A 72089-nucleotide genomic window follows, 5' to 3' on the forward strand; every position below is an offset into this window, starting at 1 on the left:
CTACTTGAGAAAGAGGGACGTAGTCTAGGATAACTTGTCTAACAAGGAATTGGGTTAATTGAGAGTTTGATTAGCCTAATTAAAAGGTTCAAACTAGAGATAGTAAGAACCCGGCTTGAGTTAATATCAACTATTTTGTTTGATACCCATTTGGACTTGAGATAGTCAAATTGGGCAAAATCACTCTTTGACCGAGAGGGATTAAGTGGGTAATGTAGAGTTGAGAACTATAATACACCCCAATCAACAAAACAAATATTAACGTATTAAATCCATTAGGCGAACACCTAGGTTATGGTCACATCCCTAGGCATATTAACTATTTGAAAAAAAGATAAAAAACAATCATTCGTTTCTAGATTCTTATCTTAGATTACAATTGTTAGAGTAAAAGTAGAATTAGAAATCAAAACCTTTTGTGGAAGTTCAAATTTAATTAATCCATTCACTCTCGTCAAGTGTATACTCCTAACAATTAGTGTAAAGCCATGTGGAAATCGACTCTGACTCTTGTTGGGTACTATTCTTCCAACAACCGTTTCCACTCACTATTGAGTGTGAATTAGACGTGGATCAATTATTGGCAACGGGAGTTAAAACGGTGTTAGCTATATATTTGGGTTTGTTTTTGTAATATCTTCTTTTTATTCCGTGTTACTAACTTGTGTGAGAAATCTTAGGTACAACCATGGAGAACAATGAGCTCGAAAATTTGCCTTTGGGGGGTCCGTATGCGGAGGACGAGCAAGTAGAGGAGGTGCCTCATAAGCCATAAGCCAATCAAAAAGGCCGGGTACCTCATGATAATGTTCCCGTTCCACCCCTACCTCCACCACGAGCGGCTCCACACCGTATATTTCCCAACGAAGGTTATGCTAGTGCAATAGTCCCTCCCCATATTAGGGCGGGCAACTTCCAAATCACCAATGTGATTCTCACTTTGCTGGAGCAACGAGGATTCTTCACCGGTGCTCCAACACAAAATGCTTATAAATATTTGAAGGGGTTTGTGGACACTTGTTAGGGAGCAAGCAAACAAATGTCTCTGAGGATGCATTGAGTCTAAGGCCTTTTCCCTTCACTCTACGGGGGAAAGCTTTAGATTGGTTGGAACGATTGTCAAACTATTCAATTCACACTTGGAATAAGTTGGCGGAAAAGTTCATTGCTAAGTTCTTCTCTCCCTGACATATGGCTACACTTCGAGATGAGATCTTAGCATTCAAGTAAGAGCCGAATGAACCACTACACGTGATATGGGGGAACGCTATAGAACTATGGCCAAGGAATATCCCAACAATGATATGAAGGAAAACATGATTCAACAAACCTTCTATTGTGGGATTAACACAACCAACCAATGTGTAGTGATTCAACTAGCCAGTGGGAACTTTATAACAATTCCTTTTGCGGAGGCGTGCGAGATTTTGGATGAGATGGGGGAAACGTCATCGACTTGGCAATCCCGGGCCAATATTCCACAAGGTGATCCGAATATGATCCACCTTCATAAATAATTGCAAGACCATGGGTAAGTCATTTTTGAATTGACAACTACCATGACTCAATTAGCGAAGGCCCAACTAAATCAAGTGCAAAATCCTAAGCAAGTCAATGCTATGGAAGGAGTAAACATGATGGTGAACAAAAGGAGGACCAAGGGTCCACAAGTGCAAAATCGAGTGGAGAACTATGTGCAAGAAGATGGTAGTTTTGAGCAAGATTATTCCTATAATGAACAAGAAGAGGAGGTGCAATATGTGAATAATTTTCAAGGGCAAAGAAACAACTCCCAAGGCCCAAGCCAACAATAATGGCGACCTCAAAACAATCAAGGCAATTGAAATTCTAACAATCAAGGAAATTGGAGTGGAGGCAACAATCAAGGAAATTTCCATAACAACAACAATCAAAGAAATTGGAGTGGAAATAACCATGGAAATTGGGGAGGTAACAATCAAGGCGGATGGAACAACAATCAAGGCAACCGGGGGTCGGATTTTCAAAGGCCCCCAATGTACCAACAACCAAGCAACCTGCCTCCTTATCCTTCCCATGGTTTGAGTCCTTCAAATAATGAGATGGGGCGTATTGAAAATATGTACAAGCAAATGATGGAAAAGAATGTCGATTCGGATGCTCAACTTGCCTCACACAACACATCAATACGCAACCTAGAAGTTCAAATAGGGAAATAATCTCAAGCCTTAAATTCTCGTCCTGAGGGGCACTACCAAGTAACACAGGGGTAAACCCAAAGGGTGGTAACAACATGGGTCATGCCATGGCGGTTATCACAAGAAGTGAAGAGGCGGGAAAGCACCCACCTCAAGTGGAAGGCAACTTATTAATGATGATCAAGTGATGCAATAAGAAGAGATCCCGAACAATGTGGTGCAACCTAATGATGAAGTTAGGATTGATATTGATGATAGTGTGTAATAGATGCAAGAGAAGGTGAACCCGTCTAGGGAACATATTATTGACATAACGGAGCCGGTAGTGCAAAAAGCTAAGGCACCATTACGTAAGCCTCTGCCTCCATACCCTCAAAGATTGCCAAGCAAACTGGTGAGAATCAATTCAAGAAGTTCATTCAAATGATGAAGAGTCTCTCAGTCAATGTGCCATTAGTTGAAGCTTTGGAACAAATCCCCGACTATGCAAATTTTACGAAGGATCTTGTGACAAAGAAGCGGTCAATGAACTTTGATACCATCAAGGTCATTCATCAAGTGAGTTAAATTGTGCATTCAATGGCTCCTAAGTTGGAGGATCCCGGTGCTTTCACGATTCATTATACAATTGGAAATGCCAAGTTTGCTAAAGCTCTTTGTGATCTTGGGGCAAGTATTAATTTGATACCCTATTCGATTTTCAAGACTTTGGGAATTGGGAAACCAAGACCCACCTCTATGAGATTGTAAATGGTCGACTGTACCATGAAGAAGCCATTGGGAGTGATTGAAGATTTTTGGTTCGTGTTGATAAATTCATTCCTCCGGAGGATTTTGTCATTCTAGATTGTGAGGTTGATTATGAATTACCGATTATTCTTGGGAGACCTTTCCTTGATATGGGTAAGGCTCTTTGTTATGTTGAAGCCGGAGAACTCACTTTCTGGGTTGCTGATGAAAAAGTGGTATTCCATATGTGTAAGTCCATGCGGCAACCAAATAGCAATGAGGTGTGTTCTTTTGTGGACTTGGTAACCAATATTATTGTTGATGAAACAAGTACTTCAATCAATGTTGGTGATATGTTGAAGGTCATCTTGCTCAACTTTGATGATGACGAGATGGATGGCTTTATGGAATGTGTGAATTCTTTGCAAGGAATCAGGTCGTACAACTATGAACCCCAAAAATTGTCCTTGGATCTTGAAAATAGAACAACTCCTCTGACAAAGCCTTCTATTGAAGAGCCTCCTACCTTGGAGTTGAAGCCATTGCCTCCACATCTTCGGTATGAATTTCTTGATCCTTGTTCTACTTTACCGGTTATTATTTCCTCTTGTTTGACTAACGTATAGGTAGATTCCATATTGGCGGTGCTACAAAAGAGGAAGAAGGATATTGGGTGGACCTTAGTGGATATTCGGGGGATAAGCACTGCTTTTTGCATGCATAAGATCAAGTTGGAAGATTGTGCCAAACCATCTATTGAACATAAAAAGAGACTCAATGAGGCTATGCAAGAAGTTGTCAAGAAGGAGATTATCAAGTGGTTGGATGCCGGGGTTGTCTACCCCATCTCCGATAGTTCGTGGACTTCTCCGGTTCAATGTATCCCAATGAAGGGGGTCATGACGGTGGACACCAATGACAATAATGAGTTGATTCCTACAAGAACGGTGACCGGTTGGAAGGTGTATATGGACTATCGCAAGCTCAACAAAGTCACAAGGAATGGTCACTTTCCACTTCCTTTATTAGATCAAATTCTCGATATATTGTCCATTTGTGCTTTCTATTTCTTTCTTGATGGGTACTCGGGCTACAACCAAATTCTTATTACTCCGGAAGATCAAGAGAAAACAACTTTTACATGTCCATATGATACTTTTGCTTTCAAGCAAATGCCATTTGGTTTGTGTAATGCACCGATAACTTTTCAAAAGTGTATGATGTCTATTTTCATGATCATGGTAGAGGATTACCGTGAAGTTTTCGTGGATGACTTCTCGGTGGTTGGAGATTCTTTTGATGATTGTCTTGCAAATTTGGACAAAGTGTTGGCTAGATGTGAAGAAACTATTTGGTGCTCAATTGGGAGAAATGTCATTTCATGGTCGAGGATGGTATTTTCCTTGGCCACAAAATCTCAAGGAATGGAATTGAAGTTGAAGGGGCAAAGATTGAGGTGATTTCTAAGCTTCCACCTCCAACTTCGGTGAAGGGTGTGCGGAGTTTCTTAGGCCACGCAGGTTTTTAGCGGCACTTCATCAAAGACTTCTCTAAAGTGGTAAACCCGTTGTGCAAGCTTCTTGAGAAGGATGTTAAGTTTAACTTCAGTGATGATTGCATGAGAGATTTTGAATTGTTGAAGCTCAAGTTGACAATTGCTCCCGTCATCACCACTCCAAATTGGAGTGTCCCTTTCGAACTCATGTGTGATGCAAGTGACGTAGCGGTTGGGGCTGTTTTGCTAGCATCAACAAAAAATCTCATCCGGTCTACTTTATTAGAGTTCAATTGTGTGTCCATGTGGGATAGATCTGAACTGGGTAAACTTGATACATGCTCTAATGGGGTTGAGTTAGTACAAATTCATGTTTTTACAATGTTGCCATGTCTAATTGTGCGTGAAATTGAAAAACATAAGTCAAAAAATTTGGTATGTACATAACTTTTGAAATATGCGGCCGCACTTGAGTTTGTGCGGTCCGCAGATGTTGAATTTGGGCAACTCCATGAAGAAGGAATTTGCAGCCGCAAGTTAAAATGTGCGGACCCCAAAATTTCCTTTACGGCCGCAAATCATCCAATTCTCTGTCATTAGAGAGTCACCATTTGTAAGACTCAAAAGTGCATGTGTAAGTCAAAATGTGTGGACCGCACTTCCATTCTGCGTTCGCACACTAGATTTTTGCGGACCGCAACACCCATATGCGGACGCATATCATAAATGTGTGGACCGCAGATCCCTTATCCTACAAACATGTATTAACTTCATAACCCCACTATGCCCAAGTGTTTATCCCTTACCTATATGAATCTTGTATGTGTTTGAATATCGAATTGCAATTAACAATCTCCTCTGTTTGATACAGACAATGGTTCGATCAAGAAGACGAGGCGACACTTCAAAAGGGAGAGGTGAATCTTCTCGGGGTCAAGGCAAAAGTGCCTCGCCCCTTGTCCAGCCAAAGACGATAAGAAAGAAAGCACTAGCAGGCAGAGGGAGAGGTGCATATCTCTCCAAGTCTAGCTCATATGTCCCGTCTAGGGAAGTGTCAGAGGGAAACTCAACCTCTATTCAAGAGGAGCATCCGGACATACAGTCGAGGCCGTGGGGGAGATACCAGCTCAGGGATGAGCCGTCTTCATCTCATAGCACTTCCGACGGATCGAAGAGGGCTAGTCAGGCTTCTGAGCCATCGGCTACACCAGTCCCTTAGGCACAGGTTACATATGATATCCCCAATGATGGAAGAAGGGGAGATGCTACAGCTTAAATCCTTGAAAGATAAAAGAATAAAGAGGTTTGGTAGAATCGCTTTGTCAGCCTAGCCGCCTTCACCAGCTTCCGTATGTGGTGGCCAGTGAGGTAGCTAACTCTTGACAGTTTCTATTGAAGGATTTGGAGAAGTCCAACCCAGCTATATTGAAACAGTTCAGGGCACAAAAGAGGTGGATGTAGTTCACCTAGAGTGTAGAGGATTCCAAAGAATACCTCGTCTATGAATTCTATGCCAATGTGGCTCATATAAAGAAAGGGATAAATGTGACCAAAGTATGCAACCTCAAGGTAAGGTTTGATTAGCATACACTAAACACAAACTTGAGCTTCGAGGATGTTGAGTTGATGGAGTATTTGGAGAAGTGCGCACTGAAGGAAGAAGTCTGTCCTTGGCTAGTTGAGATTCTGGCACGCCACCAACACCATAGATCGCTGCTAGGGTTCCCATCCACCGGAACACTTTGAGCTTTGAGGCAAAAGGGTGGCAGGACTTTGTTTATAGCAGGTTGGATCCATGCCAGAACAAGACTCACCTTTCTCTTGTTCGGGCAGTTCTTGTGGCTTCCATCATAGCTGGTTACCCAATCAATATGGGTGTCGTGATGTCGTCCAACATTTCAGTTATTGCACGGCAGGACAGCTCGGCCTACCATTATCCTAACCCTATTACAAAATATCTCACTGATGCAAAGGTAGAGCTGAGGGACTTTGACACTAAGGTGAATTCAAACAAGCCCTTCGATTGGTATTCTCTGATGGATGCGAGCAACTCAAAGAAGAAAATTCAGCCTTCTACCACCACATGCTAGTCTGATGAGCCAACAGTGGTAGCTTCTGCGGCAACTGATCTTCCATCCTCTTCTGTTGAGCCTTTTACCAGTTCCACTGCTATGCCTCCGCCATCATCCAAAGATCTTGCCACAACTCTGAGGCCAGTGCCTATCCCCACTGCCCCACTTTCTGCGCTACGAGTCTCCCAAACATTGGTGAATCTCAACAACTAGATGCAGACAGCTAATACAAAGTTGTGTGACTTGTCTAGTACTGTTGCATTGCAGTCCACTTCACAAGCATCACATGTTCCTTCTGACATTGAGGAGACACGGAAGAAGATTCTAGAGAACCAGAAGACTATCGTGGACACCTTGGTACAACACGGGTCAGTGATTGAGAAACGGGGAAAGGAATTAAAGAAGATGAGGAAGTCCTAGATGATCAAGAAATTAGTGGACAAGCTTCGGAGGGAGGTGAATAGACTTGCTACAGCTGGCGACCTTCCCTTTGACATGGTGCTTGACCCGCACCAGTCAACACCAGATCCTTCAGCACCATCTGCACCGGTAGCACCAGCTGGCCAGTCTGACGAGCCAGACCTTGCTACCGACACTGCTGAGGCAATGCGTGAGATGTTCGCCAACCCAACCACACCTAGATTTGGCGATGATGAGATTTAGTTGGTTGATCCTGATGGAGATGACATTGCTGAGGACACTGAGATGTCCAAGGATCCATAGGGAGTTTTATTCACCCTCTCCTCTTTTACTCTTATTTTACTAAACATTGGGGATAATGCTTACTTTTATTCGGGGGTGGAGTTTATTTGAAACATTGGTACACTTTGATACATTTGGTCAGTAATAATTTGATGATATTCTCTCTTTTCTTATTTGTATTTATCAATCTTCTATCTCTCTTATTATGTATATTCATTCTATCTTTAGTAGATTTTACTCATTAGCTTCTTTATCTTTGTTTTGATTATTAGCTTCTTTATCTTTTCCATATTAGTTCTTGTTTTGTTAAGTAGCTTCTTTTTATGCTTTAGTAGATAATAAGTATTTGGTTTTCTTAACGTCACTTTTCTTCCCAAAGGTAATTATTGTGTGAACCGGGTGACTCGTCCTAACGATGGATGGCGTGACAACCTTCTTAAGGGAATGAGTATGTTTTTGTGTTTACATAATAATAGTAGTAGTAATGAATAAAAAGAACTAATCAAGTCATGCTTGAAGAGTCAACTATAGTTCAATTGGTACCAACACACTTAACTACGTGTTTATGGTTAGAGACAATATTTTTGAAAGAAATAGCTCTAGTTAGTGACTTTATGACTCTTGAGTTGACTTTGGAAATTATCGTGTGGTTTAATTAGACCATAGTGATCTTTAAACTTGAATGTGGTCGTTGTAGGACCCCGACTCTATCCTCTTTACATTCTAGTTGCATAAGGGGTGATATGAATTGTTACTAGTCCAAGTATCTATGTAAAGGGTCTAGAACATGCCTTGAATGTGCTTCAAGGCGAAATCCTAAGTTTTGCTTGGTTTGAGAAGTAATTGTAGGCTTTCCTTGGCCCGTTTGAGCCTTCTATTGCCAACCAATATCGTTATCCCTAGTCAAACCCTTTGTGTCTCTAGCCTTTCTCATTTGATAATCATGTTATAAGCCTTTACTCGTTTTGTTGTGACCCTCTCTTGCCACCCAAACTTTCCTTAACACTCTTGTGAAACAAGTGGCTTAAAACATAAATTTGGGGGAGAGATGAGAAATTTGAAAAATATATCAAGGCACAAAAAGGAGAAAAAAAAAGGATCTCTATGAAAAGAGAAGGCAAAGAAAAAAAAGAACAAAAAGGAAAATGCAAAACGTGAATAAGTGGAAGGTTTGATAGTCTCTAAAAGAGGTAATAATCCTTAGCATGAGCAATCATAAAGGGGAGAAAAAGAATGAAATGAACAAGAAAGGGTAATGTTAAGTCTCTCTAATCCCCAATTAAAAGAAAATGCCTTTATGAATTAGCAATTGTGAGCCGAGAAATGAAAGTGTGGAGTGCTTAAGGAAAGGTATAACCACTTACCGATATGATATCCTACCCTAATCCAAAAGCTTTCATTACAACCCGAAAGAAATCCTACTTGATTTCAAACCGAGTGAGCTTAGATTAGTGGCGATCTACATAAGGAGCAAGCATATGGTACTTGAAGTCGTACTTGTGACATTCTCTTGTCAGAGACGAGTGAACCTTTCATGAATCCTAAGATTGAGTGCTAATTTCTTAAGTGAGATTGGTAAATGGAAAGTAAAGGAGGAATAACTTGGAGTCCACCGTGACCTACATGATAGAACAAAAGTCATTGATGAGTAAAGTCAATTCTTGAAGCTCAAATGTCATATTAGAACTATATGTGCATGAATATTTGGCTTGTCACCTTGTTAATAATGCATGAGTAGTGTGGGTAATTGTTGTTCCCAACTAATATGTGAATGGCTCACCTTTGACTCGCTGAAATGACTTTTAACTCTAGGAAGTGGGAATTAATTTATTTGCTTGAGCACAAGCAAAGACTTAAGTTTGGGGGAGTTGATAAGTAGGGATTTTGACAACTTATTAGCATATTTTTGCTTTTGTTTTAGTCCGATAGTATTAATTTATGTTCCCAAAACTAATGAAAATTTGCAAATTGAAGGAATATTGGAAGTTTAGTCTCCCATGATGAAATCCAACTCAAAAAGGAGTGTTCTGAATCACAAGGCAATAAAGGGCGAAGAATCAAAGAAGTGTGGTCCGCAGAAGGATTTCTGCGGCCGTAGAAGAAAGTGCGGACCGCAGAATTCCATTTGCGGCTGCAAACCAAGTGAAAGAACCCAACAGGACTTTGGCCAATGTGCGGACCGCACATGAATTGTGCAGTCGCAGAATAGGGTATGCACTAACAAATAATTCCAAGTTCAGAGAGTGTGCAAAAGACCAAGTCCTGAAACCTTGTTGAAGTGCGGACCGCACAAGAATTGTGTACCTGCAGAAGATGCTTTGCAGCCGCAATCCGAAAATGTGCGGCTGCAGAATCCAAGTTCCTGCCAACTGAAGAAATCTGCGGACCGCACATGGAATTGTGCGGTCGCAGAACCTCCCGAGAGGCATTTTTGTCAGCGAATTTTGGGCCACTATAAATAGACGAGTTTCACATCTTTAGGTCAAGTTTCGAAGTTCGAGCTGTTGTAGCCGTTACATTTTACCATTTTATGAAGTTTGTGATTATTTTAGTGTTTAAATATTATATTTTATCATTTTAATCTTTGAATATGGGTTTAATTTATATTTCTTTATTTTCTTCAATTCACACTATGAGTAGCTAGATTCTTACTAGGGTTGTGACCCAACCCTAGTGTGTAAACCTTATGAGTACTTAATTTAATACTTGCTTATGATTGGGTGTTGATTATTTAGCTTAGTTCATGCTTCAATTTTAAAATTAATAGTTGCAAACATTGATTCATTCCTTTTTGACTTAATCTCTACTTGAAAAAGTGGGACGTACTCTAGGATAACTTGACTAACAAGGAATTTGGTTAATTGAGATTTTGATTAGCCTAATTAAAGGGTTCAAACTACAGAGAGTAAGAAATTGACTTGATCTCCTATCAACTATTTTGTTTGATACCCATTTGGACTTGAGAAAGCCAAATTGGGCAAAATTACTCTTTGACTGAGAGGTATTAAGTAGGTAACGTAGAGTTGAGAGCTATAATACACCCTAATAAACAAAATAAGTATTAATGTATTTAACCTATTAGGCGAACACGTAGGTTATGGTCACATCCCTAGGCTTTTTATCTATTTGAAAAATGACCAAAAACAATTATTCGCTTGTAGATTCTTACCTTAGCTTACAATTTTTAGAGTTAAAGTAGAATTAGAAATCAAAACCTTTTGTGAAAGTGCAAATTTAGTTAATCCATTCACTCTCGTCAAGTGTATACTCCTAACACCCAGTCTGAAAAATGATCCCGACTCTTGTTGGGTGCTATTCTTCCAACGACCGTTTCAACTCACTATTGAGTGCAGATTGGACGTGGATCAATCATCCACCAGCAACATTATTCACCGGGGCATCAGTTTTCCAAGACGACATGGAAGCTATGCATCAAAAAGTGGATCAAATGTCGCAAGAATTTCAAGCAACTCAGGCTTTGATCTAAAAATAAAAATAAAAAAAAGCAAGAAAGGTAGTCAAGCTACAATGGAGTCTGAGTCTGAGGAGGAGACTGAGTCTGACTAGGCTATTTGAATGTTATATAGTTAAAGTTAGATACATGTTTAATTTATGTTGTTTGATAGTTGGTTATTTGTTTAGTTGGTTGAATTGTTATAAATATTACTGTTCGTTTTGTAGTAAATGTTGGATTTGAATTGTTATACTAGGTGTTTGGTTGGTTGTTACCTGAATCTATTTTTTCTGTGTCCCCCATCCGCCTATGTTAAAGAATCCGCCCATTCCTCGGTGAAAAGAAATGCTACTCGGGGATTAAAAAAGAAAGTTGTTGATGCCTCGTCAAAAACACTTGGTTCGTAGAGTAGACGCCTTTCCCCAAAATATTGATTTTAAGCTCGTACGGGTGGTAGATATTTAGTTGGTAGTTAGGTGTTTGGTTGGCTGTTTTATTTGACAGGTGGTGTAATTAAAAAAACAGCAAAATTCTGCTAAACATTGCCCAGATTTGCGACTGAATCAGTCGCAAATTTCACCAGAAATTACCTAGATTTGCAACTAATTCAGTCGCAAATTGAAAATTTCTAAAAAATTTAATTAAGATTTGCGACTGATTCAGTCGCAAATTGAGAATTTCTGAAATTTTTAATTAATTAATACTCAATATGTACGATTGTTTCAGTCGGAATAATTAATTTTATTATTTAATTTTCCGACAGAATCAATCGAAACTATTAATTTGTAGTTAATTTTTTAATTCTTGTCAGCGACTGAATCAGTCGCAAATTTAGCTACTGATTCGGTTACAAATGGCTTAATATCAAATGTTCCCGTATTTTTAGTTTGCGACTGAATTCGTCCCAAATTTTCGATTGATTCTATCACAAATATATTGCGACCGCGTGTTTTCCGACTGACACTTTTCAGTCAAAAATCCGTTGGAAAAATACGATTTCTGACTAATTTGACGGTCGCAAATTTACTGTTTTTTAGTAGTGAAAAATAAAGAATGAAGACCGCTATAGTATATCTAACTCCCTTATATGATTAATATTCATCATTTTGGAATTTATGTTATAACGCAAATACATCTTTTGAATAATATTTATGTTATTTTTAAAATTTTATTTTCATTAACACGAAAAATACGTGCAACGCGAGTACGTTAAGACTAGTGTGTGTGTGTATATATATATATATATTGTTAGTTTGCTTTGTGTCTTTCATATTTAAAACTTAAATGAGGTACTAATTATACCCTACATATACATCGCATATGTACTTGAATTGAAATTAACATAGATCCAATATACATGTTATATAAATTTAAAATACTAAATACTAAAATTTAATATATATATATATAAAATATGTATCCATGGTATAACTTTATACATGTATAATCTAAAAGAATTTACACCTATAAAACATTCGAATTCTGAAAAATACACACAAAAATTCTAAAAAACTATTGTGAATATCCGTTTCTCACTTTGATTTACTGCAATAATTTTGGTGAATCAAACTACGGCCATGGAAAAAGATGATAGTAAAAAGGAGGAGTGTGGGGAGACTTGGAGAGAGAATATTGTCAAAAGATATATAATAAATCAAAAGTAATGTCATTTATACAAATAATAATAAAATAAGTGAGTTATTGTATAAACATCTCCACATAAAAGGGGGGACGAAGTGCCAATAGCAGCGAAGTTGACACTAATAGCAAAGTTGACAATAATGGGATAAGCTCTGCTCCAGTAACGCTAGCTCTTGTATTTGTCAATAGTCCTCTTGATGAATGCCACGTGGACCAAAGTACTTTTAAAGGCTAGGTTCGTTTTTTCATTAATTGAGAGATAATTATTTAACCAAAATATAACAAAACAAAGAAATGTGTATTTCCCCCTCCTGCATTTTGTATTTTTCCATATCTCTAGTCTCCGCTATATTTTCATTACAAATAAACATTACACTTCTCCATAGAATCTCCAAAATACACACCAATCAATATATTTTAAATAGTAAAAAAAACAGCTCATTCTCGTCAGATCTAAGGAAAAGCAAATGGGTGTGTTCTTTAAGCTCCAGTAAATTAAAATTTCTTGAATTTAGGTGAAAACTGAACTGATAATGGGTGCTTCCCAGTTGAAGAAGAAGAAGAAGGAAGAAGCACAGAAATAGAGAGAAGGAGAAGTATGTGTGTAATGAGATAATTGTATTTCATTGCATTACCACCATTTGTACAAAGATTAGAGATATATATAGGATTAGTTCCATCTCTAATTAACTGTCATTAACAGCTTAAAGTCTGTTAGGGACTAACTAATTAACTGTAGAAAATTACTCTAATGTCATTCTTTTAACTAGCTATATTACTTCTTTCTCTACACTCCCCCTCAAGTTAGGTACTGAAAATACATTAAGAACGCCTAGCTTGGAAGAAAGATATTCGTGTTGAACTTTGTTGAGTCCCTTAATCAACAGATCTGCAGGATGTTCTTTAGTAGAGATGTATGTTGTTTTGACTAGACCTTGTATGATTTTTTTCTCTAATGAAGTGACAGTCGATCTCGATGTGTTTTGTCCTTTCGTGATAAATAGGGTTTGCTGCAATTTGCATTGCAGCTTTGCTATCACTGAATATCTCCACAGATAGTTGGGTATCAACTGCCACTTCTTTTAGAAATTCCACTAGCTAGATAAGGTCTGCCACAGTTGCTGCAAGACTTCTATACTCAGCTTCTGCTGAGCTTCTTGAAACGGTGGTTTGCTTTTTTGATTTTCATGATATTAAAGAGTCCAAATTGGATTAGATAACCTGAGACAGATTTCCTTGAGTATGGGCAGGAAGCCCAATCTGTATCACAATATGCTGAAATTGTGTTGTTGCATTTACTGGAGAGTAGTATCCCTTGTCCAGGACTGTTCTTGATATACTTCACAATTCTTAGAGCTGCTTCCATGTGAGATTTCTTTGATTTTTGTAAAAATTGACTTAGTGTTTGTACACTGAATGAGATGTTTGGGCTTGTCATTGTTAAGTATAGGAGTTTACCTATTAGTCTTTGATAGGGAGTTCAATCTGACAGTTCTTCATCTAATGGTGCAGTAGGCTTAGTTCTTCTAAGATGTTCATCATATTTTATTGTTGTGAGTTTCATATTGGCATCCAGTGGTGCAATTGCTGGTTTAACAGTTGCAAGACCTGTTTCAGAAATAAGTTCTAAGGCATATTTCCTCTGATGCATAAATATTCCTTATTTTGATCTAGCAAAATCGATGCCTAAGAAATATTTCAATTCTCCTAAATCTTTCATTTTGAAGGCTTGTTGTAGATTTGCTTTGGTTTCCTCTATTAATTTCAGACAATCACCTGTAATGAGCATATCATCTATATAAATCAATACCATTGTAATGCCTTCTGTAGTTTTCTTAAAGTACAAAGAGTGATCATATTGGCTTTGTTGAAATTGAGAGCCTAGTAATGCTTCTGTTAGCTTAGCATTCCATTGACGTGGAGCTTGTTTTCAGCCATACAAGGATTTAACAAGTCTACACACTTTATTTTCCCTCTGAGTTGTGAATCCTTATGGCAGAGTCATGAAAATTTCATCAAACAAATCTCCTTGTAAAAAATCATAATATACATCCATTTGGTGTATATGCCAGTGCAACTAAAGCCAGTACAGTCCTTACAGTCTTCATTTTTATGACTGGAGAGAAGGTTTCTTGATAGTCTATTCCTTCCTTTTGACTGAATCCTTTTACCCCTAGCCTAGCTTTGAATCTTTCCACTTCACCTGACGCTTTGTACTTTATCTTATAAATCTATTTGTACCCTATTGGACTCTTACCTTCAGGCAATGATACTATGTCCCAAGTGTGGTTATTATGTAAGGCGTCAATCTTAGCCTTCATTGCATCAACCCACCTAGGATCTTTCACAGCTTTTGAGTAGAAGGTTGGTTCAATAATATTCGAAGCAGCTGTCAAATAAGCTTGATATCTAGGTGTTAGATTTTCATAGGTAAGGAATTTTGATATGGCATAAGGTTCATCTTGATGAACATTCAGTGAAACAAAGTCTTTCATCCATATAGGTGGTTTGTTTCCTCTACATGACTTTCAGATATCTGATTGACCTGGAAGACTAATAGGAACAACCTGTGATACTTGAATTATTGGTGATTGTATGGTTAATGTTTGTTGAGCAGTTGGCTATAATATTTCTGAATGAATAGATTTAGTATGTTGTGTAAGATCTTGTGTGAACTCTAGTGGTGTAAGAACTTCCTGTTGAGTTGTATGTATGTGGCTTCCAATACTTGTAGGATATGTGATTGAATTTGTAGTGTGAAATAAGTTGTCTTCTATGTTAGGATGAATGAATATAGACTAGTTGTTGCGTTACTTGTTCTTGAAGGGAAATATACCTTCCCTAAACTAAACATCTCTGCTTACAAAAAAATGCTCTATCTATTAAATCATATAATAATTATCCTTTTTGAGTTGTAGCATATCCCATATGTACAGATGGTCTTGATCTAGGCATTAATTTGTCATGTTGTTCAATTATCTTAGCATAACATAAGCAACCTATCACCTTAAGATGTTGTAATGTTGTTTTTCTGCTATACAATCTTTCATAGGGACTTTTATTATCAATGACTGAGCTAGGCAATCTATTAATGAGATAAACAGCAGCAAGTACACAATATCTCCAAAATTTGATAGATATTTCAGCTTGGAACCTGATAGCTTTAGTTAGTTCTAGGATGTGTCTATGTTTTCTCTCAGCTACTCCATTTTGTTGAGGAGTATATGGACATGTCTTCTGATGAATTACTCCTAGACTGTTGAACAAATTTCCACAGATTGAGTTAACAAATTTTGTCACATTATCTGTTCGAATTGTTTTCACTGTTGTCTCAAACTGTGTTTTCACAAAGGCAAAGAATTATTGTATAACCACACATATATCAGACTTCATTATCAGTAGAAATATCCATATCATTCTAGTAAAATCATCAACTACAGTTAAGAAAAATCTGTTTTCATCCATAGTAGGCACTTTATAATGCCCCACAAATCCATATGAACTAATTCAAAATAAGTAGTTGTTTTAATGCTACTGACAGGGAAATGTTGCCTTGTTTGCTTTGCACAAGGGCATATACTACATGTGTCTATTCTAGCAGATATATCTTGTGTCTTGATTGGTAGTAGCTTCTTAAGGACAGTAGTAGACACATGACCAAGCCTTCTATGCCAAAGATCTATATCACTTGAGCTAATCTCTTTATTTGCTTATGTCTTCGTTGTTGTTAAACTAATTGCATCACTTCTTGATATTATTTGTCTGCTGAGGATGTAGAGACCATTGTCTTCTCCACCAATCACTTTCACCCACCCACTGAAGAGTTCCTGAAATACACAAAAATCAGTGAAGAAAGCAACTGAATATTTCAGTTCCTTGGTTACTGTAGAAACTGACAGAAGATTATATTTGAACTGAGGAATATAAAACACATTAGTTATTGTGTTTTGATCTAATAAAGTACTAGTTCCAATATATGTGACTTGAGTTGTTTATCCATTAGGTAAATTTACTTTCTTTGGCTGGCTTGTTTGAACTAAGGAGGCTTTGTTCAATAACTCTAGGTCAGCTACCATATGATTTATAGCTCCTCTGTCTATTATCCAATCTTGTAAACTATCTGAAACTAGTAAAGCAAAGGGTATACCTGCTGCATTGGCTGATGGAGGTGCTGCAAAAGAAGCTAAGTTATTTTTGTTTAGGAGTTGCACAATGTGATCATACTGTTCTTTAGTAAATGTACAATTTCCCAGCAAAGGAGCATTATTCACATGCCCCATGTTCTGTGAGTTAGTAGTACCCAATGTATTACCTGTCAATTAGAAATTCTGTAAGTTATTCTCAGTCTAGTTCCCTCTTAGCATCTGATTGTTTTGCATACTTATTTCGGACAGCACATTGTATGCACCATGAGTATTGACATTCTTCTTTCTAGGTCTGTAATCTGTAGGATAACCTACAATTTTGTAATAATTTTCTATACAGTGACCTTTTATTTTGCAGAAATCACAAAACAGATTGAAATTCTTCCTAGACTTCTGAAAATTTCCTCCAGTCTTGGTGTATATTGTCACATCATATTGCTCAGTAACAGTAGTGGGATTTGCCCCTAGTAAACCAGCAGTGGTTGCAACTATTGATTCTCATCACTGATCACCATAGTGTATGCTTGATTGACTATTGGCTTAGGACTCATCAACAGAATCTGACTTCTAGCTTGGCTGTAGGAATCATTTAAGCCCATCAAGAATTGAAACAATTTCAATTTTTGCAAGTGAACCACGAAATCTCTTGATTTTGGGCAATCACACCCAGGAGCAGGAACCAAGGCTTTAAATTCTTCCCACAAATCTTTAAGTTTTGAAAAATATGCTGACACAGATGCAGTTCCTTGACTTAGGATGGCAATTTCTTTATGTAAATTGTAGGATCTTGAGCCATCAATTTTATCAAACCTTTCATGCAAGTCATTCCACACGGCTTGAGCACTTGAAGCATACATTATACCCTCAAGTAAGCCACTACTAACATAATTCATTAACCATGATAGCACAATTGCATTTACCCTTTCCTAGTGAGTCCACATATTTTTTAGAAAATTTTCTTTGGAACAAGTTCTATCGACCAGCCCCAATTAGTTTCTTCCTAACAATGCCATTCTCATAGACCTAAACCACAGAGAATAGTTTTCAATACCAGTCAATTGAAAGGAGATAATTTGTATACTACTTATATTTGACGGACTCAAGAATAAGGGGTGATTGTAGTCAATGCCTGGAGCAATTGTAGGCAGAACTCCTTGGCCTGAATTTGAAGTTTGACTCCCAGCTAGAACAGGTTGTTCATCAATCGCCATAACCAAGTTTCTTCAAGAATTCAAAGAAATTAAAAAATTAATTTACGATTTGAAAAATTATGAAAATGAAGAATTGAGTTTCAAGCTTAATAGTTTAGCTTGACTGCTCTGATACCATGAACTGATAATGGATGCTTACCCAGTTGAAGAAGAAGAAGAAGAAGAAGAAGAAGAAGAAGAATAAGAAGAAGAAGGAAGAAGCAGAGAAATAGAGAGAAGGAGATGTATGCGAGTAATGAGAGAATTGTATTTCATTACATTACCCCCATCTGTACAAAGATTAGAGATATATATATATATGATTAGTTCCATCTCTAATTAACTGTCATTAACAGCTTAAAGTGTGTTAGGGACCAACTAATTAACTATAAGAAATTACTCTAATGCCCTTCTTTTAACTAGCTATGTTACATCTTTCTCTACAAAAACACTAGCTAGAAAATATTAGTAATGTGAAAAAAGAAAAAAACATGAATTTGATTGCTCTTGATCGAGAAGGAGAGCATTGTTGTCATGTGACCAAGAGGTCACAGGTTTGAGCCGTGAAAATAGCCTCTTGCAGAAATGCTATGTAAGGCTGCGTACAATAGACCCTTGTGATTCAGTTCTTTTCGGGACCCCGCACATAGCAGGACCTTAGTGCACTGGACTACTTTTTTTTTTATTGTTCTTGATCGAAACAAAACGAGAGTGAAGCTCTTTTTTTTTTTTTTCTATTTTGGGATTTTGAAGAGCAGTGCATGTATGTTCCATTGTTGAAAAAAAAAACTAAGTGCTAGGTCACCTGGGTGGCGGTGGAGAAGAGTGGAGTAGGTATAGAAATAGAATTACCCTACTTTTTGGGTTAAATAGATATTACTCGGTTAATAAAATAAATAAAAATAGTTACTAAACAAATCTAGCCATTTAAAAGTTCTTTGTCCACGTGGCATTCATCGCAAGGGCTATTGACATATACTGGAGCTCACACTGTTGGAGCTGAGCCGATTCCGACAAATAATAGCATGTTTGACCAAGCTTCTAAAATTAGTTTATTTTGATTTGTGACTTTTCTCAAAATTGGTGAGAGGCAATTTTTGTTTGACCAATTAATTTGAAAAGCACTTCTGAGCAACAATTATTGTTTGACTAAGCTTTTAAAAAGTGTTTCTGCGTATATTTTTCTCAACAATATATTTTTTTTTTATAAAGTGTTTCTGAAAAGAAGCTATTTTTGTATGCATCTCTAAAACTATTTCTGTTTCTGCTCAAAATCGTCTATCCTTCAGTTTTTTTTCTCTCAATTATGGAAACCCAATTCTTGAAGTAAATTCAATTCGCTAAAGCTTTCTTATAAATATCAAGAAATCAAATTCAACTAAGAAGATCATCCAAATTGTTCGATACAAAAGAAGAAGAAAACTCGATATAAGAAATGTTGGAAGTTACCTGTAAAATGCTGGTCTAATTTATCCTAATTTGAAATATTCTTCTTGATTCCTTTCATTCTTCTGCTTCCCCACCCTTGTCGTCTTCCTCTTGTAAGAGCACGTGAAAATAGAAAGAAAATATTTAAGTAAAAAAAGATAAAGTGAACGAAAATTGCTGGAATACTGGAGGAATTGCATTTTAAATCGCCAATTAGACGGTTATAGAATTTATTTTTTTTCGTTGCACAGAATGTATGTATTTAATTATATTTCTTTTCTTTTTCCTTTTTCCAGCTTAATTGCACAAATAGCCACTTCGCTTAAAAGACATCCATCAGCCACCTTATGTCTGTTGTTTACACGGCATGCGAAAGCTAGCTTAGGCCCAGTCCAATAAGAATCGGGTTGGTGTTTCACCTTTGGTTCAGAATTAAATTAATTTTGTAACGAAAAAGAAAATGAAAATAAATTTTTGATAATGCTTTTTAATTGGAGTAATTTTTAGTTTCCTTTTTTTTGGGTGGAGATCGGAGTTTTTTTCTCTCTTCAATTTCTTTTATTATATCAGGGAGGGGGAGAAGAGGGGGAAAGGGTAGAGGTGGAGTCAAGATTTTGAAGTTTATTGAATTCTAAATTAATAAATTATATATATTCTATGAATTTCTTAAGACAAATACCTAATATGGACAAAAATTATAGAATTCAGCTGAACTCAATTGTACTTGTAGGTCGTATTCTAGCTTCGTCCTAGAAGGGGAATAGGAAAAGGGAAATGGGATGTTAATGATATTTGAACTCTCCAGCTCAATTAAGGAGGAAGCTCACCAAGTGAACTAGCCCTCAACCCGAGGTTGTAATCTTTTTAGGCTTTTCTGTTTTTGGTAATTATAATCTTTCTAAACGCTTGTCTCAAACCAAAGAATGTCGAAAAGGCATCTCTTTTGATTTATCGTCACTTGACATATTTTGATTCCTCCAATTTGTAATTTGATAGAGCAAAGGGTCGTACAAATTATGATATCATTTAATTTATCATCGTCTGGTCCCTTCTATCAGATCTCTAGTAGCAGATAATATAAAGCAAAGCATCCTAAATGTGAAGGTCCACAACTGTATCACATGATCCGTGACGAATCGTAAGTTTTGATTAAATTATGGTAATTGAAATGCTACATTTTTTTTCTTCTCTTTGTCGTTTGTGCTTCCTAACTAAAAATGTAGTACTATTGTAACTTCTTTTTTTACTTTTTTATCCGGTGTTCAACTTCTGTATTGGGTCCGATTAATTTGGAATGGTTCGGCATACGGGCAATTCAAAGGGAAGCACTCCCTATTAAGATTTTTTTTATTTTCAGGGTCGAACCTGAGATCTATAATTAAGGATGGAAGAATTCATCTCACCACAATCCGTGATGGTTAGGAGTTATGTCGTACAAGTTAAAAAGTATTCGAGCATAGGCATATATAAGATTTTAAGAGAATGGTGCTTGAAGAACAAACTACATTCAATATTATTATCATAAAGAAAACATCCTTCAATTTATAATTAATGTTAACGCGTTTTCATACATTGAAAACAATCGATAATAAGTAATAACATTATTACGTGAAGAAAACCCACTTCACAAATCAACGAAAATATGAAGAGAAAGAAAAAGGAGAGAGACGACAAAAAGATTGGAAAATGTTTAATCTTATTATAAAAGTGTTGCTGAACAGTGAGGAGTCAGATGAGAGTTTATATATTTTACGGGAGATTGAAACTCAAGGAATGAATAAAAAAGAAAAGAAAGAAATGACAAAAAGGGACGAGGAAACATAAATAAATAAAAGAAAGAATAGAGAAACAGCAATACGGGCAAAAAAGAAAAAGATAGAAAAGGAAAACAAATTAAAACAGATTATCTTCTGTATATATAAAAGAAATTATACTGCTAAACACAAATTAGGGAAAGTGCACCATAATTTTCCACGTAAATCCACCCCGAGAGTTAGTATTATGTAAGTTAATAGTATCTGTTATACTTAAACGAAAATTTCTTCAAAAAGTGTGAAAAAATAAGTCGTTTAACAATTTTAAACATTAGAAACTTACTTTTGAAAAGAAAAAAAACGTTATCTGAAGGCAGCCACCAACCTCCTCTTGTCTCGATCTTGACACGTCCTATTTTTCACTAATTAACTCAAATAATCGCAAAAGGATAGTTCCAAGTAGAAGCCAATATTTTCAAGAGATTTTATAAGAAATTAAATAAGTTTTATTTTGTCCATCCACTTGTGCAATACTGTTTGAGCGGTCAAATTACAGTTAAAATTCGAGCCCAGTGAATAAAAATAGATTTTTACAGAGAGCACTACAACTCTCATGTGGGTTATTTATGACAAGAATATGAATTAATTGGATTAGTGAGTTCCAAGAACTCTAGATGCTTGAAGCCCACGCGCACACAAAATAAATAAATAAATAAATAAAAAGTGAGAAATCACTTATGCGGTAAAAGAGGATAAAACTATTTGCAAGTCATATATATATTCTACCAAATTTAAAATTAAGGCTCTTGGATATGATTTGATTTTCCATAGTACTTTAATTTGGCACATATACTTTCAAGTTTCAAGAGAATTTGCATTACATGCAAGTGGTTGGCGTATTGTCATAATTAAGTATCACTACTATAAAACTGTCTAAAACCGTCCAGAAATACCGACTGAAATCGGTCGCAAAATTAAAAAATCCGATAGATTTCCAAACGATACTAATTTGTCAAAATTAGGCTGATCGGTAATAAATAGAGACCGAAGTCGGTTGCAATTTCTGACCAATTTCGGTCGGTCAATTAAGTTTCACAAACAACCCAAAAAGAAAAAATCTGCCCAAAAAATCGACCGAAGTCGGTCGGTATTTTTAATTATGCAATTAAAAAATGCACCATCTGAAAATCGAATCAGGATCTGTACTGTGGCAGGATACTATTCTACCACTAGACCATTGGTACATTTTGGTTTAAGACTTTCTTTTATTTTATTTGTACTCTTTACTTGCATTTTCACGCGAAAATAACCGACCGATTTCAGTCGGTTTTATTAAAAAATATAAAATTATCGACCGAAGTCGGTCGGTTTTTTTAAAACGACTAACTGAAATAATCGACCGATTTCGGTCTATTTTTGAATATTAATTTTAATTTATTTTATATGAAAAACTGGTCGATTTCTTAATAAATAAATTTTCCGGGACGCTAAAATAATTTCCCACATTTTGCGCCAAAAAAATTGACCGAAGTTGATCGGTTTAATAAAAAAAAATATATTTTGAAAACCGACCGAAGTCGGTCGATTGGCTGGCCGCAGTCGATTTTGACTGAATTTCTATTAGTGATATATCAGTCACAAACTTGTTTATTCAGAAGATATAATCTTAACATTTCCAACATTTTGAATTAGAAAAATAAATTAATTAAGAGAGAAATTCACAAGATATATTAAGCTTTATAATATAGGGATAGCCACAGAACAGAAGTTGCATACTTAATCATTTCTTATTCATTTTATAAACAAGTTATAGAACCAGGTTATGTGAAATGAACCATATTAATTTGCAACAATGTAGTACTATTTGATATGGACGTCTAATAATTCAGGCTTCTCATATTAAAATGGAGGCGAACTTGTTATTTAAATATTAACAATTTGCTCTCCACTTTGGTGTCCCTTTTAAATCTTTATTTATTGGAATTAAAAATTTAGAATATTGTGTATAAATTTAGGAGACTGCTCTTTCTTCAAACTACCTTCGTTCACTTCTTCTGTAGTTCATGCATAGCTACCTCTCGTGTTAGTCTCTTTCTCTCTCTCATTATTTTCTTTTTATTTCTCGTTGAATTTGATAACATTATTCTTAAATCACTTCCAGGATGTTATTATAGAAGTATATGAATATCTCATCTAAATAGGTTAATGTGTTAGAAAGAACATATATATTTTTATTTACTTAATTAAGTCTCAACATGTCCCCTAACCTAATATTTTTTTCATGGGTCAAGCACGTGAATTCTTTTTGATAATGAGTAGCGGTGAAACTCAAACACATGACCTTAATTTCTTTGCTATGACAATGTTGAAGTGTAAGATCATCTCATCTAGAAGTTTAAGTTAATAAGAAATATATTTTCATTTAACTTAATTATGTCTTCAATAGAAATAATGAGAACCATGGCTTGCTAGAATATACATACAGTAGTCAATAGACAAAAGCTTCAACTACTTAAAATATGCTAGTATCATTTATTAGTTAATTTATTGTGAAGATACGAAAACGTCAAGCTGCAAGTTTTTATTTTAAAAATTTTGTAATCAGACAAAAAAAAAGAAGATAAAAATGATGCTATCTATTTCTCTTAGTTTTAAAACTTAATTTCCTTCCTTGAATTTTGCAGGAATCAGTAGAAAATTATGAAACTAAAAGGGCAAATCGATCTTCGTTGACGTTCTTCCTAGTTGATCAAATAAAGAACAGAATAGAAAGTCTATGTAACTTCTATAAGTACTTAATTGGGAAAAAAAATCTTGTGATTTAACAAGTGAAGAAATAAATCAATAAAAAAGCAAAAAAAAATGTGGAAACTTAAACTCTCAGAGGGAAATGAACCGTGGGTTACAAGTTCGAACAATCATGTTGGTAGGCAATACTGGGAATTCGATAAAGATGGTGGAACGCTTGAAGAACGATGTCATGTTGAAAATATACGTCAACATTTTTATGAGAATCGGTTTCATGTCAAACATAGTTCTGATCTCCTATTGAGACTTCAGGTAATTACCAATTTAATTAGTTATTAAATAACCTCTAAATTTCGTCTAAAATCCATGCATTTTCATAAGATATATTACTAATATATTTTCTTTTTTTATTACTTATTTTAAGTTTGAAAAAGAGAAGCAAATTGATATGAAGAAGTTGGGAAAAGTGAAAATAGAGAGTGAAGAAGAAACAAGTGAAGAGGCAGTGAAGACAACATTGAGAAGGGCATTAAGATTCTATTCAACACTTCAGGCTGAGGATGGACATTGGCCTGCTGATTATGGTGGTCCTTTGTTCCTTTTGCCTGGCTTGGTATGACCTGAATATATAAATATTATTTTATATGATTATATCTGGTGTGTGTGTGTGTGTGTGTGTGTGTGTGTGTGTGTGTATATATATATATATATATATATATATATATATATATATATATATATATATATATATATATATATATATATATATGTAAAACTTACTAAAATCTTAACAAATATTAGATCTAAACTCATAATTTTAATAGTACAATGAGTTTCAATACTGAGAATCTTAAAATTTGAACCAATTATATTTAAATTCTAAATCGGATAATGATGTTTATCGGAGTATAGAGTTTAATACGAAAAGAAAGATTTCAGTACATACCATAAAAGCATGTCATGAATGAGAAAATGAGACGTTAAAGTTTAAATATAAAAAATTATCATTCTTTTCGTACTAAAGAGCAAAGAATGTCAAGAAATAGGTGGAGTATATAATAACTAATTTAGGAACTTGATGAATTTTGAAGATAAATGTCATATTATCTACACAAGAAACACAATATTAGTTTTAAATTCATAATAAGAAGGAAAAAAAATATTATTGACTAAGAATAATGGGGTGTGTATAACAACTGGACTGGTCAATTGTTAATTAATATTCTAAAATTGCAGGTTATAAGTTTATACATAATGGGAGTGGTGAATGCAGTGTTATCAGAAGAGCATCAAAAGGAAATACTTCGTTACTTATATAATCATCAGGTGCTTTAATAATATTGTTAGAAACTTTTTCCTTTCCAACTATAATATTAGAATCCTAACTCCGACTCTTGAAACGCAGAACGTAGATGGAGGGTGGGGGTTGCATATAGAAGGACATAGCACCATGTTTTGCACTGCTCTCAACTATGTGACTTTAAGACTACTTGGAGAAGACATAAATGATGAAGCTATGGAGAAAGCAAGAAAATGGATTCTTGAGCATGGTGGTCTCACCTTTATTCCTTCTTGGGGAAAGCTCTGGCTCTCTGTAAGTTAAAGAGTGCTTATTTTCAGTTTATGCATTTTTTTTGTCTTTTTCCAAAGTAAACTAATTCTTCTTTTTAATTTACTAAATATGAAATTTCGGCATGTGCACGAATATTTCTAGCTTCAGTAGGAATGCTTGTCCAAGGTCGACATTAACATAATTGTATACGGTCGAAATAGATTTTGGCTTTCGTACGTCTAATCGAGTTCGAAAGATAATCGATCGAAGTGAGACCTCGAGATGGGTTCCGAAGATGGTACAAACAAGCTTCGAATCCGTGGGGCTGATCAATGTCGAGTTCGATATCATTGTCAAGCTCGGATCCAAATCAAACTATGATACAAAGTAAAGCTATCAAGCTTATGATCCAGAGACCGACCAACATTGACCCCGAATCAATTCGAGAGCTCGAGTCAGAATCGAGCTCGAGCCAAGATCGAGAGCTCGAGTCAGAATCGAGCTCAAACCAAGATCGAGAGCTCGAGTCAAGATCGAACTCGCAGACAAAAGCCGTTGCAATCCCACTATAGAGAATCTTGGCAGAAATTGTAGAAAAGTTAATCTATCATAGGTTCCCCACTATGTATTTTTAATTATATCCAAAGTATGATCCCTCCACTATAAAAGGGATAGCTATTATTTCTGTAAGGGGATCTATCATTTTAAGGCATTCATACACTCCTATATTATTGATATTCACAGAGAAAAACATACTGATATTCATAGAGAGATTATCCTTTTTTGGGTTTTGTATATTGATTCGTCTTGCTTGTTCATAAACTGTTTTTCATTCAGTTTGGTTTGTATTTCATTCTTTATACAGTAAATACTCAATATATTTCTACTAGCTTTTCTGATTGTGCCAAGTTATATCACGTACCCTTAAAACTACGTATAAATTCAACTCAATTCGTTTTTCGGTTAAGCAGTTTGGCACCCACCGAGGGGCTAAGGATAACAGTGGTTATTTGATACGAATCTGAAGAAACACACTGTTGTGTTTTTGCGCTCGGTTCCAAAAATATCTTGGATTTTGGATTAGCAACGACTAACTACCAATCAAATAACTTCACCAATCGACAACGGAGCCGGTTTTCAAGATGAGAACAATAACTTGACACCCAATACCGAAAGGCCGCTTGTAAACGCCGTTGGAGCTCGAATCGGAGCGCCAATATATCAATTCGCATGTAGCCATCAAGGCGAACCTCCATGCTGAACCCGAGAATAACATCCATGGTGGCACTCGGTCTGTAGCTCGAGATACCCATAGCGTCAAGGAAAGCGGCGTTAGCTTGCGTATGATTTTCGAAATGTTGCAAGCCCAACGGGCAGCAATAGCTCAGTTGTAGAGCCAAACCCCGCTACAAAGCAGGTCGGAGCCTAGTCCACCTCGAGAAATCACCCACAGAATGGAGCCAGCCATAGTGAAGTCAAATGAGCAAGAATCGGGGACTACTCCCGAAATTGCTAAATTGCTCGAGGAACTCACAATGAGAGTCGAAGCCAATGATAAAAAAGTAAAAACTTATAACTCTAGGGTCGATCAGATCCCGGTAGCTCCACCAATGATAAAAGGGTTAGATTCGAAAAAATTCGTGCAAAAACCTTTTCCCTCGAGCGCAGCCCCGAAACCAATCCCCAAAAAATTTCGTATGCCCGAAATTCCCAAATATAACGGAACGACCGATCCCAACGAGCTCGTCACTTCTTACACTTGTGCCATCAAGGGAAATGATTTAGAAGATGATGAAATCGAATCTGTGTTGTTAAAAACATTTGGAGAGACCCTCTCGAAGGGGGCAATGATTTGGTATCACAACCTACTACCAAATTCCATAGACTCGTTCGCCATGTTAGCAGATTCTTTTTGTGAAAGCACATGCCAGCACCATAAAAGTCGCAACAAGGAAATCGGACCTCTTCAAGGTAAGACAAAAGGATAACGAGATGCTGAGGGAGTTCATATCTCATTTTCAAATGGAACGAATGGACTTGCCACCAGTCACAGACGATTGGGCTGTTCTGGCTTTCACTCAAGGTTTAAACGAACGAAGTTCAACGGCTTCACGACGGTTGAAGCATAACCTGATCGAATACCCAGCCATCACGTGGGCCGACGTACACAATCGGTATCAATCAAAAATTAGGGTCGAAGATGATTAATTGGGGTCTGAACCCGTTGTTCGAAGGGATACTAATCGAGAACGAGGTCCGATCGGGGATCGATACCCACAGTACAACGGAAGCCATAGAGTCAGTGAATCGAGACATAACCTTGAGCAAAATAACAAAAAATATGATCGAGGTCAAGGGTCCCGGGGGATGATGAACAAAAGTAGGTTCAATAGGTCTGCCGGATCTAAGGAAGCACCTCGTTTATCGGAATATAACTTCAGCATTGATGCATCCGCCATCGTTTCTGCTATCGGACGCATCAAAGCCACTAAATGGCCTCGACCCATGCAGACCGATCCTGCCCAGAGGAATCCCAATCAAATGTGCGAATATCATGGCACCCATGGCCACAGAACGGAAGATTGCAGGCAACTAAGAGAAGAAGTGGCCCGGTTATTCAACAAAGGGCACCTTCGAGAATTTGTAAGCGATAGAGCGAAGAACCATTTTAAAAACAAGGATTTCGGCAAGCAAAACGAACAAGAATAATCGCAGCACGTCATTCACATGATCATCGGCGGTGCCGAAAACCCTCAGGGACTAGTGCTTAAACGCACTAAGACATTGATTGTGAGAGAAAAGCGATCTCGAACTCAAGATTACACACCCATATGAACTTTGTCCTTCAATGATGAAGATGCAGAAGGAGTCATACAACCTCATAACGATGCACTGGTAATATCCGTACTCATGAATAAAACAAAAGTTAAGCATGTGTTAATTGATCCAGGTAGCTCGGCCAACATCATCAGATTGAAGGTCGTAGAACAGCTCGTTCTGCAGGACCAGATCGTACCCGCAACCCTGGTTCTAAAAGGATTCAATATGGAATGTGAGACCACCAAAGGCGAGATAATTTTACCAATAAACGTGGCCGGAACCATCCAGGAAACGAAGTTCCACGTGATCGAAGGTGACATGAGATACAACAACCTTTTCAAAAGGCCATGGATCCACAACATGAGAGTTGTACCTTCGATCCTACACTAGGTCCTCAAATTCCTAACACCGAGAGGAGTCAAAACAGTGTACAGAGAACAACCAGCCGCAAGAGAAATGTTCGCCGTCAAGGAAGCAAAACCAATATCCTCGTCTTCGCCAGTAAAGGGATCAGACTCAGAATGGGAACGAGATACCAAATAGCAGTCACAGACATCAGCTTTGACCCAATCTGATAACCAGGGGGTCAAAGAAGATGATGATCAGAGGATCTCTCGATCCTTCATAATTCCCGATGACTCCGATGCCACCACATCAACGATTGAGGAACTGGAGCAAGTCACACTAATCGAGCACTGGCCCGAACGGAAGGTATACCTGGGAACGGGGTTGAGCCCCGAACTCAGGAAAAAACTTATTCAATTTCTTATCGATAACATTGATTGCTTTGCCTGGTCCCATTTAGATATAATATGGATCTCACTGGACATAACGACACATCAGCTAAGTTTTGACCCTAGGTTCATACCGGTGAAGCAAAAGAGAAGATCCCAGTCTGAGGTAAAGCACACATTCATAAAGGATGAGGTAACCAAACTTCTCAAGATAGGATCCATTCGGGAGGTGAAATATCCCGAATGGTTAGCCAATGTAGTTGTAGTGCCTAAAAAAGGGAACAAACTTAGAATGTGTGTGGATTATAAGGATTTGAACAAAGCATACCCCAAAGACATCTTTCCGCTGCCCAATATCGATCGCATGATCGATGCCATGGCCGATCACGAGATCCTCACTTTTCTCGATACTTATTCCGGGTATAATCAAATCCAGATGAACCCGGAGGACCAGGAAAAGACTTCATTTGTCACCAAATATGTAACATATTGTTATAATGTGATGCCCTTAGGGCTAAAAAATATGCCTAGTAAATAAAATATTCGAAGAACAAATAGGTAAATCAATGGAAGATTATATTTATGACATGCTAGTTAAGTCCCTGCACGCAGAGGACCATTTGAACCATTTACAGGAAACGTTCGAGATTTTGAGGAAATACAACATGAAGCTCAACCCCGAAAAATGTGCTTACGGGGTCGGGTCGGGCAAGTTCCTCGGCTTTATGGTGTCAAATCGGGAAATCGAGATTAACCCCGATAAAATCAAGGCTATCGAAGACATCACCATCGTGGACAGCGTGAAAGCTGTACAGAGGCTAACAGGACGGATTGCAACTTTAGGCCGATTCATTTCGAGATCATCAGATCGAAGTCACAAATTTTTCTCTCTACTCAAAAAGAAGAACAATTTCGCTTGGACCCCGGAATGCCAACAGATATTAGAGGAACTAAAACGATATCTATCAAGCCCACCGCTACTTCATACTCCAAAAATAGACGAAAAATTTTGCTTGTATTTGGCAGTATCGGAAATCGCAGTAAGCGATGTCCTAGTTCAAGAAGAGCAAGGTACGTAATTTTTCGTTTATTATATAAGTCGGACCTTAGGAGAAGCAAAAACTAGATATCCGCACCTAGAAAGATTGGCACTCGCACTAATAAGCACCTCTAGAAAGTTAAGACCGTACTTTCAATGTCACCCCATATGCGTATTAACCACTTACCCGCTTTCTAATATTTTGCACAATCCCGAACTATCAGGCCGATTGGCCAAATGGGTCGTCGAACTCAGTGGGTACGATATCGAATATTAACCCTGTACGACCATCAAGTCTCAAATTTTAGCAGACTTCGTGGCCTATTTCATGCCAACCCTCGTACCCGAAGTCGAAAAAGAACTCCTGTTGAAATCGGGTACGTCATTGGCGGTATGGACCCTTTTTACGGACTGGGCTTCGAACGTGAAGGGGTCCGGGCTAGGCATAGTTTTAAAGCCACCCACGGGTAACACTATTAGGCAATCTATCAAAACTGCTAGGTTGACTAACAACGAGGCCGAGTATAAGGCCATGATTACAGGTCTCGAGCTAGCTAAAAGCTTGGGAGCAGAAGTCATTGAAGCCAGGTGTGACTCTTTGTTGGTGGTAAATCAAGTAAACAAAACCTTTGAAGTTCGAGAAGATAGAATGCAAAGGTATTTGGACAAACTACATGTCACTTTGCACTATTTTAAATAATAGACTTTACAGCATGTTCCACGAGAGCAAAACAGCGAGGCTGATGCACTTGCGAACTTGGGATCATCGGTCGAGAAAGGTGAGTTGAGCTCGGGGACTGTCGTTCAACTCTCGAGATCCGTGATCGAAGAAGGTCATGCCGAGATAAATTCTATGAGATTAACCTGGGATTGGAAAAATAATTATATTGGATATTTAAAGAATGGAAAGCTCCCATCGGACCCTAAAGATTCAAGGGTTCTACGAACCAAAGCTGCTCAATTCACGTTGGCTTCGGATGGAACACTATACCGAAGGACATTCGATGGACCATTGACAGTATGCTTAGGTCCGGGAGATACCGATTATATCCTATGTGAGGTGCACGAGGGTACTTGTGGGAATCACTCCGGTGCCGATTCATTAGTCCAAAAAATAATCAGGACAGGGTATTATTGGATCGATATGGGCAAAGATGCAAAGGAATTTGTTCGAAAATGTGACAAATGTCAAAGATTTGCACCAATGATCCATCAACCCGGAGAGCAACTTCACTCAGTTCTATCCCCATGGCCATTCATAAAATGAGGATTGGATATCGTCGGCCCTCTGCCATTGATCACAGGTAAAGCTAAATTCATTTTATTTATGACTGACTATTTCTCTAAATGGGTTGAAGCACAGGAGTTCGAGAAAGTAAAAGAGAGAGAGAAGTTATAGACTTTATCTGTGATCATATCGTATGTCAATTCGGGATACCCGCCGAAATAGTATGTGACAATGGGAAACAATTTGTTGGCAGCAAAGTGACAAAATTCTTCGAAGATCACAAAATAAGAAGGATATTATCAACACTGTATCAGCCCAGTGGGAATGGGCAGGCCGAATCAACGAACAAAACTATCATTTAAAACCTAAAGAAGAGGTTGAACGATGCTAAAGGAAAGTGGAGAGAAATCCTACCCGAAGTCCTTTGGGCATATCGAACAACGTCAAAATCTAGTACGGGGGCAATCCTGTTCTCCTTAGTATATGGGTCTGAAGCCTTAATACCAGTCGAAGTCGGCGAACCCAGTGCCAGATTTCGATACACAATAGAAGAATCAAATAACGAGGCTATGAACACTAGCCTCAAATTATCGGATGAAAAACGAGAAGCTGCTCTCGTCCAATTGGCCGTCCAAAAGCCACGAATCGAAAGATACTATAATCGAAGAACCAAGCTCCGCCATTTTAAGTCCGGGGACTTAGTGCGAAGGAAAGTCACCCTCAATACCCGAAATCCGAACGAAGGAAAACTAGGACCGAACTGGGAAGGACCATATCAGGTTCTCGAGAACGTCGGAAAGGGATCATACAAGCTCGGCATTATAAACGGCAAACAACTATCAAGCAATTGGAATGTGTCACATCTAAAACGATACTACTACTAAGGTACGACCCCCGCATATTCATTTATATTTCAAAACTGACCCTGCAGAAGTCCGATCAGGAGCTAAGATAGATCCTTCAATACGAAGCCTTAGATCTGAAAGCACGCATTGCACTCTTTTTCCCTTAGACCAGTTTTATCCCAAATGAGTTTTTTGGTAAGGTTTTTAATGAGGCAACCAATGATCGTGTTGCACTTACAACAGTATCTGAGGCCTCTTTACAATCGACCTCGAATACTGGGGGGAGGGGGGCATTAGCCCTCAAATATATCAAGTTCTGATGCAAGAAAGTTATTTCACAACAACGGGGTTCCAACAGCAAAAGTTGTATGAGCCAAATGGTCAAAACGAACCATGCTCATGTAGTTGGACCAAACCCAAACGCGAAACATGAACACATGTATAATGACTTGCAAAGAAAGTTCTCCTCTTTACCGACATCTTATATCCAAGAAACATTCCTCTATTTGGAGATTTATTATGCAAAAAGAATTAAGATAAACTCGACCATTAAGCCTACAGGCTACTTTTATTTCGAGTTCGAGCAAGCGCTCACTCGACCATTATGCCTACGGGCTACATTACTTCGAGTTTGAATCATTCACTCGACTACTAAGCCTATGGGCTACTTTTATTTCGAGTTTGAGTAAGCACTCACTCGACCATTACGCCTACGGGCTACATTACTTCGAGTTCGAATCATTCACTCGACTACTAAGCCTACGGGCTACTTTTATTTCAAGTTCGAGCAAGCACTCACTAGACCATTATGCCTACGGGCTACATTACTTCGAGTTCGAATCATTCACTCGACTACTAAGCGTACGGGATACTTTTATTCCGAGTTCGAGCAAGCACTCACTCGACCATTACGGCTACGGGCTACATTACTTCGAGTTCGAATCATTCACTCGACTACTAAGCCTACGGGCTACTTTTATCTCAAGTTCGAGCAAGCACTCACTCGACCATTACGCCTACGGGCTGCATTACTTTGAGTTTGAATCATTCACTCAACTACTAAGCCTACGAGCTACTTTTATTTCGAGTTCGAGCAAACACTCACTCGACCATTATGCCTACGGGCTACATTACTTCGAGTTCCAATCATTCACTCGACTACTAAGCCTACGGGCTACTTTTATTTTGAGTTCGAGCAAACACTCACTCGACCATTACGTCTACGGGCTACATTACTTCGAGTTCGAATCATTGACTCAACTAATAAGCCTAAGGGCTACATCACTTCAAGTTTGAATAAGCGCCCGCTCGGTTATAGAGGCTACGAAGTCCAAATTTGATTAAGTTATTTAAATCCTTGTGAAAACATTCATAAGGCGTGAATAAAGTCTTCACAATACTGGAAACAAAACAGAAGAAGTCGGCAAAAAAGGGATATTTCTATATACAAAATTGTTTACATGATTGATTACAACGTAAATATTAAGGACTAAGCTTCCTGGTCATCCCCATGAGCGGTCTCTTCTCTATCGGGCTCCCCCCATTCTCGGATCCGCTCTTACTCCCATCGTCATCATCATTGTCATCATCATCGTCATCGGAAACTAAGGCTTCAGCATTGTCTTCGAGTTCTTTAGCCCTTTTTATCTCTTCAGCGAGGTCAAAACCACGAGCATGGATCTCCTCGATGGTTTCCCTCTGAGATCGGCACTTAGCAAGATCAGCGACCCAATGTGCTCGAGTATAGGCGGTCTCGACTACCTCTCTTTCTTGGACCTGGGCAACTTCAGCATCGGCCTGATAGACGGACACGAATGCATCCGCATCGGCCTTTGCCTTTTCGGCATCAGATTCGGCCTTGGCAAGTACAGAGGCCAACTGAGCCTCGAGCTCCTCTATTCTTCTCGCTTGAACCATGCCTTTTTCCTTCATTCTTTGAAGTTGGGTTTCGGCTGATGATAACTTGGCTCAAGCAGTTTCTTTCTCTGCAGAAAAGCGGTCCATACCTTCTTTCCATTGCAAAGACTCCGCTTTTATCACATCGACCTCCTCACGAAGCTTCCCGATCATCTCAATTTTTTGCTGCAACTGTGAGACCGAAAAATTAGCCATCGTTCCGGTATCAAGCCCATAGGCTTTTAAAAGTATCATTACCTGCTCAGACAGATCGGTCTGATCTCGGTAAGCCTTGGCCAGCTCAGCTCGGAGGTCTTTTATTTCCTCTTCCCTTTGCCCTAAGAGAAGTTTTAGGGAGTTCCTCTCCTCAGTAACCTGCTGAAGGTCGGCCTCGTATCGACGCAGCTCATTTTGGGACCGAGAACGTGCTTCTCGATGAACTGTCACTGCCTACAAATAAACAAGAAACGAAGTTAGAAACGAAAAGTAAACATGAAGGCAGTACCAACAAAATAATTTTAAGGCTTACCTGATTCAAAGCCTGCTGCACCCCGTGAAAAAGATTTGATTCATCACTAGTACCGGCAACATCCTCGATACCGGTAAATAGGTCACGAAAAGGATCCTCTCCATCATTAGGCCTGTCTAGATCGAGGGCCCCCAAAGCTTGGGCTTCCCGAATCACCCCTGCGGAAAAAGCAGAGAAGGTGAGCGAGTCTTCGATTGTTGCTGCCCCAAATGAATCACTTGGAGCATTCTTTTCAGTTCGAAGGGATTCAAGAGGGGCCCCTTAAGACATATCCCCCACCCGTTGGCTCCGAAGGGATGCGTCTTCGATCTCCAACAACTCAGGGACTCCGCCTGAATCTTTCTCCCGTATACCCTCAGCTCGAGGCGGAACCTCATGAAGCATCATCGATCCAGCTACTGATGGGGCATCAGTTGTTCTATTCGTTCTGGCCGCCAGCGCGGACCCATCATTTTCTTCTTCTTCATCTTCATCCCTTAGACACAGAACTGATTCTATGGTCAAAGGAATGGCATTCTTGTTCGGCTTACGAGCCGTCCTCTTCTTCGGTTTTGGATCTTCGGGAACAGAGGCTCTTTTCCTTTTATTTTCCTTCACTGGCTTTGGGACAGAGGCCAAAGTTTCTTCCTCGATGGACAAGGGCCTCAAAATCGCATCTTTTCCCAAACCTATATATGGAAAATTTTATTAAAATATTTGGAAGGAATCTCGGTCGAATTATCAAAGAGTACGAGAAAAAGGCTTACCGTGATTTTTGGCCTCCTACCGACCCTTTGACAAATCACGCCATGAGCGTTCGGTGTATGTGAAGGTCGAAACAAGAGCTCGTACCCAGTTCTTAAGATCGGGAACTGCTCCGGACATCCAGGGAACCGCTGCATCACAAAAAGAAGAGTATCGATGAGAAAAGAAATGAAAGAGCAAAATATAAGGAAGTAACAGCAGGATCACACTTACGTTTCATATTCCACTCCTTGGGAAAGGGCATCTTTTCTGTCGGAATCAAGTCCGAAGTCCACACTCGAACGAACCTGCCCATCCAGCCCCGATCCATGTCCTCGTCAATGCTCGAGAACAGGGCCTTGGTAGCCCGATGCTGAAGTTTTATTAACCCTCCTCGAAAAAGTCGAGGATGGCACAATCGGATAAGATGGTTGAGGGTGAACGACATCCCCTCGATTTTGTTCACAAAGTATCGGATCAAGATAACGATCCGCCAAAAAGAAGGATGGACCTGGCCTAGGGTTATTTGGTATTGACGACAGAAATCAATAATAACGGAATCGAGGGGACCTAATGTGAAAGGGTAAGTATACGCATTCAAAAACCCTTTCACGTAAGTGGTGATATCTTCGTCAGAAGTAGGAATTATTATTTCTTTTTTATCCCAATTACAATCTTTCTTTAACTGTTTGAGGTGCTTCTCGGTTATCGAACACATGTACCTCGATACTGGCTAACATCGGCCAGGGACCGATGATCCTTTATCGACCTTAAAATCAGAAGTAAGAACACACGCCCCAGGAACGCACTCCTCAGGCCGTGTTTCTGCTGGTGTCTCATCGGCGACACACTGTGAAGATGAAGTCTTCTCTTTCTGAGGAATGGTTTGTGACATTTTTGCCATTTTCGAATTCAAAGGTGAGGAGTAGAAGAAAGTGACAAAGATTTGGTAAAATTGAAGGGGGCGTTTTGCAAAGAGAAATCACAGATTTGCGGGTAAGCCAGAGAATACGAAAAGGGACTTGAGAAATTTGGAAGATTGAAGAGGTAAAAGTGGTAAATGATAAAAGAAAGGGTTATTTATAGGTTTAAGCAATGGCGGTTCAGTATCAGCGATGGCGGACCACTGTCTGACATGCATTAAATGCCTTGAAAGACTAAATTGACGGGACAAATATCACGTGCATCATGATCGATCCCGATGAAGACGTCAACTTATGATCCGATCGAGCCGTTGAAAAAGCATATCGTTTCTCACCACATTCTTCCTGAGAAATGAGGGGACTATCTGTATACGGTCGAAATAGATTTTGGCCTTCGTACGTCTGATCGAGTTCGAAAGATAATCGATCGAAGTAAGACCTCGAGATGGGTTCCGAAGATGGTACAAACAAGCTTCGAATCCGTAGGGCTAATCAATGTCGAGTTCGACATCATTGTCAAGCTCGGATCCAAATCAAACTATGATGCAAAGTAAAGCTATCAAGCTTATGATCCAGAGACCGACCAATATTGACCCCGAATCAATTCGAGAGCTCGTGTCAGAATCGACCTCGAGCCAAGATCGAGAGCTCGAGTCAGAATCGAGCTCAAACCAAGATCGAGAGCTCGAGTCAAGATCGAGCTCGCAGACAAAAGCCGTTGCAATCCCACTAGAGAGAATCTTGGCAGGAATTGTGGAAAAGTTAATTTATCGTGGGTCTCCCACTATATATTTTTAATTATATCCAAAGTAGGCTCCCTCCACTATAAGAGGGATGGCTATTGTTTCTGTAAGGGAATCTATCATTTTAAGGCATTCATACACTCCCATATTATTGATATTCACAGAGAAAAACATACTGATATTCATAAAGAGATTATCCTTTTTTGGATTTTGTATATTGATTCGTCTTGCTTGTTCATAAACTATTTTCCATTCAGTTTGGTTTGTATTTCATTCTTTATACAGTCAATGCTCAATATATTTCTACTTGCTTTTCTGATTTGTGTCAAGTTATACCACGTACCCTTAGAACTACGTATAAATTCAACTCTATTCGTTTTTCGGGTAAACAATAATACTTTATGTTTGAAGAATTTACTTTATATATATTGAAACATTTACCCTTGATATTTACTTTTCCCTTGATATTTAGATAAACTTTATATAGATTGTATCAAGGGAAAAGTAAATATCAGGGGAAATGTTTGCCATTGATACTTATTTTATGTATAAAAATTTAAGTTATATATATTGAAGCATTTACCCTTGATATTTACTTTTCCCTTGGTGTTTACTAGGGTGTATATGGATCGGGTTGGTTCGATTTTTATCAAAATCAAACCAAACCAATTATATCGGTTTGGATTGGTTCGATTTTGTAGGATTTTTCGGGTTTTTTGGATTTTTTGTTACATGAATATTATTTCAATCTTACTTTGTTAATTTTTTGATAAGTAAATATATGCTTAATAAAAAATTTAAAAAGTTAACAAATATATGATCTATTAATATACTCTTATGAGAGAATTTTCTTAGTAACATATGATAGTTATTTTTTAGTCGCGTGACAATAAATTTTCGTTGATGTACACTTTCAAGGTTAACTGAATTTAATATTTAAACATAAAAATCAATATGATACCTATATACTAATACTTTCTATTTAAACCGAAATACCATATCAAATTCGAAAAAGAAATAAGAATTTAATAGAACTTGACATATGAAAATGGAAGAACAAAGAGATTGACGTATTTCATTAACATTTGATAAGAAAGTAGTCATACAACCCATTATTTAAAATTAATAAAAATAGAGCACTACATATTTAACTAAATATTACAATCCATAAGATAATCGCAAATATTTCTTGACATTTTTATAGAAAATTCTATGAAAAGTCTTAAAAGTATATATAAAAATTATATATTTATATGTCGCTTTGATTCATATCTTTTTACTCAATACCAAACCAAATCAAACCAAACCTTTTCGGTTTGGTGCGATTTTCCTGTTCGGTTTGTATACCACTAATATTTACCCTTGATATAGATACTCTTGTGAGTTCGAGTCAACCTAAAAGCAATGTGGGGAGTTCTTGGAGGGAGGGAGCCGAGAGTCTATTGGAAACAGCCTATCTATCCCAGGATAGGGGTAAGGTCTGCGTACACACTACCCTCCCTAGATCCCACTAGTGAGATTATACTGGATTGTTGTTGTTGTTGATATATATAGTTTTAATACAAGATCTTCAAACATTTACCCTTGATATAATTTTACTCTTCCCGGTGAACACCTAATGTATCAATAACTTATAGTTACAGGGTAGCATTAATTTTCTTTTGGGATTATTTTGTACTTTTCAGGCGCTAGGCGTATACGAATGGAGTGGCAATAATCCACTACCGCCAGAACTATGGCTTCTCCCCTACTTTCTTCCTATACACCCAGGTCTTTATTAATTAATTCCTTCTCCTAATAATTTAATAATTTTTATTTTCGTTCTCTAGTTTTGTTTATCATTAATTTTAATTGATGATGTTATATATATATAGGTCGAATGTGGTGTCACTGTCGAATGGTGTATTTAGCAATGTCATATTTGTACGGGACAAGATATGTAGGTCCTATTAATTCCACTATTTTATCACTCAGAAGAGAGCTCTATACATGCCCCTATCACCACATTGATTGGGACTTGGCCAGGAACCAATGCGCTAAGGTCTCTTTATTCTTTCCCTTTAATTTCCTCTCCTATTTATCTCTTGGAAGAATTTCCTAACATAAATAGTCCCTCACCCATCAGTGTATGTAACCGAATATATATAATCAATATATAATATACACACACTAATTAGTAAATAAATTCATTCCTTCTTCTAATTTCGAGGAAATAACACTGTGAACTAGTAAAATAAGTTACCATGAATATTTGCTAATTAATCAAAGTGATATATGTACGTATATATGGTGTTTTCAGGAAGATTTGTACTACCCTCATCCTTTAGTACAAGATATTCTTTGGGAAAGTCTTCACAATTTTGCAGAACCTCTTCTCATGCAATGGCCACTCTCCAAGTTAAGAAAAAGGGCACTCAACACTGTGATGGAACATATTCATTATGAGGATGAAAATACCAACTATATTTGTATTGGACCTGTCAATAAGGTAATATTTATAAGGAAATTATGGTCATGGTAAGTTTTAACTTTTGCAATTTTAAATGAAACTATAAAAAATCGAATAGCATGGTCAACTCCAATGCTAATCTTTATCCAATAGTCCGAATACGTACAACAACAGTGTTGGAATGTCATTATAAATGATTGGCAATTAGTTAGAATTTTTTTATTCCTAATTACTTTTGCATTATTTTTTAAATAATTTATCCAGAAAAAGCTAAAAGGTTCTTTGTCTGCATGACTTAACAAGCAGTACTGGCCCTTAAGCAGTTAGAAATTTCAAGTACTCATATTAATATAAGCCTATAATTTACAATTTTTCGTGGTTTTAAATTAAATACCAACTAATTAGTAACTAAAAATTCTTAAACTGAAAAATCTAAAAATAAAATAAAATACAGGTATTGAACATGCTGTGTTGTTGGGTAGAGGATCCAGAATCCAAGGCAATCAAACTTCATCTCTCCAGAATCAAAGACTATCTATGGCTCGCTGAAGATGGCATGAAGATGAAGGTATTATAACTCTAACTTCATTTTTTAAATTTAATTCCTTCTACTTATCCACTCGCGGATATATATATACAAAAGTTTTAACTATTATTTTGAGAGTAGTTATACAATGTCATTTTCCTTTACTTTTATTAGGTTTAACTTAGCTTAACTCAATGTTTTTAGATGGACCATATATATATATATATATATATATATATAACACTATTAAACTTGAACTCATAATCTTTAAGAACTTTAGATGTTAAACAAATTAAAATTAAATTTTGGATCATAGGGATATAATGGGAGTCAACTATGGGATGTTAGTTTTGGCGTACAAGCAATATTATCTACAAACCTTCCTGAAGAATACGGTTTGATGCTTAAGAATGCACATCACTTCATTAAAGCGTCACAGGTTAATTCACACTTGTCTTTTTCTTTCTCTTTTTTCTTATTTTTTATTTTTTTATTATTGGATTTTAATTTTTCTTTGTAAATCCTGGATTTGATTTAATAAGGTTAGAGAAGACAGTAGTGGAGACCTTAAGAAATGGTATCGGCAGAGTTGTAGAGGTGGATGGCCTTTCTCCACTGTCGACAATGGTTGGATTGTATCAGATTGCACTGCTGAAGCCCTTAAGGTCCATTTTTCTTTATTTCCACCTTAAATTATAAATATTATTCATGATTTTTAATCTTGGCTAATTTATTACATGTATGTAGTATGTTAGCATTGTCACATTTTTATTTATTTCGGTTTAACTACAGGCAGCAGTTTTGCTATCTCAGATGCCATCAGACATTGTTGGAGAAGCAATAGCACCTCACAAGCTATACGATGCTGTTGATTTGCTTCTTTCTCTTCAGGTTTAGTTTAATTATAAATTAGTTTATTTCTCCGCACTTTTGTCATTTTAATTTGCTTTTTAAGATGAATAAAAACTAAACTTTACTTCTTATTCTTAATCAACAGTCTAATTAAATCTTGTATAAGGGGATCGTGTATACCTGTATATATACCTTTCATTATGAAAATAAAAGGTGATAATAATTTTAAATAAATATAAAATTCAATAAAGATCGGGACAAATAGCTTGAATATAGTTATATAGTTTAATTCAAGCCACGGAAATATCTCTTTTTCCATTTTTTTATACAGAATAGCAATGGCGGATTTGCTTCGTATGAGCTAACAAGATCTTATGCATGGCTTGAGGTAAGATATCATTTAAGGATTAAATCGTGCAAATAATTTCTTTTATTCACCTAATGAATTCATATTTCTTTGGTCATCTTTTTTAAAAAAAAAAAAACTATATGGCGAATTGACAGATGATTAATCCATCAGAAACATTTGGGGATATCACCATTGATTACCAGTAAGACCTTCCACATATTTATTTATGTTATATGTAAGTGTTGATTTAACAAATCCTCGAGGTTTGCCTTTATTTAAAAAAATTACACTTTAGCTTCTTCCTTTTTGTAATTACAAAAAATTCCCTCATTTATATATTCTTGAAAAAGATTATTCTCCTAAAATTGAACTGATTTTTCCCATACACTCGTATTTTAGAAGTTTCTGTAATCTAATTAAAATCACAAAGGAAACCTTTGTAAAGCGAAAGCTAGCTACCGGAATTTATACATTGTGAATGTGAAATTTTCAATGGAAATAGTAACGGCAATCTTTGATTAAACGGTCTTCCTTTTGTCACTATCTTTCTTCCTGAAAAAATGCAGCCCCTACCAAAATGTATAGGGACTGATATTCCCCTCTACTTTCGTTTTTAAGAAGAGTAAGAGAGGAATAGGATCGGACGGGTTATGAGTAACGAGTCGGGTAAGGTGTTTTGGCCGTTAAAATAGGGAAAATATAGAGTAGTAAAGCTATATCTGAACGGAAAGTATAACGGGAGACATGATTGAACAATAAACGAAAATAGAGGGGCTAATCAGGCCCTTTTCCGTTAAATCAATCCTTAATGTCAAATTCTTGCAGGTATGTAGAATGTACTTCTGCAGCAATTCAAGCTCTTCAGTCCTTCAAAAAACTTTACCCGCAATATCGAGAGAAAGATATAGGAGCTTGTATTAGGAAAGCTCTCTATTTCATCGAAAGTATTCAACTTCCTGATGGTTCATGGTAGGTAATTTACGTTTATTTTATTTTCCAAAAAGAAATTTTCTCTTAGGAATATTTGGACATTTTATTTCTTAGAACTTATTTCGCAAAGTTTTTTCGAAAACTAATGCTTCTTATTTTAAAAAAAATTTAAAGAAAAATAAATCTTCTACGTGATTACTAGTTGCTATAACTAGTGCAAGAGAAATACTCCCTCTGTTCCCTTTTAAGTGCCGCTATTTTTTAAAATATTTGTCGTTTTAGAAAGCAATATAAAGATCTTGCAATTTTATCATTATTAGTAAAGAGGTCAAAAATGATTAATAGTACTCACTTTCCGATTAGTAGGAGTAATAAAGTGAAAATTAATGAAAATATTAATGTGCGTATGAATTTATAAGGTATGGCTCGTGGGGAGTGTGCTACACATATGGAACATGGTTTGGGATAAGTGGGCTAATTGCTGGTGGCAAGACTTACGAAAGTTGCAAAAGCATCAGAAAGGCTTGTCATTTTCTATTATCAAAACAACTTCAACCTTCTGGTGGTTGGGGTGAAAGCTATCTCTCATCTCAGCACAAGGTAATTAAGCATTATGTCTTGAATTACAGCCTCTTTGCAATTAATCACAAATACCTATATTGTTTGGACTCTTCAAAAATATTATCGTGCATGTGTCGGATTCTATAAAAATATATTACTTTTGAAAGATGCGATACATATATGGCTACATTTTTAAAGAGTACCCGAACAACATAACCTGTATACACATATACCATATCATAACCCTAATAAGGCATTGACGTCATGAAAAGGATTTGTTTATAATAATTATTTTCTAATTGCGAATTAAACCCTCGATAACATTAATTTAATGTTTCAGATGCTTTTACTAATTTTTTAGATCTTACTTTTACGGAATGACCAGGTTTATACGAACATTGAAGGGAACAAATCACACATAGTAAACACCGCATGGGCCATGTTGGCTCTTATTGAAGCTGGCCAGGTATTTCAAACAGCACTATAATTCTTTTACTAGAGAATCAAGAGAAAGTTAATTTAGCAAAAAATGCCCATAAATCTGAATACTTTCATTAAATGATTTTTATTTTTCTCATAAAATTCAGCTAATACATGAACTTTAAAATTCTTTGAATTGTCTCAAATTTGTAAGACGAAATTGTTAATGTGAAATTGACACATGAGAGTTTATTAGGGGAAAAGAGATGCTACTCCACTCAAACGAGCTGCTAAAGTTCTGATAAATTCTCAAATGGAAAATGGAGATTTTCCACAACAGGTATTTCCCCTTTTTTTTAAACTTGTATATTATATCAGTTTTTAAACTCCTTCACGTATCATTTGTTATGCTTAAATATTGAAGAATGTATTTTAAACTTTTTTCAGGAAATAATAGGAGTATTCAACAAGAACTGTATGATAAGCTACTCAGCCTACAGAAACATATTCCCCATATGGGCACTTGGAGCTTTTCTCAATCAAGTACTACTATCTCCTAAAGAGCATCAGGAATAGCCAACACTTGGAGTTAATTTTCAAACTAAGATTTTCTACAGTTTTTGTACATAGAATAATGGGGGTTTTATGCGCACTTCTGTCTTTTAAGAAACCTTTAGTTTGTGAGAAGCTCTATGTACATTGCGGTCATGTATTTATGTTCATAATAGAGTCAATCGCGCTTCACGATTTATGTATAATATTATAAATATTTTAAATGCCAATAGGCTCTATGTTATGTTTTAAAGGTTATGAAAGATTATTTTATGTCATATATATAGTTTACCATAAATATTAATATTAGTGATTCGCTCGACGGAAGTTTAATTTAAGGCATACTGCCGATAGAGGAGAGTGAAGAGGTGATCTCCAACAAGATCTTTTTCTATGGATATTGAGTTTCCAACGAAGCCATGACGTATTGGTGGTGATGATCGTAAAAAGGAGTGGTGGTGGAAGTAGCCTTTGAAGATGAACAAGAAGATGGTGTAGTATTTTCTTCTTTTTTTAAGTTAATGACATGTTTCACGGCATCATTGATGCGTGACATATGCTTATTTATTGGGAATAAGTGGTTCAAATACTAAAGAGGTGGTTAAAAGCTACCATTGTAAAAAGATTTGATGTATAAGAAATTCTCAGTGAAAATTGGGGGTCTTAAAAGAATTTTGGTACAAATTGGGAGATAATTTGCATTGTCCATCTCATATACAATATCATGATTTGATTCTATCTTCCCAAGACATAATATTCGAGAAGATGTAAAATAGGAAAGGAAATAAAGTTATAGTATTTTTATTCATCAATAAAAGTATACTACTTAATAGTTCGAGATATCGATTTGTTAAAAGTAGGACGTGTTTTGACCCTTATACTTCAAATTAATCCATATAAATTACGACCTAAGAAATATATGTATAGGGTAAAATTGACTAATGCAAGGTGGACGCTCGACGAGTTGATATGTGGAACTGAATACATGTATGATATGAGTCAGCAAATAGGTGATACCAGATACAAATATATGACTGGTGCTGAATAAATTCCGAAGGCATTGAACCGAGAACGAAGATTTGAAAGGAAGACATCGGTTGGAAAAGACAATATTTAATGAGCAGTCGTTACAAAAAATCTCTGTGTTAATGATCAATCGCTATGTAGCCATCAAAAGGGGTTTTATTCTTATTAAAGGAGAGCTTGATTTGAGGATCTTGTCTCCCTGAAAAAACCTATAAATAGAAAAATTTGTATCCATAGTTGGAGACAAAACATTCTGTACATATAAGCTAAATCTATTATTATTCTATCAATCTACTTTCTTTCTTTTGCACTTGATATTGTTCTTGCCATCGCTTCTGGAGAAGCTAAGTCCATAAGCAAGCTTGTTTTTTTCTTTAAATTATTTTAAAAATATTATTTCTGTACTTATTTTCCTATATTTTTGAACCAAATTAATTCATATATCTATACACCACGCAACAAATTCAACTATACCGCTTTACGGGTATACAGTTTGGCGCCCAGGGGCATAGACAATTGTGTAATTACTTTGATCCATTTATGCAGCGAAAGAGATGAAACAAATCCGGTTCGTAAAGAATAAAATCCTCAGCATGTGAGAAGTCTAACTCTTGATGATGTGGATGATGAACAACTTGTTAAAACGGTTAAAATTTTGAGAGAGCAACAAAATAAAATTATGAACATCTCTCAAGGCAAGATCGAATGATGACGGAATTGAAGCCAGGGCTTTCGGTTGCTTCCAATAACTCTAATGGAGGAGTTTAGATTCCCCCAAGCATACCTACAATTCAAACAATTCAAGGGACAGGTACTGTCGCTCCAAGGGAGGAGTTCGATTTTAATAAAAATGAAGCAGGTGGTGCACATAGTGGATCCGGGAACGACGACAATGCTAACGATCCTTTCAAATCCGAGGTCATGAGATTCATGAGGGAGATGAATGAACGAATGGAATAAAATGCTAAAGAATTCCATGCTCGGATGGATCAGATCCTGGGAGCGCCACCGGTGTTGAAGGGACCTGATTCTAAGAAGTATACGCACTCGCCGTTCAAATCAAGTGCAGCCCCTAAATTAATTCCGAAAAGATTCAAGATACCAGATATTCCGAAGTATGATGGGACTTCGGATCTGCAAGAATATATAACAAAATATACTACGACTGTAAAGGGAAATGACTTGGCCACGCACGAGATCAAATCTGTTTTATTGAAGAAATTTAGCGAAACCCTAATGAAGGGCGCTTTAACTTGGTATTCTCTTTTACCTGAGAACTCCATTGATTCTTTTGAAATGCTTGCAGATTCTTTTATTTAAATTCATGCTGGGCAAAAAAGGTCCAAACCAGAAAGGCGGATATATTCAGAATCACTCAAGGAGAATCCGAACTATTACGAGAGTTCATGATCCTGTTCAGAAGGAGAGGATGATGTTGCCAGCAGTACCGGACGAGTGGGCAGTTGAAGCATTCACCAAAGGTCTCAATCCATAAAGATTCAATGCCTCCAGGTAATTGAAGAAAAGCCTATTGGAACTTTAGGCAACTACATGGGCACATGTCCTTAACCGTTATAAATCAAAAATCAGAATTGAAGATGATCAACTCAATTCTTCGGTATCTTCTAAAGGACGTAATCGTGATCGGAATAAGGAGAAGTTCAAAACTAATTTTGATGCAAATCGGAGGTCGAGTCGCTTTTAGCCTTACGAAAGGGTTGAGGGACGTGGAAATAAAGGATTAAATTGGATAGGTTTTCTACCGATAAAAGATCGGATCATCATCGAAATAGTAGAGCTTTATAGGAGAAGGAACCATCGGGGTCCCGGGATTCATCATACCTTGGTTATCTGACTACAACTTTAATATCAGCTTAGTGGAATTGGTATCGGCTATGAGAAACATTAAGGAGGCTAGATTCCCAAAACCGATTCGACCAGATCCTAGTCAGAGGGATCCAAATCTATGGTGTGAATTCCATGGAATGCTTGACCACATGACCTGGAGACTATCAATACCTTCGTGAAGAGGTTGCAGCGTTATTAAAGAATGGTCAACTTAGAGAGTTTCTAAGTGATCGGGCCAAAAATAATTATGGAAAAAATTGAGATGTTGGGGAGCCATCCAAACCGGCTAAAGGGTCACCTCACTTAACAATAAACATGATCTTTGGTGGTGACAAAGTAAATGAGGTGACATTTTCTGCAGCAAAGAAAACGAAGATATAGGTAACTCATGACAAGAGGATCCGAGAAGCAACATAAGATGATGAAATCCTTTTCTCGGAAGAAGACGTTGATGGCCTTCTTTTACCATACAACGATGCTCTGGTAATATCGCTTAATGTCTTAGATTTTAAAACTAAACGGGTGTTGGTTGATCCAGGTAGTTGAACCAATATCATTCAATGGAGAGTTTTGGAACAAGCCAAATTAATCGGAAATATAGTTCCGGCAACAAAGCTTCTGGCCGGGTTAAATCTAACAAGTGTAACAATCCGAGGAGAGATTTTGCTGCCCACGCATGCTAAAGGTATAACAAAGACCACTCTATTCGAAGTGGTAGATGGCGACATGGGATACAATGTGATCCTTGGAAGGCCATAGATTCATGAAATGAAGGTTGTGCCATCAAATTACCATCAATTGTTGAAGTTTCCCACACAGGTAGGGGTCAAACAGATTAGAGGAGATAAACCAACTGCAAGAGAAATGAATGCAGTTACCTTGTCTAGTAGCAAGGCAAAAGAAACAAGAAAATAGCAACTACAGGAGTCGGTGCCTTCTTCCATCCCGATTGAAGATAGTGGAGAAGTGGAGTCACCAGATTTATATCAGGTATCGAGGTCTTTTCAGGTACCAAAAAAAACATATGCAACTAAATCAACCGGAGAGGAGCTCGAACAAGTTGCCTTATTCACGGATTTCTTAGAAAGGAAGTTCAACTTGGGAGCGGGGTTGAGCCCCGAACTTAGACTTAAAATTATTGACTTTCTTTAAGCTAACATCGATTGTTTTTCTTGGTCACATTCAGATATAATAGGTATTTTATTGGAAGTCGCTGTCCACAAGCTAAGTTTGGACCCTAACTTCCCTTCGGTAATACAGAAGAAATGACCGATAGCAGATGTCAGAAAAAGTTTGTCAAAGAAGAGGTAACCCAATTGCTAAATATAGGTTCAATTCGAGAGGTAAATTATCTCAATTGGTTAGCTAACGTAGTGTTTGTACCTAAAAAGATTAATAAATTTAGATTATGTGTAGATTATAAAGATTTGAATAAGACATTCCCTAAGTGATTCTTTCCCATTGCCAAACATTAATCAAATGATCGATGCTACGACCGGGCATGAGTTAATGAGCCTTCTTGACGCATATTCTGGGTATTAGGATGCACCCGAAAGATCAAGAAAAAACATCATTTTTCACCAATTTTGGCACTTACTGTTATAATGTGTTGTCTTTCGGGCTTAAGAATGTTGGATCCACTTACCAAAGGCTCATTAATAAAATGTTCGAACAACAAATTGGTAAAATAATGGAGGTTTATATTGATGATATATTGGATAAGTCTCTTAATGCAGGAGATCATTTGGCTCATTTACAAGCGACATTTGATATTATGAGAAAATAAAACATGAAGCTCAACTCAGAAAAATGTGCTTTCGGAGTTAGCTCCCAAAGGTTTTGGGGGGGTTTTTGGTTTCTCAAAGAGGAATCGAAGTAAATCCCCATAAGATAAAAGCCATCGAGGATATCCAGGACCATTTAACAAGTGTGAAGGAAGTACAAAGGTTGACCGGCAGGTTGGCAGCCCTAAGCAAGTTTATATCAAGATCTTTGGAGAAATGCCATCACTTCTTTTCACTCTTGAAAAAGAAGAATAATATCGTGTGGACTCCAGAATGTCAACAAGCATTGAAAGACTTAAAAAGGTATCTATCTAGTCCTCCACTGTTGTCAAAACCGATGGAAGGTGAGCAATTGTTGATTTATTTAGCAGTTTCAGAAGTTGCGGTAAGTGCTATTCTGATCCGATAGGAGGAAGGTACGCAATTTTTTGTTTGTTATGTTAATAAAATTTATCGAGAGCGGTGACACGTTTTTTGCACCTAGAATTTTCCAATAGCCACGTTATCAGTGCCATCCAATAGCCAGTGTGATAATTTTTCCCTTGAGGAACGTCCTTCATAGACCTAAATTGTCAGGTCGTTTGGCTAAATGGGCGGTAGAAATTAGCAAATTTGATATAGAATATAAAACTCGAATAGCTATCAAGTCACAAGTTGTCACGACCTGGAATTACCACCATCGGGACCATGATGGCGCCTAATATTTCACTTGTTAGGCAAACCAACGTTAGATGTAATTATTAACCATTTTTAACAAGTTTCAATTACGCTGACAATAAAGGAAAAACTGAATAGTCTGAACAAGGTAAATAAACTAATAAGTGCCAAAATCCAAACACAAACCCCGGATTTGGTGTCACGAATAAATGAGTGTCTAAGATACTACAAATAACGGTTTGAAATAAATATAATTGTCTGAATCAAATAAACAGCTGAAGGAAATAGAAGGGGACTTCAGAGTTGCGGACGCCGTGCAGCTATACCCAAGTCTCCTCTGGGTAGCTGGATCCGAGCAAGTCTACGGTACGCCGCTGGGATTAACTCTGGTATCTGCACAAGAAGTGTAGAGTATAGTATGAGTACAGTCGACCCCATGTACTCTATAAGTGTCGAGTCTAACCTCGACAAAGTAGGGTTACTTGTGAATACCTAATTTTTGCACGCTCTTCCCAAAAATAAAATAATAATAATAATAATAATAATAATAATAATAATAATAATAATAATAATAATAATAATAATAATAATAATAATAATAATAATAATAATAATAATAATAATAATAATAATAATAATAATAATAATAATAATAATAATAATAATAATAATAATAATAATAATAATAATAATAATAATAATAATAATAATAATAATAATAATAATAATAATAATAATAATAATAATAATAATAATAATAATAATAATAATAATAATAATAATAATAATAATAATAATAATAATAATAATAATAATAATAATAATAATAATAATAATAATAATAATAATAATAATAATAATAATAATAATAATAATAATAATAATAATAATAATAATAATAATAATAATAATAATAATAATAATAATAATAATAATAATAATAATAATAATAATAATAATAATAATAATAATAATAATAATAATAATAATAATAATAATAATAATAATAATAATAATAATAATAATAATAATAATAATAATAATAATAATAATAATAATAATAATAATAATAATAATAATAATAATAATAATAATAATAATAATAATAATAATAATAATAATAATAATAATAATAATAATAATAATAATAATAATAATAATAATAATAATAATAATAATAATAATAATAATAATAATAATAATAATAATAATAATAATAATAATAATAATAATAATAATAATAATAATAATAATAATAATAATAATAATAATAATAATAATAATAATAATAATAATAATAATAATAATAATAATAATAATAATAATAATAATAATAATAATAATAATAATAATAATAATAATAATAATAATAATAATAATAATAATAATAATAATAATAATAATAATAATAATAGAGAGTCCCAAATGACAAGCCATATAACTTATCTCAACAACCGAGGCCAAACCAACAATCACAACAAATATAACTTATATCAACACGTTGCGGCGTGCAACCTGATCCCACAATATAAACTTTAAACAAATCCATTGCGGCACGCAACCCGACCCCTCCATATAATCATCTGTCAATATCATAGTCCATCCTTATTCCATCTTTTCAATTCATTTCTTTATAATTTCCGTTACGGCGTGCAACCTGCTCCCCAAACAATGTCAATTAACAATAGTAACTCAATAACTATGATTTACAAGAAATCATACATCAAGAGAACAAATGTACGAGCAATGGAGAATAACTTGATAATCAAAGAGACTCAAACTACTCGGATGTCTCAACTTTACCAACTCAACATTATCTACTTTTAACAATACGTACAAGTGAAACTACTTCAATGAAGGCAACAATTTATATGAAACTATAAGGAAACAAGGCATAAGACAATTTAAATATATGAGGGAAACAAATAGAGACAAGTAGTAAATAAGTATAGAATCAGGAAGGGGATGGACAATTCAATACAAGAAACGCTAAATGGCAAGTAGCAATTATGGCATGGAAGTCAAATAAGCATGTAGCAACAAATAAGCATGTAGCAATTAAGGCATGAAAACAAGACATAGTATGAAGTAATGAAGATAGGGAAAACAAGTAATGTAACAGCTAGGTCATGGACTAAAGTAATTAATGAAATACGGGAAAGCATGTAAATAAGTAATTTGACGGCGTATATACACTCGTCACCTCGCATATACGCCACTACACATGTAATTCACATAGCACATAGCTCATGGGTTCCTAATTCTCTCAAATCAAGGTTAGACCCAACACTTACCTCATTCCGCAATCAACTCAAAGCTCAACCACGGCCTTGCTTTTAGAATAAGCCTCCAAACCAACCAAATCTAGCAAATTATTAACCAAACGATTCAAAATAAGCCTTAGAAACTACCCACGAATGAAAGAGGTTCAATTTAGATCATTATTGAAAAAGTCAACAAAAGTCAACTCCCCAGGCCCGCTTATGTAATTTGTTTCGAATCCGTCCTCAATTCGAGGTCTAAATCCCAAATTTACATAAATCCCTAATTCTACCCAAATCCTTAATTTCTACCATGAAAATACTAGATTTGATATTGAAAACTTATGAAATGTAATGAGTAATTGAAAAGAAGTAGATTAAAGTCACTTACCAATGTATTTAGGAAGAACATCTCTTGGAAAAATAGCCTCTAGGGTGTTTAGGGTTGAGAATTTGAAAGAAATGATCTAAATCCCGTTTCCCCCCCTCTTTTACCCAGCTGCAGATATCGCAATTGTGATACATAGTTCGCAACTGCGATGATCGCAAAAGCGATCAAACCTTCACAAATGCGAAAAAGTCATTCAGCCTGATTTCATCGCAAATGTGACAGTTTTATCGCAAATGCAAACCAATGATGTTCGTAAATGCGAACAATAGGCTCGCAAATGCGAGTCTTCCTCAGCCTTCCTTTAGTCGCAAATACGACACAAAAGTTTGCAAATGCGAACCTGCGGACTTCACTTCATAAAAGCGAAGCTGACCCAGCCCCCACCATCTCCGCATATGCGAGCCTGACCTCACATTTGCGAGGCTCGCATCTGCGAACAGGTCCTCGCAAATGCGAGCTCTGCAGACCTGATGCACCAGCATTCACCTAAGTTCAAAAATTACTCTGTAGCCTATCTGAAACTCACCCAAGCCCCTCGGTCTCCAAACCAAATATGCACACAAGTGTAATAACATCATGCGAACGCACTCGTGGGATCAAAATACCAAAATAACACCTAGAACTATGAATCAGACATCAAAACGAATAACAATTTTAAAGAAACTTAAGAACTTTTAATTTTTCAACCGGACATTCGAATCACGTCAAATCAATTCCGTTTTGCACCAAATTTTGCGGACAAGTCATAAATACTAAAATGAACATATACCAAGTTCCAGAACCAAAATTCGAGCCCGGTAGAAATAAAGTCAACTTACGGCCAAACTTAGAAATTCTTTAAACATTTAAATTTCTAGTCTTCAACAAATTACGAAAAATCAAGTTAGGGACTTCCGAATTTGATCCCGGACATACGCCCAAGTCCCAAATCATGATTCGGACCCACCGGGACTTTCAAAATACTGATCCAGGTTTATTTTCTCAAAAAGATGACCGAAATCAATTCAAATGAGTTTTAAAGTACGATTTCACATTTTTATCAATTTTTCACATAAAAACCTTTTGTAATAAGACACAGATTATGCACGCAAGTCGAGGAAGGCTAAACAGAGCTAATCGAGATTTCAAAATACATAAATAAGGGCTAAAACTAAAAATGACCTATCGGGTCATCGCACAAGTTTAGGCCGACTTCATGACTGAATTTAGTCCGGGACTGATGCCTTTAGTTGCTAAAGAAGCAGTACTGGTATCGAAAATGGTATTAGGTGTTTGGTCCTTGTTTATGGATGGAACTTCCAATGTAAAAAGGTTCAATCTTGGAATAGAATTAATCCTTTCTTTGGGAGAAACCTTGAGACAGGTTATTAGAATCACACCGTTAATTAAAATAAAGTAGAGTACGAGGCTTTGGTTGTAGCGGGGACTAGGCTCTAAGGTAATTGAAATAAAGTGTGACTCTCAGATAGTAGTGAACTAGGTATATGGACTTATTGACACCAAGGAGGAGCGCATGCAACATTACTTGAATAAGGTTCAAGTATTACTTTCCCAGTTCAGGGAATGGTGGATCATCTGCATTCTATGAGAAGAAAACGTAGAGCAGACGTATTGTCTAGTTTGGGGTCATCCACGAAAATGAAAGGAGTTGATTCTGGTGCGATCGTTCAACTATTGCATTTGGCATTGGACGTGGATAGATATTGCGAAGTTAACTCAACCAACCTAATTTGGGAATAAAGTAATGAGTTTATAGAGTAGTTATGTCATGACAAATTCCCCGAAGATCCAAAAGTATCTCGGGTGCTTCGGACTAAAGTTGCTCGTTATTTCCTTATTGACGGTCAATTATACAGATGGTTTTTTCAAGGATCATTTTCTCGGTATTTAGGACATCAGAGGTTGATTATGTGATGAGAAAGGTTCACGAAGGAGTATGCAAAAATCACTCCGGTGTAGATTCATTGGTTCTAAAATTAATAAAGGCTGGCTACTATAGGCCCCAGATGGAACAAGACTCGAAGGCATTTGTACAAAAATGTGATAAGTGTCAGCGTCATGCACAATTAATGCATCAACTAGCAGAACTTCTGCATTTGATGGTCTTACTATGGCCATTCATGAAATGTGGGATGGACATAGTTGGTCCCTTAGCACAAGGGCCCGGACAGGTAAAATTTCTTTTGGTTATGACTGAATATTTCATTAAACGGGTCGAAGTAGGTGCTTAAAACAAGATCAGAGAGCGAGAAGTGATTAATTTCATACGGGGTCACATCATTTGTCGATTTGGATTACCAAAATAAATTGCTTGTGATAATGGGTCGCAATTTATAGGTTCCAAAGTCACAAAGTTTCTGGAAGGATTGATGATCAAACGGATTACATCTTCTCCATACCATCCAAGTGCTAATAGACAAGCAAAGTCAATCAACAAGGTAATAATTTAAAACCTCAAAAAGAAGTTAGAAGATGCAATAGGTAATTGGCCAAATGAGCTATCGGGTGTGTTATGGGCATATGGAACAACGACGAAGTCGAGCGCGGGTGGAACACCATTTTCACTTATGCACAGGGCGGAAGCTTTGATTCTGGTGGATATTGGAGAACCGACCATAAGGTATTCCCAGAAAAATGAGGAGACAATTAATAAAGCACTATTGATTAAGATGGATCTGCTTGAAAAGTAAAATTTAGCTTATGTAAGGATGATAGCACAAAAGCAAAGGATAGAAAAATATTATAACCGCAGAGCAAATCTTCGATATTTCAAAGTGAGATATTTGGTTTTGAGAAAAGTAACTCAAAACACACGAGAGGTTAATGTCGGGAAGCTAGGACCAACGTGGGAAGGCTCTTATCAAATTTCAACTATAACCGGTAAAGATTCATATTAAATCGAAAATCAAGATGGAGTCAAATTGACAAGTAATTGGAATGTGGTTCACCTCAAAAGGTACGATCCTTCCTGATACTGAAAGTATGCATTGCACTCTATTTTTCTTCGCCCAGTTTTGTCCCAATTGGGTTTTTCTGGCAAGGTTTTCAATGAGGCGACAACGTAAAGCATATCACGAGGAAGGATCATCAATGATGCCAAGAGCTCCAATGTTCGAATTCTTATACTCATCATCCAAACACTAGGGGGACCATAGTATATTTTGAATACTAAAAGTGTCACGAAGACCGGGGACTGTTAGAACCGGGAGCTTTACTTTATCAGGACAGGGGGACTACATGATCAGTACCGTAGAAATAAGTTATACAAGTTCGATACATGTATTGACAACTTTATTTACTAAAGAAAATAAGTATTTATGTAAATGTACTTTTAAAGATGGAAGGAATAAATCAAAGTCCTTTTGTTTTATCTTATTTCTTATCCAAATGATAAGTTAAATGATTTTCTGTTTGAAAGTTAATTAAGCTTCAAATGCTTATGCCGGAATGAACAAGAGACGTCCTCTTCAAGAACACCGTAAACATAAGGGGCCTCTCTTATGAAACCTTCATAGTCAAAGGGTAGATTTCAGAAGTATGAATGCCCGAGATTAAAGTTGTCGGACTGTAAAAAGAATTTATGAGCTTTATCAGTTAAAGAAAAAGAATATTTTTTGCTAATACTTAAACAAAAGATTTCTTTCACTACTTAAAATGCCAAAATCAATAAAGAAGTTTTTGCATAGTTACAAAGGAAAAGTAAAATATATACATCAATTAATTTTGCCTGGGGAGCCTGAAGGGAGAGAGAAGTTTTTGGTTTCCCTTTCAAATGAAGGTTGTTCCGCATCTGGTTCAAGGTTTTCATCCTTATATTTTTATTCTTCAGATTCCCCTTCGGTTCTTGAGTACTCAGAGCTAGTGTTCGAGGAACTTGAAGTAGTGGGACGAGAAGGAATATTGTCGAGGGCAGTTGTCTCCAACTTACGAGCTCTAGCGAAGCAATCATCAATGTTTGCAATCCTTCTTTGGCCTCCTCCAAAGTACTCCTCCTTATTTGGTAACTTGCATAAGTTTTCTCGAGGAGGAAGGAGTCTTCTTGGTCCTGGAGTTTAGCTGGGAGCTTCTCCATCTTCGTTTGTAGCTTATTGTTTTGAACCATCAAATGTCGTAGGATCAGTCAAGGCAGTATTTGTATTCACATGTTCGCGGTTTTTCTCCAAGACCTTTTTGAGCCTTTCTTTCATTTTGGCTCTCTTCTCCTCGGCGGCAATAGTCTTTTCGGTTTTCAAACATAAGCCTTCTTCCAGGTCATTTATTTTCTCAATGAAAGCAGACTCACGTTCGGTTGAGGCAGTTACAACATCCTGCATCTCATCCCACTTGGCCTTCAAATCTTTAAGATCGTGGTGTAATTGATCAGCCTCTTGGCTATGGGCCATTATCTCTTGATATGATTTTTCCAATCGGGTTTCGAGCTCGCCTATTTGAGTAACCTTTACTTCCAAACCGAGAGGTGCTCAACAAGCTGGTTCCGTTTGGTAGCAGGATGGTTTTGTTCAGCAGTGAGTTGCTTTTTGTCCAAGATCAGCTTTTGAACGCCCATAGAGGCAAGGAGATTAGCCTAAAAGGGTTAAAAATTAAAGTAAAGAGAAGAAGTTTAAATTGATACATGAGCCGAACAATGCATGTTGTTGTTGATTAATCACTTAGCAGAAAGAGAGTCCATTTTTATCCAATCTTTATTCGTGGCCATGGGTTTCAAGTAATTGGTGACCTCCACCAGCTTAGAAAGTAGGTGACATTCATTCGAAACCGTAAGAATGACACTACGCTTTCCAGACGAGTTTTGGATTAATGTCGGGTAAGTATTCCCCAAATTCCCGTGGTCGGAAGACTGTGGAAATGAACATCTTCTATTTGTTTGGTTGGAGCCGGTGGAGAGGTAGTAGTTAGTGTAGAAGGTTTTGCGGTTGCGGTTGGTGTAAAAGTTGATGGCGTATGAATGTCAGGGGCAGAACTCCCTTGAACGAAAACAACAGCAGGAGCCCAGAAACAAGACTCAGCATTTTCAACTATTTCCATTTCCAAGAAGAGTTCTTGAACTTCCCTCGGTTGAACATTCGATTGAGCAGAGGGGAGATATATTTATTCTTTGAAGAGGAACCGCTTCATCATCAGTTCCTTCTTCATCAAGGACCACTGTGGTATGTCCAGTTAGAGCTTCTTTTGTTGAAGCTTTCGCCTGAGTCCCAACCGTAGAGAACATGTTTCTATTTGGTTTCTTGTCTTTGGGCTGGGGACTCTGAGAGGAGGCACCTTCAACAGAAATGAGAGAGGCTTCACGAGCCCTTTTTTGGTTAAGGACATCTTGCAACTGTCGTTGAGCCTTCTCCGGTTCATCAGAGACGTCAACAACATGGCAAATAATAGATCCCTTCGGAATGCCTGTGTATTGCAAAAGGGAGTCAACAAATTGATTATGAGTCATGATTAAAATTGAAAAGCAATTTATTTCCACCTACGGGAGTTCAGTGTGGAAATGTCTAGAATTTTCTGTACTCATTGGGTCAAGTTTTGTACTCATTGAGTCATGATTGAATATCGTCATCATAATCGATGATGGTAATGATGCCATGGTGTCTACATTTGCTGAGTTTAATCACACCTCCCCGGAAGTTCTTTGGGGTGTATAGGTTGATCAAATATGCCAGTAAGGGTTTGCCCGACCTCGGAGCATAGTTTTTGAAGGCAAGCCACCATAGGTCATATTGATGGATTCACCTATGCCAAGCAGATTTGGTAGCGGTGGTAAAAGTCTAAAATTATAGGGTCAATATTTTGGTTTAATTTTAAAGTAAAAGGGTATGTATAAATGTCACGACCCAAACTCACTAGTCGTGATGACACCTAATGTTACAACCCATATTCATGTACGTTAAATCATGCCTAAGTTAGTCGATATAAATCCTAGAAGAGATTATCTTTGAGATGATAAGAAGTTAAATATATTGGTCTTAAATGATATAAGGGTGTATAAGAGTGGTTAACATGTATTAGAAGTTAGAAGTAAAACGAATCAAGAATGTTATAACCCGTATTTTCGGGTAAAACTAGAGGTTCTTAATATGCTAAAGAGGTTTTGTTTTAAGGTATTTTAATCATATAATATCCGTATCATAAGTCCTGACGTCAAGCGAGTTATGAAACAAAAGTCGACAAAAGTTGTCGCAACTTACATTCATAATTTTACCTAAACTTTAGGTATAATGTTACTATGATTTTCTCTCAATGTACTTGGAATTACAGGGTGATACACCCATTAAATTGAATATCTATGAGTCTAGTTTCCAACTCATTAAACCATTCATCGATGCAACATCGGAGTAGAGAGATATTTGCGTTTTTGCAAGGCTGCGCAAGCAGCTCTCTATGGGACCCATTTAGGCGGTTGAGATGTATTGATATATATGAGATGCCTAAAGTCCATTTTAACTCATTATGTTTTACTCTCTTCAGACTCTAGACACCTAAAAACTTTCTCTCAAGGTTCTTTCATGATCCAATACCCAAACAAAGGGCAAACAACACAAATCAAGTGTCGGGAATCCCGTGACGCTAGTGAGTTTCTTGTTCTTCTTGTTGTTGCTGATTTTTGTGTGGTTCCAGCTCGTTTGTTTTAAGTGGTTTAAGTTCTGTAAAGAACTCTCTCAAGTTTTTAATATTAACCCTAAGTGATTTCAAGTCTTCCAAAGTGATTCTAGTGCCGAAAAAACCAAATTGATTGCTAGCTTCGCTTCCTTGTTCTTGTGGCTGCATTGGAAGGATATTTCGTGGTGAAGTAAGGTCAAATTGGATTTGTTCTATCTTTTTAAAGGTAAGTAACCTCTTACTCTACATATATTTAAGTTTATCCAAGTTGCGGCTAAGTCATTGAAGCTAGAACTTGCGAGATATATATAGAAAGGCTTGTTAGTAATGTTGTTAATTGGTGGACTATTATGGGAGGCTTAATATGATTATTATTGATATTGTTTGGGTTGTTTAGGATTGTTTTAACTTGTGGGAATCATATAAATAGGGGAGGTACTGTCCGTTTCATCGTAAAATAGGTTGCAGATGATATACACTAGTTACGACGCTTAAACGATAACGATAGTATCATTTCTCTTACTGTAGACTAAGGAGCCGTAAGATTTGCATAGATTGAGGTTGGGAAGTATATACAAGGTACGTGAGTCTATCCCTTTCCGTCTTTTGCACTACTCTGATAGTACATAGTGTAATGAACGAGCTTCCAAATATACTCTACTCTTAGAAGCTAGCAGTACTTACATTGTTTCCCTTCTTGTGGAACGATTGATATTGATGTTGCTTCTCTTATTCTTATATTATCAATGTTTTTGGTATTTCCTCATTCTTATGAGATTCATGATGAAGAGATAGTCCTAATAACTTATACAGAAGTTACCGACCTTACACCACTCCGAAAGGTTCAGAATGTGAGTCCCATGAATCCAGCATGCATTATATATATGTACCTATTTAACTCTATTGAGTCATGATATATTTGGTTGGGTACGGCACCTACTGATGGCCGGGTATATTTTTACCGAGCCTATTATGGCCGGGTACGATATGATTATGATGATGCCCACAGAGGCGTATGTTTTAAAAAGTATATATATATATATATATATATATATATATATATATATATATATATATGTATCATGCATTTCATGTCAGTCGCCCTCAGAGGCACTCAGATATTACATGTTGTATATTATTCTTGTTTACATTACTATTCTTATTTATGCTTTCCTACCTTATAAATCTTCATGCCATTATCTGTCATTGTTGGTTATTTATGATTTATGTATACCATTTATGTTGATCTTGTTGGCCCTTATAGATAATAATAAAGGTTAGATAAAATGTACGTTGATGCTCGGTAGGTATTGCCAGTATGCCGGTCATGGCCCTCCAGTTTGGGTCGTGACAAACTTGGTATCACAACAAGTCTGTCCTAGGTGTTGTATATGAGCCATGTTTAGTAGATTCTTGATTATGGATGTGTAGCGCACCACATTTATAATCAGGAGGCTACATGACATCTAGGGTTGTTACCTTCCTTCTAAATCTAGATCGTGCATAGACTTGAGTCGTAAGTGATTAGTAGACGTCTTGATACAGCTACGGGAAAAGGTACCAGTCAGGTGCCTCCAGCTAGAGCAGGCCAAAGTGAGTCTCAGAGCGAGATGTCGTCTCATACCTCAATCTACTCCGTCTCCTCCAAAGGATATTAGGAGGGCCCCAGCACCTCCAGTTCCTTTGTCTTGCACTACAGACCAGGATATGTGCAGTTCATTGCAGTTGTTGACTAGACTGGTAGTTTATCAGGCTCAGAGGTAAAATATTGTTGCATCTGATAGACCGATTAGTGCGAGAGTTTGTGATTTTATTAATCTAGACCCTCCAATGTTTTACCGGATTAGACCCTAAGGAGGACACGCAGACTTTTATTGATTAGGTTCATCAGACACTGTGGGTTATGCACGCCAATGATACTGAGGCAATAGAGTTGTCTTCTTATTGGTTACGGGAGTTAGCATTTTTTTGGTATGAAGTTGGGAGAGATCCAGAGGTCTGACCGCTCCTCCAGTGGTTTGGAAGGAATTTTCTGAAGCCTTTCTTCGTCACTACTTACTAGTTGAGATACGACGAGCTAGAGATGGTACGTTCTTGAACTTTCGACAAGGTAATATGAGTGTGAGAGAGTATAATATGCAATTTGATTCTTTAGCAAGGTATGTTCCCCATATGGTGGCCGAGATAAGCAATAGGGTGCACCTGTTCGTGAACGGGTTGGGACCATATCTAATAAATGAATGCACGATATCCTCCTTGGTGAAGGGCATGGATATTTCCCGCATTCAGGCTTATACCCTTTATGGCTAATAAGTTTGACGTTGAACCTAAATTGATAATTAAACCACTTGTGGCCACTCTAATACGAGATTCTGTGATTGCTAGAAGGGTATATAGAGGTTGCGCAGTGATGATTTGTAGTCGTCAAACCTCGGCGAATCTATTTGAGTTAGAATTGGTTAATTTCGATGTGATAATGGGAATGGACTGGTTGGCATCATGTTATGCAAACGTTGATTGTCATACAAAGATGTTTAGGTTTCAGTTTCCCGATAAACCCGTCATTGAATAGAAGGGGAACATTGCTACGCTGAAAGGTAGGTTTATTTCCTATCTTAAGGCACGGAAGATGGTCTCTAAAGGTTACATTTATCATCTCGTTCGTGTAATAGATGTGGAGGCAAAGTCGCCTACTTTAAAATCAGTTCCCTTGGTCAATGGATTTCTAGAAGTTTTCCCAGATGAATTCCCGGGCTTCCTCCTGAAAGGGAGATTGATTTTAGCATTGATGTGTTGCCTGACACTCAATCGATCTCTATCCCTCCGTATAGGATGGCCCCGGCAGAGTTGCGAGAGTTGAAAGCGTAGTTGAAGGACTTGTTGGATAAGGGCTTCATTAGGCCTAGCACTTCACCTTCGGGTGCAGCAGTTTTGTTCGTACGGAAGAAAGACGGATCGCTAAGGATGTGTATTGATTATCGACAGTTGAATAAGGTTACTATAAAGAACAAGTATCCACTTCCGAGGATTGATGACCTGTTTGACCAACTCCAGGGTGTCAAGTATTTTTCCAAGATTGACTTACGTTCAGGGTATCATTAAGTGAGGGTCAAGGAGAAGGATATTTTGAAGACGGGCTTCCGAACAAGATATGGGCACTTTGAGTTCTTGGTGATATCGTTCGGGCTAAAAAAATGCCCCAGAATCTTTTATGGATCTTATGAATAATGTATCCAGACCCTATCTTGACGAGTTCGTGATCGTATTCATTGATGACATTCTGGTGTATTCTCGTTTGGAGGCGGAACATACGGGCCACTTGTATATAGTATTACAAACCCTTCAGGATCGTAAGTTATATGCTAAGCTCTCCAAATATGAATTCTGGCTGAACTCAGTAGCATTCCTTGGCCATGTCATATCTGACGAGGGTATTAGTGCTGACACTCAGAATATCGATGCAATAAAGAATTGGCCGAGACCTCAACGCCGTCAGACGTCCGCAGCTTCCTAGGGCTAGTAGGATACTATAGGCGATTTGTAGAAGGGTTTTCCTCTATATCAGCACCATTAACTAAGTTAACACAGAAAGTTACCAAGTTCCAGTGGTCTGATGCTTGTAAACGTAGTTTTCCGGAGCTGAAGAATCGATTAACATCCACGCCAATACTCACTCTCCTAGAAGAACAGAAGTGGTATATTATGATGCCTCAGGTATAAGTTTGGGGTATTTATTGATGCAACATGGGAAGGATTTTTTATGAATTGAGACAATTGAAGAAACATGAAAACAATTACCCAACTTATGATTTGGAATTGGCTGCAGTAATATATGCTTTGACGATATGGCAGCACTACTTATATGGTATTCATGTTGACATCTACACAGATCACAAGAGTTTAAAATACATCTTCAAGCAGAAGGAGTTGAATTTGAGGCAGTGTAGGTGGCTTGAATTACTGAAAACTACGACGTCGCGATATAGTACCATCCCGGTAAAGCCAATGTTAGGGTAGATGCTCTCAGTCGTAAGTCATTGGGAAGCTTAGTACACATTGAGGCAGGCAGACAAGGGTTGACTAAAGAGCTTCATCAGCTGGCCAATATGAGAGTCAAATTGTTAGACTCTGATGACAGAGGTGTTACTATACAGAATACGGCATAATCATCTTTGGTAGCGAGGTAAAAGCACGACAATATGAATACCCTACCTTAGTATGATTGAGAGAGGGCATTCAGCAACATAAGATTACGGCTTTCGAGATTGGAAAACACGGGACACTAAAATACCAGGGCCGATTATGTGTGCCTAATGTGGCAGGGCTACGAGAGAAGATTATGATTGAGATTCATCAGTCTTGATATTCCATCCATCCCGGCTCGACCAAGATGTATCATGACATTAAGGAGATATATTAGTGGTACAATATGAAGAAGGCTATTGTAGAATTCGTAGCCTAATGTCCTAATTGTCAACAAGTAAAGATCGAGCATCAGAAACCCGATGGACTGATTCAGAATATAGAGATTCCGACCTGGAAATGGGAGGTAATAAATATGGACTTCATTATTGGATTACCTCGCTCTTATCATAAGTTTGACTCCATCTGGGTGATAGTTGATTGACTTACAAAATATGCCCATTTTTTGCCAATTAAGACAACTTACACAATTGGAGATTATACGAGGCTATATATCAATGAGATTATTAGGCTTTATGGTGTGACGATATCTATTTTATCAGATCGAGGATCTCAGTTTATGGCTAACTTTTGGAGGTCGCTTCAGAAGGATTTAGGCTCACAAGTGAATCTCAGCACTGCATTCCATCCACAGACTGACGGACAAGCTGAATGTACCATTCAAACACTCGAATATATGCTACGAGCATGTCTTCTAGATTTCAAGGGTGATTGGGATGACCATCTACCACTCATAGAATTCGCCTATAATAATGGCTACCATTCCAATATTAAAATGGCCTCGTACGAGGCGTTGTACGGGAGGAGATATAGATCACCAGTTGGATGGTTTGAAGTCGGTGAAACAGAATTATATGGGCCAGATTTGGTTCACCAAGCCATTGAGAAGGTGAAAGTAATACAAGAACGACTGAGGACAGTGCAAAGCAGGCAAAAGTCTTATTCCGATGTCTAGCATCGTGATCTGGAGTTTGAGGTTGGTGATTGGGTTTTCCTGAGGATCTTACTAATGAAGGGTGTTATGTGTTTTGGGAAGAAGGGTAAGCTGAGTCTGCAGTATATCGGGCCGTACAAGATTCTTCGACGAATTAGACATGTTGCTTATGAGTTAGAATTGCCATCCGAATTGAATTTTGTCCACCTGGTATTCCATGTATATATGTTGAGGAAACGTATTGGGGATCCTTCTCGGATCATCCATATCAAAGATGTACAAGTTACGGAGTATCTATCATATGAAAAAGTTCCAGTGGCTATATTAGATCGACAAGTCCGCAAACTTAGAACAAAGGATGTAGCTTCCAATAAAGTATTGTGGACGAACAAGAATATGGAAGAAATGACATGGGAAGCGGAAGAGGAGATGAAGTCTAAATACCCTTACCTATTCCACATTGAAGATAACGAGGATGTCAGGGGAACCCAGGATGCAATGGAAGTTGAAACGGCTCTATGAGGTAAACAATTACATATCCATAATGCTTTGTATAGCCTTGTGGGCTATATGTTTGGTTTAACTTCTTACAAGTTTGGCTAGTGTCCATTTTAGAGGGGAAACTCGGCCGGAAATTTCTATTGGAATCCATGATGAGTTAGACGCACCATAAACCCTTACATTTGAGGACGAATGTTCATAATGGGGGTGTTACAACCCATATTCGCGTACGTTACATCATGCCATAAGTTAGTCGATGTAAATCTGAGAAAATATTATCTTTGAGATGATATGAAGCTAATCCTATTGGTCTTAAATGATACAAGGGTGTATAAGAGTGGTTAACAAGTATTAGAAGTTAGAAGTAAAAATAATCAAGGATGTTGTAACCCATATTTTCGAGTAAAAATAGAGGTGCTTAAAATTATAAGGAGGTCGTGTTTTAAGGTATTTGAATCATATAATATCCATATCCTAAGTCTTGAAGTCAAGCGAGTTATGAAACAAAAGTCGACAAAAGTTGTCGCAACCTATCTTCATAATTTTATCTACACCTTAGGTCTAATGTTACAAAGATTTTCTCTCAATATACTTGGAATTACGGGGTGATCCACCCTTTATATTGAAGATCTACGAGTCTTTTTTCCAACGCATTAAACCTTTTGTCAATACGACATCGGAGTAGAGAGATATTTGCATTTTCGCAAGACTGCACAAGCACCTCTCTATGGGACCCACTTAGGCGGTTGAGTATAAGGACCCATAAAATTTTTCTGAAAACTCGGGATTTTGTGGTGCCGAGGTAAACTTATGTGTTCATGATTGTAGAGATTCTTTGTGGCGAGCTCGTCGCGGTCCAGACTTTTTGGGTTGAAGAATGCACTAAGTTGTTTAATGAAAAGTTTTGGCAGAAGAAGGAGATTCTGCGGTCCGTTTCGCGAGCTGCATAAGCGTCATAGAGTGAAGCAGAAACTTGAGTAAATTTTAGGACCTTTATGCGGTCCATTATGCGGCCGCATAATCGTTTTGCGGAGCGCACAATACATCGTAGAATAATCATGGAGATTTCAGGAGGGAAGTTCTGTGGAGCATTATATGACCGCAGAAAAGGTCTGCGGTGCATTATATGACCGCAGAACAGGTCCGCGGGATGCAGAACTACCACAGACCCAACCCGAAACAACCTAGTTTTTGGAGATCAATTATGCGGTCCATTTTGCGGGTCGCACATCAACTCTGCAATCCACTTTGCGACCGTAGACTTGGAATCGGAGGGTCCATTTTTTGATTTTTAAAACCCGACCCCATTTTGATAAATAGCCTTTGGGGCTCATTTTGAAGGCAAAAATCTGATATTTTTAGAGAGAAGTGAGAGTGTTCTAGAGAGAGAAAGAAGCTCAAGTGCTTTGTTCATCAAGATCTTGTCCAAGCTTTGAAATTCAACAAAGAAATCTCACAAGATCTTCACTCAAGAGGTAAGGTTTATAATTATAGCCACTAGTGCCAATGAAATGAAAAGATGTGAAAGAAGTATGAAACAAGATGATTAGTAGAAAAGGATGATGTCGATCTACACATCCTTGTGATGAGATGGCCTAGCCGATCGGGTCGTGATCAGACGTCATGCCGCACACATGGTGGTGATTGTGCTAGAAATTGTGATTGTGGTTTATGTCTTGGATGAGACGGCCTAGCCAGATGCTCTCCTCGCCCATGCCGAATACCCGATCGGGTCATGATCGGACTTCATACTAAAAGTACGGTGGTATTGTGAATAGTGGCATATTGGTACTAAAGATCTCCCAACTTAAGATATGGAAATTTATTTGAACACTGTCTTAGTCCTAACTTGAGGTTTGATGTTGTTTGAGGTTTCCACTGATATTATGATTGTTCTTGCGTGTATTATTAATCGTTCTATTGAGAGGGTGTTTTGTCATTCATACTAGTTCAATTCCATATGTACTAACGTTCCTTTTGCTGGTGGCGCTGCAGATATCGAATATTGCACCTACTTCTTCCAGCCAACTAGGGGATTCTGCTAGTTCCAGGATGAACAGGTTTCTTCAGTTAGATCCTCTAGTGTTCACGGGTACTAATCCAGAGGGGGACTCCCAGGACTTCATTGATGAGATGCATAATACTCTCTGAGTTATGCGTGCTACTGAGATAGAGGCAGTGGAGTTGGCCTCCTACCGCCTGAAAGAGGTGCCATATTCTTGGTTTGAGCTATGGGAGGAGTCCTATGAGGAGGGGAGCCCTCCGGCGACGTGGGTTGAGTTTGTCGATGCCTTCATTGATCATTTCTTCCCTGTCGAGACTAAGGCAACCCATGTCGCTGAGTTTGAGAGCCTGAGGCAAGGTAGCCTGAGTGTGTGGGAGTACCATATGAGATTCGTGCACCTATCCAAGTATGCTATTTACATGTTGCCCACTATGGAGGCTAGAGTGCGCTGGTTTGTGCAGGGCCTTAGTCCCTTGGTAATTAATGAGGCCGCTACAGCTGCCTTGAATTCTGATATGAACTATGGGAAGATGGTGGCATTCTCTCAAGCCACAGAGACCCGTAAATTGAAGAACAGAATGGAGCGAGAGGGTAGCAATAAGGCCCGGTCCACGAGCAACTTTGGTGATTCTTCTGGTGGCAGCAGGTCAGCATTCAGGGAAGGTCGTCAGGGCCATCTCAATCCTTTGCTCAGTTTTCGTTTAATGCACCGCCATCAGGGCCCAGTCAGCAGTAGTGAAGCCATTTTAGGCCCAGTCAGGGCAACAGGTGCTCCTACCAGCAGGGTCGGCATGGTGGTAGATTCCAGCAGCAGCAAAGGCCCTCATGCCCTAGGTGTGGAAAGATGCACTTATGAATATTCTACATGGACTTACCCATATGCTACGGGTACGGATTGAGGGGTCACATTCATAGAGGTTGTCGTTCGCCCCACCAGGGTGCGGGCAGGGGCACGACACAGCCAGCCAGTTCTGCAGTTACTACATCTGCAGCACCTCCTCCGGCTCAAGGCACTCCAACACCCGCAGGGAGTGGTGCAGCTAGGGGTGGAGCACAGAGTTCAGGAGGATCCGGCCGTTTCTATGCTATGAGGGGTCGCCATAATTTAGAGGCTTCTCCAGATGTTGTCACGGGTATATTGACTGTGTAATCTCATGATGTGTATGCTCTTATTGATCCTGGTTCCACTTTGTCATATGTCACTTCCTATGTTCTATGGAATTTGGGATAGAACCAGAATAGCTCCATGAGCCGTTCTCTGTATCTACTCCGGTTGGTAAGTCTATTTTGGCCACGTGGGTTTATAGGGATTGTGTTGTCAATGTGCGTGGCCGGTACACCATGGCCGATCTCATTGAATTGGGGATGGTTGATTTTGATGTAATAATGGGGATGGATTGGCTTTATTCATGTTTCGCTAAGCTTGATTGTCGAACCAGAACCGTTAGGTTTGAATTTCCAAATGAGTCAGTGATTGAATGGAAGGGGGATGATGTGGTGCCAAAGGGTATGTTTATTTCTTACCTTAAGGTCACGAAGATGATTAACATGGGGTGTATCTACCATTTGGTCCGGGTTACGGACACTGATGCTGAGGCACCTATATTGATTTTGTGCTTGTTGTGAATGAATTTCCAGAGGTCTTTCCGGATGAGCTCCCTGGGATCCCACCAGACAGGGAGAATGATTTTGGGATTGATGTGATGCCAGGCATGCAACTTATACCTATTCCACCCTACAGGATGGCACTGGCAGAATTGAAAGAACTAAAAAAACAATTTAAGGATTTATTTGAGAAGGGTTTCATCCGGCCGAGTGTGTCGCCTTGGGGTGCACCAGTTCTCTTTGTAAGGAAGAAGGATGGGTCACTAAGAATGTGTATCGACTATCGACAGCTCAACAAGGTCACAATCAAGAATAAGTACCCACTTTCAAGGATAGATAATTTATTTGACCAATTGCAGGGTGCTAAGTACTTCTCCAAAATTGATTTACGATTCGGGTATCACCAATTGAAGATCAGGGAGCAGGATATACCGAAAACAACTTTTAGAACCCGATATGGGCACTTTGAATTTTTGGTGATGTTGTTTGGGCTAACGAATACCCCGGCGGCATTCATGGATCTTATGGATCGAGTCTTCAAGCCTTTTCTTGACTCCTTTTTGATAGTGCTCATTGACGATATCCTTGTATATTCACAAAGTCGAGAGGACCATGTTGATCATATCAGGGTAGTTCTGCAAACCCTATATCAACACAAGTTATATACAAAATTTTCAAAGTGTGAATTTTGGCTTGAATTTGTCACATTCTTAGGTCATGTCATCTCTAGTAAAGGAATTAAGTTTGATCATCAGAAGATTACAGCTGTGAAGAATTGGTCGAGGCCTACAACTCCAACAGAGATTCACAGTTTCTTAGGCTTAGTTGGGTATTACAGAAAGTTTGTGGAGGGGTTCTCTACTCTTGCCTCTCCGTTGACTAAATTGACGCAGAAGGCAACTAAGTTCCAATGGTCCGATGCTTGTGAAAGGAGCGTCTAGGAGTTGAAAGCAAGATTGACTACGGTACCGGTGTTGACCCTACCAGAGGGTACAGATGAGTTTGTAGTATATTGTGATGCTTCGAGAATCGCACTTGGGTATGAATTGATGCAACATGGCAAGGTGATCGCTTATGCTTCAAAGAAACTCAAAATCATGAGAAGAACTATCTCACGCATGACTTAGAACTTGCGGCGGTGGTATTTGCATTGAAAATTTGGCGTCATTATTTACATGGGGTCCATGTGGATATATTCACGGACCATAAGAGCCTTCAATATATTTTCAAGCAGAAGAAATTGAATCTGAGGCAAAGAAAATGGCTTGAGTTACTCAAGGACTATGACATTAATATTCTATATCATCCGGGGAAGGCTAATGTTATGGCGGATGCTCTTAGCAGGAATTCTAGGGGTAGTTTAGCACACTTGGAGGCATATCAAAGGCCATTGGCTAAGTAAGTTCACCGATTGGCTAGTTTGGGAGTTCGTTTTGCGGACTCTAGTGAGGGGGTGATTGTGCAAAATAGGGCTGAATCATCACTTGTTGTGGAAGTCAAGGAGAAGCAATACAACGATCCATTGTTAGCATAATTGAAAGAAGGGATTCATATACATAAGACCATGGCCTTTTCTCTTGGCATGGGTGATGGTACAGTAAGGTACCAAGGGCGTCTATGTGCTCCAAATGTAGATGGTCTCCGGGAGAGAATCATGACTGAGGCTCACACTTCTAGGTATTTTGTGTACCTGGGCTCTACAAAATTGTATCATGATATTAAGGAAGTATATTGATGGAATGATATGAAGAGGAATGTAGCGGACTTTGTGGAGAGATGTACAAATTGTCAGCAAGTGAAGGCCGAACACCAAAGGCCCGGTGGGTTGGCACAAAACATAGAAATTCCAATGTGGAAGTGGGAAATGATTAATATGGACTTTGTGGTAGGACTAGTCTGCACTTCTTGTAAGTTTGATTCAATTTGGGTGATTGTGTATCGACTCACGAAATCAGCACACTTCTTGCCTGTTAAGGCTACCGACACAGCGGAACAGTATACTCAATTGTATATCAAAGAAATAGTCAGGTTGTGTGGCACTCCAGTTTCTATCATTTATGATCAGGGGGTACAGTTCACGTCTAATTTTTGGAAGAACTTTCAGCAAAGTTTAGGTACTCAGGTAAATCTTAATACAACCTTTTATCCACAGACCGACGGGCAGGCAGAGCGGACTATTTAGAAGCTTGAGGATATGTTGCGTGCTTGTGTTTTTTACTTCAAAGGTAGCTTGGATGATCATTTTCCACTTATAGAATTTGACTACAACAATAGTTATCATGCTAGCATTCAAATGGCAATGTTCGAGGCTTTATATGGTAGGAGATGTAGATCTCCCGTTGGGTGGTTCGTGATTGGGGAAGCAGAGTTGATAAGACCGGACCTCATGCACCAGGCTATGGAGAAGGTTAAGATCATTAAGGAGCGGTTGAAAACTGCTCAGAGTCATCAGAAGTCCTATTCGGATGTTAGTCATAGGGATTTGGAGTTTAAAGAATATGATTGAGTATTCTTGAAGGTTTCCCCCATGAAGGGTGTAATGTGATTTGGTAAGAAATGGAAATTGAGTCTGAGGTATGTCCGACCATACAGAATCATTCAGAGAATTGGTGAGGTGGCGTACAAGCTTGAGATACCACTTGAGATGTCATTAGTGCACCCAGTATTTCATGTGTCTATGTTGAAGAAAGTAGTTGGAGACCCGACACTCATTGTTCTAGTTGAGACTATTGAGGTTAATGAGGAATTGACTTATGAAGAGATTCCAGTTCTATTATTGAACAGCAAGTCCGTAAGTTGAGAAACAAAGAAATTGCATCCGTGAAAGTGTTATGGCGAAACCAGCAGGTTGAAGAAGCCACATGGGAGGCCGAGAAAGAGATGAAGAAGAAGTACCCTTATTTGTTTGAATAGCTATGTAATCGTTCTATGAAATTGTTCTCTATGAATTACGTATCATTTGTACAGCTTATGCTAAAGGTGTTCCTTTTCTGGTAATATATTTCTTATGAGGTCACAGTTGGTGTTGTTTTAATGTTATATTGCGTCATCAGATTATGTATATGTTGTTAGGATTGGTTTCTGGGATTCTCTGACAGGTGGATAGGCCCAGTTACAGGGGAGACTCTGGCAAAATATTTGGAAATTTAGGGAGTTAGCCAAATTTTGAAACTGCTGGTATTTGTGAATTAACAGTTAGGCCACATTGGATGCTAATAATGGATTTTGACCCTCATTCGAGGACGAATGATATTAAGCGGGGGAGGATGTCAGGACCCATAAAAAGTTTCCGAAAACCCAGGATTTCGTGGTGCCGTAAGAATGCACTAAATTGTTTGATGAAAATATTTGGCAGAAGAAGGCAATTTTGCGGTCTGTTTCGTGACTGCAGAAACATTTCGCGAGCTGCATAAGTGTCGCAGAGTGAAAAAGAAACTTAAGTTAATTTTATGACCTTTATGCAATCCATTATGCGGCCGCATAATAGTTTTGTGGACCGCACAATACATCGCAGAATAATAATAGAGATTTAAGGAAGGAAGTTATGCGGTGCATTATGCGACCATAGAACATGTCTGCAGTGCATTATGCGACCGTAGTATAGGTCCGCGAGCCACAGACCTACCGCAGACCCAACCCAAAATAACCCTGTTTTTGGAGATCAATTTTGCAGCCAATTTTGCGAGCCACACATCAACTATGCAGTCCACTCTGCGATCGCAGACTTGGAATCGGAGGGTCCATTTTCTGATTTTTATAACCCAGGCCCATTTTGATAAATAGCCTTTGGGCTTATTTTGAAGGCAAAATCTGATATTTTTAGAGAGAAGTGAGAGTGTTCTGGAGAGAGGAAGAAGCTCAAGTGCTTTGTTTATCAAGATCTTGTCCAAGCTTTGAAATTCAACAAGGAAATCTCACAAGATCTTCACTCAAGAGGTAAGGTTCTAACCCTAGTCTTCAATTTCGTGTTTTGAGTTAAAAGATGGGTGATTGAGAGTATGATTCTTGGGTGTGAGAGTATTATGTATACATGCATGTACCAATAAGATTTGTGGAGAGATTGTTGAGCCTGAATAGGTAAAGATTGGGTTGTGAAGTGAAAGAAATCTTGGGAAAGAACCTTGTAACCAATTTGCACATCTAGTGTTTGATAAAATGCTCAAATGAGCTGAAACCATGAATATCTCCCTAATTATGGTTCAATTTTATTATATATCTAGTTGATTGGAATTGCTAGAAGTGTCGGGACGTTGTGGTAATCTAATGGAAGCTTAAGTAAGGTATATTGGCTAAACTCTTCTCTTTGAATTGAATTACATGGTATTCATGTAATTTATGTAAGTCCCATGTTGTTCATTATAAAATTGACTATTCCGAATAAGCTTGTGTTGAAAGAAATATGTTCAATATGTATCCCAAATGCTTTTATCATGTGATGTTATCATTTGAGAATGTGTTCAAAGTATGGGTAGTGCATTAAAAATGTTTCAACTTCAAATCAAGTTCAAACAAAGGCTATTATGCCAAATTATGTGAAAACTCTCTATGTGCCTAAGACTCTTAATTGCTCACATGTATACTAAAAACATTGATTTGAAACGCCTTGTTGTTGATGATGATGATGACGTTTGAAAGTGAAAAAGGTGAGCGTGAAATACTAAATACGGCCGACGTGCCAAGAATGATTTTATAATTGTGGCCACTAGTGCCAGTGAAATGAAAAGATGTGAAAGAAGTATGAAACGAGATGATTGGTAGAAAAGGATGATGTCGATCCACATATTATTATGTTGAGATGGTCTAGCCGATTGGGTCGTCATCGTACGCCATGCCACACATATGGTGGTGATTGTGTTGGAAATTATGATTGTGGTTGATATCTCGGATGAGATGGCCTAGCCGATCGGGTCATGATCGGACTCTATGCTAAAAGTACGGTGGTATTGTGAACGATGGCATATTGGTACTAAATATCTCACAACTTAAGATATGAAAATTTATTTGAACATTGTCTTGGTCCTAACTTGAGGTTTGGTGTTGTTTGAGGCTTTCTCTGATATTATGATTGTTCTTGCTT

At 37.6% G+C, this 72089-nt stretch overlaps 1 protein-coding gene across 2 annotated transcripts; it reads left to right on the top strand.

Annotated features, from left to right (window-relative positions):
- The first annotated feature begins 22782 nt into the window (after positions 1-22782).
- Positions 22783-43459, top strand: LOC107818919 (cycloartenol synthase 2). Of its 2 annotated transcripts, XM_075227881.1 has the most exons (19): positions 22783-22869; positions 23472-23847; positions 23960-24148; positions 24772-24861; positions 24941-25129; positions 38253-38337; positions 38442-38608; positions 38867-39055; positions 39471-39584; positions 39859-39981; positions 40085-40207; positions 40335-40433; positions 40726-40782; positions 40899-40945; positions 41569-41712; positions 42093-42273; positions 42620-42700; positions 42911-42994; positions 43102-43459. In XM_075227881.1, the coding sequence occupies exons 2-19, from the start codon at positions 23650-23652 to the stop codon at positions 43228-43230; spliced, it is 2289 nt and encodes a 762-aa protein (XP_075083982.1). In that variant the 5' UTR covers positions 22783-22869; positions 23472-23649; the 3' UTR covers positions 43231-43459. The 2 variants fall into 2 exon arrangements, with proteins under 2 accessions (XP_075083982.1, XP_075083983.1); XM_075227882.1 differs by lacking the exons at positions 22783-22869; positions 23472-23847 and having other exon boundaries at positions 23961-24119.
- Positions 43460-72089: the final 28630 nt, after the last annotated feature.

The sequence above is a fragment of the Nicotiana tabacum genome, chromosome 13, assembly GCF_000715075.1.
Source record: "Nicotiana tabacum cultivar K326 chromosome 13, ASM71507v2, whole genome shotgun sequence".
NCBI lineage: Eukaryota > Viridiplantae > Streptophyta > Magnoliopsida > Solanales > Solanaceae > Nicotiana > Nicotiana tabacum.

Coding starts and splice junctions, on each gene's coding strand:
- LOC107818919 (XM_075227881.1), top strand. CDS start 23,650: ATGTGGAAACTTAAACTCTCAGAGGGAAATGAACCGTGGGTTACAAGT. Junction 23,848..23,959: donor ATCTCCTATTGAGACTTCAG/GTAATTACCAAT, acceptor ACTTATTTTAAG/TTTGAAAAAGAGAAGCAAAT. Junction 38,609..38,866: donor CCAGGAACCAATGCGCTAAG/GTCTCTTTATTC, acceptor TGGTGTTTTCAG/GAAGATTTGTACTACCCTCA.